Source organism: Salvelinus alpinus, chromosome 18 (assembly GCF_045679555.1).
Source record: "Salvelinus alpinus chromosome 18, SLU_Salpinus.1, whole genome shotgun sequence".
Lineage (NCBI taxonomy): Eukaryota > Metazoa > Chordata > Actinopteri > Salmoniformes > Salmonidae > Salvelinus > Salvelinus alpinus.
In genome coordinates this window covers 38,749,501-38,812,407 of record NC_092103.1, presented here as the reverse complement: position 1 = coordinate 38,812,407, position 62,907 = coordinate 38,749,501, and the positions used below count along the sequence as shown (strand labels likewise).

At 43.7% G+C, this 62,907-nt stretch overlaps 2 protein-coding genes across 2 annotated transcripts; one reads left to right on the top strand and one right to left on the bottom strand.

Annotated features, from left to right (window-relative positions):
- The first annotated feature begins 2,782 nt into the window (after positions 1–2,782).
- On the top strand, positions 2,783–20,239 carry ptpa (protein phosphatase 2 phosphatase activator). The gene is made up of 10 exons (XM_071351255.1): positions 2,783–2,890; positions 6,276–6,385; positions 7,010–7,096; positions 9,994–10,119; positions 10,288–10,405; positions 10,641–10,740; positions 10,852–10,976; positions 11,183–11,283; positions 15,488–15,595; positions 19,287–20,239. Exons 1-10 carry the CDS (start codon positions 2,809–2,811, stop codon positions 19,359–19,361), a joined length of 1,032 nt encoding a protein of 343 aa, XP_071207356.1. The 5' UTR covers positions 2,783–2,808; the 3' UTR covers positions 19,362–20,239.
- Positions 20,240–24,697: 4,458 nt separating this feature from the next.
- On the bottom strand, positions 24,698–27,017 carry ier5l (immediate early response 5-like). Its single transcript, XM_071351254.1, has one exon. It carries the CDS (start codon positions 26,845–26,847, stop codon positions 25,927–25,929), a length of 921 nt encoding a protein of 306 aa, XP_071207355.1. The 5' UTR covers positions 26,848–27,017; the 3' UTR covers positions 24,698–25,926.
- Positions 27,018–62,907: the final 35,890 nt, after the last annotated feature.

Here is a 62,907-nt window from a genome sequence, read left to right as displayed (position 1 = left end):
CTCTGAATTCCAAGTCGGAAACTGGCGTCATTTTAGAGCTCCGACTTGAAGATCACTGATGTCATGATTTGACCTTTTTTTCCGGAGTTGCAAGTTGTCTTGAAAGCACCAAGAGTTTGTAGAAACTTACTCTACCATTTGTAAATAAATAAAATGTTAACCTTTATTTAACTAGGCAAGTCAGTTAAGAAGAACTTCTTATTTACAATGACGGCCTAACCCGGACGACGTTGGGCCAATTGTTCGCCGCCCTATGGGACTCCCAATCACGGCCGGTTGTGATACAGCCTGGATTCAAACTAGGGTCTGTAGTGACACCTCTAGGACTGAGATGCAGTGCCTTAGACCGCTGCACCACTCAGGAGCCCAATAAAGGCCTCTAGTGGCCAAATGGCCAATGTAGCATGTGCAGGGCCGTTGAGGGCTTCCACCATGCTTCTGCCATTTTAAAGTAGTCAACTGGGTGGGGATTCCTATGGGTTGCAGCCTCAATGGCGCTGCCCATGCTGTCACAGATGCTATAATGGCACAGATATAAATGTAATGGATGTGAAATGGCTAGCTAGTTAGCGGTGGTGCGCGCTAATAGCATTTCAATCGGTTACGTCACTCGCTCTGAGACTTGAAGTAGTGGTACCCCATGCTCTGCAAGGGCCGCGGCTTTTGTTGAGCGATGGGTAACGATGCTTTGTGGGTGTCAGTTGTTGATGTGTGCAGAGGGTCCCTGGTTCGCGCCCGGGGCGAGGGGACGGTCTAAAGTTATACTGTTACATTGGTGCCGTGACCCGGATCACTGGTTGCTGCGGAAAAGGAGGAGGTCGAAAGGGGGGTGAATGTAACGGATGTGAAATGGCTAGCTAGGTAGCGGTGGTGCGCGCTAGCAGCCTTTCAGTCGGTGACGTCACTTGCTCTGAGACTTGAAGTAGTGGTTCCCCTTGCTCTGCAAGGGCCGTGGCTTTTGTGGAGCGATGGGTAATGATGCTTCGTGGGTGACTGTTGTTGATGTGTGCAGAGGGTCCCTGGTTCGCGCCCGGGTATGGGCGAGGGGACGGACGTAAAGTTAAACTGTTACATTGATGCCGTGACCCGGATCACTGGTTGCTGCGGAAAAGGAGGAGGTCGAAAGGGGGGTGAGTGTAACGGATGTGAAATGGCTAGCTAGTTAGCGGTGGTGCGCGCTAATAGCGTTTCAATCGGTTACGTCACTCGCTCTGAGACTTGAAGTAGTGGTTCCCCTTGCTCTGCAAGGGCCGTGGCTTTTGTTGAGCGATGGGTAACGATGCTTTGTGGGTGTCAGTTGTTGATGTGTGCAGAGGGTCCCTGGTTCGCGCCCGGGGCGAGGGGACGGTCTAAAGTTATACTGTTACATTGGTGCCGTGACCCGGATCACTGGTTGCTGCGGAAAAGGAGGAGGTCGAAAGGGGGGTGAATGTAACGGATGTGAAATGGCTAGCTAGGTAGCGGTGGTGCGCGCTAGCAGCCTTTCAGTCGGTGACGTCACTTGCTCTGAGACTTGAAGTAGTGGTTCCCCTTGCTCTGCAAGGGCCGTGGCTTTTGTGGAGCGATGGGTAATGATGCTTCGTGGGTGACTGTTGTTGATGTGTGCAGAGGGTCCCTGGTTCGCGCCCGGGTATGGGCGAGGGGACGGACGTAAAGTTAAACTGTTACATTGGTGCCGTGACCCGGATCACTGGTTGCTGCGGAAAAGGAGGAGGTCGAAAGGGGGGTGAGTGTAACGGATGTGAAATGGCTAGCTAGTTAGCGGTGGTGCGCGCTAATAGCGTTTCAATCGGTTACGTCACTCGCTCTGAGACTTGAAGTAGTGGTTCCCCTTGCTCTGCAAGGGCCGTGGCTTTTGTGGAGCGATGGGTAACGACGCTTCGTGGGTGTCAGTTGTTGATGTGTGCAGAGGGTCCCTGGGTCGGGGCGAGGGGACGGTCTAAAGTTATACTGTTACATAAAGACGAGTCTGCTGCTACTCTGTTTATTTTCTATCCTGATTGCCTAGACACTTTTACCCCTACCCACATACAGATGTAATGTTAATTACCTCAACTACCTCGTACCCCTTCACATTGACTCGGTACTGGTACTCCTATATAGCCTCATTATTGTTATTTTATTGTGTTCATATTTCCTTTTTTTTGGCAAATATTTTTAACTCCGCATTGTTGGGAAAGTGCTCATAAGTAAGCAGTTCACCCGAAAGACTGCACCTGTTATATTCGATACATGTGACAAATAGAGGACTCAAATCCGATTCTAACTACATCTATGGTGCCTACGCACTAGTCTCTGCAGTGTCCCAAAACAACGCACGAGGGCGCGCTGCAAAAGACGCTCGAGACTAGGGTGAAAGTTGAAAGGTGACTGATGTTGTCAAAACCTCAACCAAAGATTTGTATAACTACCCCAAGATAGACAACAGCGTGTCGTTTCCAATGGGAGCAAATTAATCATAGTGGGGAGAACAAGCAAGGAGGTGGGCAGAGCCAAGCAAGAGCTAGCGAGATCCTATTGGCGCGTTCTGGCATGTATTTACATATATCCGTTATGGAACGCCTACTATGTGAAGTGTGCGTGCGCAAATCTCCCCTTCTAAACAAAGCAATTTAAAAAAGACTTTGCCAAAGGATAGTTTACAAAACTTAGTCTGAGTCTATTTTTGGAAACAGAAAACTGTATTGAGATTAAATGTTTCATCGATGAGAAAATTTGCAGAACGTCAGCCAAAATCAATCTCGCGCCATCTTCTCCATTGGCTTCCTCTCATCACCATATTTGGTAGTGAGTGGAAACGCCAAACGGATGCTTCACATTTATACATCCGGTGAGATATCTGTCTGTACCGCAAATCTTGTAAACATGGCGGAGACTGAACACCATTCAGGTAGCTGATTTCATCATTTAATGCTGAATTTTCTGGAATATAAAAATTAATGCAATGGTTTCTCATAAGAAATAAGTAGAAGGAGATTCCCCATGTGGAACAATGCTGCTCGTAACTTTTCGTGAGACAATGAATGGGTCCTGGTTAGCAATGTAGCTAGCTAGACTATTTGTTCGTGGTTAAGTAGCTATCTAATTCGAGGCGCTAGCTACTAGTGAGCAAATTACAGAACCTTGTATCATCTATTGCATGATATAGATGATAGCTAGCTAAATTAATTTTGTACAATCAGCATGAGATAATTAATGGCTAATGACTATGTTACACTAGCAATGTAACTTGCTAACCTAGCTAGAAGCTATTGGTAGAATGTGCTAATGTACTGCCACTAGATAGCCATTTGGGCATGAAGTCAATGGACGGAAAAAGGCAATATTGTCCCCGCCTTTCGATATCAGGCTGTGTCATACATGGTGCCATAGTTTATACAGGGTACACTGACATTAGTTAGACTATATCAATGTGTTCATGTGCTGCTCAGTAATGACTGTTTTCATAATTTATAAAACGGGTGGGTCTAATGCTGATTGGTTAAAACCGCATTCCAGCTGGTGTCTATTCCACAAATTACCACCGGAGACAGTGGACTGCACAGTGAAATGGAACAGATTAAATAGACGTTTAACGTCATAGATTTAGTAGGTGGTCATTTGTGGAATAGTCACCGCCAGGAATGCGGTTTTAACCAATCAACATTCAAGATTATAACCACCCGTGGTATAATTAAGTGATAATGCCGGAGAAGCCAGTCTTTGGAAGTTATATTGCCATGGGTGTTGTTTGGCCCGACACATCTAGGGTTGCTACCGAAGCCGGCTGGTCTATCAGTTCGGTTGCTAGAGACGCGACCTAGTCTCTATGGATTCGACGTTCTAAATGTTCTATTGTCATACTGGCTGGCGACGTTCTTATCCCTTGCTTGGTAGCTAGCCAACTACGGCTAATTTACAGTCACGTCAAAAAATGCACCCAGAATAACAACAAAGTATTTGCATTTGTTGAAGCAGTTTTCTGGTGACACTTATTTGGATACATCATAACAATGAGCTAATGAGGCGCGATTTTGCCTGGGATAGAAAATGTGCTCACTCGTCAGGACACTGTTGTTCAGAGGAGCTAGCCAACAACACAGCTAACACAATCAGGGCACCCGACTGGCGCAGCGGTCAAAGGCACTGCATCGCAGTGCTAGAGCCGTTGACCCTGGTACAGACCCTGGTTCGATTCCAGCCTGTATCACAACCGGCCGTGATTGGGAGTCCGATAGAGCGGCGCACAGTTGGCCCAGAGTCGTTAGTGGTTGGCCGGGGTAGGCCATCATTATAAATAATAATTAGTTCTTAACTGACTTGCCTAGTTAAATAAATCACTCAAACTGAAAGTCTGCAAAATATCTGCACTTAATTTCGTTGTAGCTTTTTTCAATTGCCATTTCTTTCTATATATCCATAAAAGTTATGCCAGCTGATTCAGGATTTCGACTAGCTGAGACATTGCCTGTCTGTCTTGTCCCAACTCCCGACACATTCATTACAATGGGACAGCTGTAGATCGAATTTGAATATTCAAACAATGTTGCAAAAGACAGCGACAGACAGCAAGGTTTATATAAATCTCTGCTGTTGAAAACCTAATGTTAGTCGAAAAGAAATGTGAGATAATGTCCAGATGCTTTTTATAGTGGAGATCAAGTTTATAAAGTGCCTGGCTGGGCTGATGATCCAGCGGATTGCACAGTCAGATGGAACAGAGTAAATAGGAATTTTAACGTTGTATATTTAGCTGGTGGTAATTTGTGGAATAGACACTGGCTGGAATGGGGTTTTAACCAATCAGGATTAGACCCACCCGTTGTATAATGCATGATATAGATGATTGCTAGCTACTTTCATTTTGTACAATCAGCATGAGCCAATTAATGACAAATGACTTACACTAGCTACGTAACTTGCAATAGCTAGCTAGCTATTGGTAGAATGTGCTAATGCACTGCCACTAGATAGCCATTTGGGCATGAAGTCAATGGATGGAAAAAGGCAATATTGTCCCCGCCTTTCCCTTTCGGTGTCAGTCTGTGTCATACATGGTGCTATAGCTTTATACAGCGCACACTGACATTAGTTAGACTATATCAATGTTTTCATGTGCTGCTCAGTGATGACAAAAACAAATCTGTATGGATGGCGTGCCAATGCTTGATGAGTATCCCATATATAGGCTGCATGGTGTAGGTGTGTCACTGTAGGCCTTAAGTCCCTAATTTTTTTTGTGTGTGTATTTGGTTGGAACTGGAAAACCCCCCTGCACTCTACAATGTTAGATTGTTTATTTTGCCCTATCACTTTGCTGAGTGGACCAAAGACAGGTGGAAAAAACAAGCTTGTTATGCCTTAAGTTAGAAACCCAGAACATTAAATAATTTAAAGTGCGTGTGTATTGTGTGTTATGTATTTTTGTGTGTGGTTATTCTTATATATTTATTCCAGAGGGATTACTCAAACAGGATTTTTTTGGGGGTGCTGAAGGTGACAGTATTGTATTATGTCTCAGAATCAGGCCTCTAACACAGTGCAGCATTAGAAGTAGTAGCAGAAGTTGCTCCTACAGAAACAGGGTCAGAGTTTGGATATGGTAATCTGACCGTTTGGTTAAAGGGATAGTGCAAGATTTTGGCAATTAAGTGCAGTTTGAAGGAAGTTGACGGTAATTTCACAAGCCATTGCTAATTAGTGCAATGACTGGAACAGCTAGCATGTGTAACGGATGTGAAATGGCTAGCTAGTCAGCGGTGGTGCGCGCTAGCAGCCTTTCAGTCGGTTACGTCACTTGCTCTGAAACCTAGAAGTAGTGGTTCCCCTTGCTCGGCCTTTGTGGAGCGATGGGCAACGATGCTTCGTGGGTGACCGTTGTTGATGTGTGCAGAGGGTCCCTGGTTCGCGCCCGTGTCGGGCCGAGGGGACGGTCTAAAGTTATACTGTTACATTGGTGCCGTGACCCGGATCACTGGTTGCTGCGGAAAAGGAGGAGGTCGAAAGGGGGGTGAGTGTAACGGATGTGAAATGGCTAGCTAGTTAGCGGTGGTTCGCCCTTGCTCTGCAAGGGCCGTGGCTTTTGTGTTCCCCTTGCTCTGCAAGGGCCGTGGCTTTTGTGGAGCGATGGGTAACGACGCTTCGTGGGTGACTTGTTGGTGTGCAGAGGGTCCCTGGTTCGCTCCGGGGCGGGGCGAGGGGACGGTCTAAAGTTATACTGTTACACATGCAACTCAAGCTATTGGGACACAGCTGACTAGTTTCCCCTTCTACTCTGTGTCCCTATGATGGTTTAGGCTCCTCTCCCGAAGATGACACACCACCGATCCCTGTCTGTCAGAACTTCATGGTGCCCAAAAAGGAGATCAGCATGTTTCCTGATATGGGGAAGTGGAAACGTTCCCAGGTACGCCACACCTATGATGGTTTAGAATTGAACCGATCTATAGCCCAGAGGGTTTAGACACCCACTACATGGAAATGGAAACACTCCAGGGGCCTGTTCATTAGGCACTAAATGGAAACACTCCAGGGGCCTGTTCATTAGGCACTAAATGGAAGAAAATTGACTTAAAAACGGGGAGGGACTACTGGGACAAACTCTTTAGTTTTCCATTGTAAAAGCTTTTTAAAAGTATTCTGTGGTGTAGTCTAATGAACACAACCCAGGTACTCGGCATGCCTCGACCCAGATAGTCGGCATGCCTCGACCCAGATAGTCGGCATGCCTCGACCCAGATAGTCGGCATGCCTCGACCCAGATAGTCGGCATGCCTCGACCCAGATAGTCGGCATGCCTCGACCCAGATAGTCGGCATGCCTCGACCCAGATAGTCGGCATGCCTCGACCCAGATAGTCGGCATGCCTCGACCCAGATAGTCATGTTCAAGTAGATTAGTCTTTATTATCCCAACCGAATATACAAAGGGTATATGAGACCTGTTATGACAGCATTGGAGAACTAGGAAGAGTCAGGTCCTCCATTCAGAGTACTAACCATCTCTCTGCCCTTCTTTCTCTTCCTCAAAGGCGTATGCTGATTACATGGGATTCATTCTGACGCTGAACGAGGGAGTGAAGGGGAAGAAACTCACATGTGAATACAAAGTGTCTGAGGCATGTAGCACCCTTTAACACTAGTAACTCATGATGTAGTGACATATCTTCAGATGGAAACAATGTTTCTTATTACACATCGTTCATTTAAAGTCCCCATGCAGTCTGTTTAAATCATCACTGTGTCTAAATCACGGTGTTTATTAAGTGAAAATAACTATGTTCTATAAACTATTTCTTTGTATATACATTGCCTTTGGAAAGTATTCAGACCCCTTGACTTTTTCTACATTACAGCCTTATTCTAAAATTGAAGGAATAGTTTTTTTTCTCCTCGTCAATTTACACACACACTACCTCATATTGACAAAGCAAAAACAAGGGACATTTCTTGGGGGGATAATTTATTTTGTAATCACATTTACATTAGTATTCAGATCCTGTACTCAGTACCTTGTTGAAGCACCTTTTGCAGTGATTTCAGCCTTGGTTTTTCTTGGGTATGACACTATAAGCTTGGCACACCTGTATTTGGGGAGTTTGTCCCGTTTTTCTCTGCAAATCCTCTCAAGCTCTGTCAGGTTGGATGGGGAGACTTGTCCCCGAAGCCAAGACAACGCAGGACTGGCTATGTGCTTAGGGTCATTGTCCTGTTGGAAGGTGAACCGTCACCCCAGTCTGAGGTCCTGAGTGCTCTGGAACAGGTTTTCATCAAGGATCTTTCTGTACTTTGCTCCTTTCATCTTTCCCTCGACCCTGACTAGTCTCCAGTCCCTGCCGCTGAAAAACATCCCCGCAGCATGATGCTGCCACCATGCTTCACCGTAGGGATAGTGCCAGGTTTCCTTCGACGTGACGCTTGGCATTCAGGCCAAAAAGTTCAATCTTGGTTTCATCAGACCAGAGAATCTTGTTTCTCATGGTCTGAGAGTCTTTAGGCGCCTTTTGGGAAACTCCAAGCGGGCTCTCGTGCTTTTTACTGAGGAGTGGCTTCTGTCTGGCCACTCTAACACCTGGCCTGGTTGTTGGAGTGTTGCAGAAATGGTTGTCCTTCTGGAAGGTTCTCCCATCTCCAGAGAGCAACTCTAGAGCTCTGTCAGTGACCATCGGGTTCTGGGTCACCTCTCTGACCAAGGCCCTTCTCCCCCGATTGCTCAGTTTGGCCTGGCGGCCAGCTCCAGGAAGAGTCTTGGTGGTTCCAAACTTCTTCCATTTAAGAATGATGGAGCCCATTGTGTTCTTGGGGACCTTCAATGCTGCAGAAATGTTTTCGTACCCTTCCTTAGATCTGTGCCTCGACACAATCCTGTCTTGGAGCTCTACGGACAATTCCTTCGACCTCATGGCTTGGTTTTTGCTGTGACATGCACTGTCAACTGTGGGACCTTATATAGACAGGTGTACTTTTCCAAATCATGTCCAATCAATTGAATTTACCACTGGTGGACTCCAAACAAGTTGTAGAAACATCTCAAGGATGATCAATGGAAACAGGATGCACCTGTGCTCAATTTTGAGTCTCAAAGCAAAATGTCTGAATACTTGTAATTAAGGTATTTCCATTTTTATTTGTAATAAATTTGCAAAAATTTCTACCCTGTTTTCGCTTTGTCATTATGTGTAGATTGCTGAGGATTCTTTTTATTTAATACATTTTAGAGTAAGGCTGTAACGTAACAAAATGTGGAAAAATTCAAGGGGTCTGAATGCTGTATATTTTAAATAATTTGTTTTCCCTTTGAGCCTCCTTTAGCCATTAAAATGCTCCATCTGATCGTGTGGGCGTGTTGATAAAAATTTAAATATATTTACATACACGGCCCAGATTGGTAGATAGGATCGTCTAGACACTAAGGGAAGGGAAAGGGGGATACCTAGTCAGTTGCAAAACTGAATGCATTCAACCGAAATGTGGCTTCCGCATTTAACCCAAAACCTCTGAATCAGAGAGGTGCGAGGGGCTGCCTTAATCAACGTCCACGTCATCTGCGCCCGGGGAGCAGTTGTTGTTGGAGGTTAACTGCCTTGCTCAAGGGCAGAACGGCACATTTTACCACCTTGTCAGCTCAGGGATTCATTCAGCGACCTTTTGGTTTAATGGCCCAACGCTCTTAACCGCTAGGCTATCTGCTACCCCGTTCTCTAGAGCCTACCCCGCTTACCCCTACAAAGTAGGAAGATGCATATGAAAATAAAAGATGACTGGTCGTTGGTCAGACTATTCAGATCAGATTGTGATGTTATGCTGTCGGTCAAAAACTCCATCCCACCCGAACAGGCTGTAATTCCATGTGTAAAAAATACATGTAAATCCATTATATTGTATTCTTGCCTTTGGTAGCATCACATACACGGACTACTACTGTCCCTCCTTTTCATGAATTATGGAGTAGTTTGGGAGGTGAAGGGGGAGGGCCATCTACAGCCATAGCGAAGCTGGCTGTCAGTCAGTGTGAAAGATGGGCAACCCCCCCCCCCCCCCCCCCTCCATAATGGGTCTCGGGAGGCAACTTTTCTTTCTATCATCAGGAAGACAGAGAGGGACACAGGGAGAATGGGGTCATATCAAGCCACAATGCCTTGGGCTGTTGTTGGTACACAAACAAAAACTATTCACCCCTTTTGTATTCTTTTCACGTTTATTTCCCTTAGAGCCTTGGGAAGTAACAATTGATGGCAAATGTATGAATGAATTTGAAATCAAAACATATCTTGATGATATTGAAGTATACCGCCTACCCGAGTCAATACATGGTGGAAGCACCTTAGGCAACCATTACAGTTTTGAGTCTTTTTGTATAGGTCTTCACTAACTTTGCATGTCACCTGATTAATAATGAACTATCCTTCTTGGGAAAACTGCTGAAGTGCTAATAAGAATCAAATGTATCCAAATAACAGTTAAATATGTTAGCAGGGTTTTTGTGAATGTTTCAGTGTGTCTGTTCTCATTCCAGACCATAGAGAAGCTTCTGGTTCTGTTGGGGACTCTGGACCGCTGGATAGATGAGACCCCCCCTGAAGACCAGCCCTCTCGCTTCGGCAACAAGGCCTACAGGACTTGGTACGCCAAGCTCGACCAGGTAAACACACACACACACACACACACACACACACAAAGGGTTTATACTATTCTCAAGTGTTTTAATAAAATAGAAAGAATTGAAATTGTGTGTGAAAGGTTTTGTTGTGATATGCAGTCGCTCTGAGTTTCTGCTAAATGACACAAATGTAAAAAATGGTGTGTGTAGGAAGCAGAGGGCCTGGTTGCAGCAGTCATCCCAGAAGACAAGGCAGCTGCGGCTCCAGAGATAGCTGTGTATTTGAAGGAGGCGGTAGGCAACTCCACCAGGATAGACTATGGAACAGGTAACACACCCAGACAGACACGTGTGAGTGTCCCTGTTTCATATGCCCACTAGAGGGCACTGTTGAAACACAAATCCCGTTCTTTCCCTCTTCAGAACGCTGTCCTTTACAAATATATTCTGCCTTTGACTTTGGTATTGCCCACTACAACTCTATTAGTAACAATATGAGATACATATAAGTATCACATCTGCGTGTATGACTGTCCATGAATGACACAGGTTGTTGTTGTCAGGTCACGAGGCTGCCTTTGCCATCTTCCTGTGCTGTCTCTGCAAGATCGGAGCTCTCAGGGTAGATGACCAGTTGGCCATCATTTTCAAGGTGTTTGACAGGTGAGACAGGCACTGTTTTGTGTGTGCATGTGTGCACAATCTGAAAATGATTGTATGTGCCTCGTATGGACTATAAATGAAACTACACCTTTCTTTTTAAAACCCCACCAGGTATCTGGTGGTCATGCGCAAGCTTCAGAAAACCTACAGAATGGAGCCTGCTGGCAGCCAGGGGGTCTGGGGGTTGGATGATTTCCAATTTCTACCTTTCATATGGGGCAGCTCCCAGTTTGTAGGTAAGAGGCCTACTCCACTAGCCCAGGCAAAGCCTACTTCACCCATGCACAGCGGAACTGTTTGAAAATATGTGTCATGCATATTTGATAGTTATAAAGGCTATACTGCAGTGTGGCAAGGGAAAGAGTGACACCAAGTGGTCGGTGTGTCTAATTACAGTTTTTTTTCTTTTTTGTCCTCCGCTTCCTTACTCCCTTTGTCCCAGACCACCCCACGTTGGAGCCCAAGCACTTTGTCGATGAGAAAGTGGTCAACGAGAATCACCACGACTACATGTTTCTGGAGTGCATCAAATTCATTAATGAGGTGAGAGGGACATTTAGGCAGAAGGAAAAACAGAAAATGGGTGTTCTGCAGAGTTCAGTGTCCATGCCACCACAGTTCAGTTCATACACACAATGAATTGTGTGTGATGCGGGTCGTGAATTGATATTTTCTCCCTATTGCATTCTATGGGGATTTCTAATGTGTTAATTGAATCACTGATTTGAATTGAGTTGACTGAATTTTGGTTCACAAAACTCTGATCATCATTTTGTGAGACAGAGGAATTGGACTTAAGTATTTTTACATAAATCTTTTTTTAATACATTTTAGTCATTTAGCAGAGCGACTTACAGTTAGTACATTCATCTTAAGGTAGCTAGTTACGACAACCACATCTCAGTCATAGTGACTAAAGCAGCTATAAGCAAATTCAGTGTTAAGTCATAAGGCCAGTGTTAATGCAAGAAAAGTAAGGACTGATTTGTGTAAGCCATTCCACCGACAAGATACACACACACACACACACACACACACACACACACAGACACAGTACCCCATATCCATCTTTACATCAGTGAGCCAGGAAACCTGACCAGAAGAGGGTGTGTTGGGGAATGTGATTTTGAGACGGGCAGAAAAGGAGGGGAAGGGAGGAGGTGTTGCTATGTCCTGTTCCTTCCCCCGAACGAACGGCAAAAAGCTGCTGCAGCTGCGGGGGGCCTCCCTCCCTCTCCCTCTCTTTCTCTCTCTTTCACTTTTTCTCTCAATTCAATTCAAAGGGCTTTATTGGCATTGTAAACATATGTTTACATTGTCAAAGCAAGTGAAATAGATAATAAACAAGGCAAAATTAACAGTAAACATTACACTTACAATATTTTCAAAGGACTAGAGACATTTCAAATGTCATATTATGCATATATACAGTGTTATAACGATATGCAAAGAGTTAAAGTACAAAAGGGAAAATAAATAAACATAAATATGGGTTGTATTTACAATTGTGTTTGTTCTTCACTGGTTGCCCTTTTCTTGTGGCAACAGGTCACAAATCTTGCTGCTGTGATGGCACACTGTGGTGTTTCACCCAATAGATATGGGAGTTTATCAAAATTGGGTTTGTTTTCTAATTCCTTTTTGGGTCTGTGTAATCTGAGGGAAATGTGTCTCTAATATGGTCATACATTTGGCAGGATGTTAGGAAGTACAGCTCAGTTTCTACCTCATTTTGTGGGCAGTGTGCTTATAGCCTGTCTTCTCTTGAGAGCCAGGTCTGTTTTCGGCTGCCTTTCTCAATAGCAAGGCTATGCTCACTGAGTCTGTAAACAGTTCAAGCTTTCCTTAAGTTTGGGTCAGTCACAGTGGTCAGGTATTCTGCCACAGTGTACTCTCTGTTTAGGGCCAAATAGCGTTCTAGTTTGCTCAATTAATTTAAAAAAAATTCCCCAATGTGTCAAGTAATTATCTTTTTGTTTGGTTGGGTCTAATTGTGTTGCTGTCCTGGGGGTCTGTTTGTGTTTGTGAACAGAGCCCCAGGACCAGCTTGCTTAGGGGACTCTTCCCTAGGTTAATCTCTCTGTGGGCGATGGCTTTGTTAAGGAAGGTTTGGGAATTGCTTCCTTTTAGGTGGTTGTTGAAGTTAACACCGCTTTTCTTGATTTGATCATTAGCGCGTATCGGCCTAATTCTGTTCTGCATGCATTATTTGGTGTTTTACGTTGTACACTGAGGATGTTTTTGCAGAATTCTGCATGCAGAGTCTCAATTTAGTGTTTGTCCCGTTTTGTGAATTCTTGGTTGGTGAATGGACCCCAGAGCTCACAACCATAAAGGGCAATGAGTTCTATAACTGATTCAAGTATTTTTAGACAGATCCTAATTGGTGTGTTGAATTTTATGTTCATTGGTGTGTCTAGATGGAATTTGTATTTGTGGTCCTGGAAACTGGACCTTTTTTGGAACACCATTATTTTTGTCTTACTGAGATTTACTGTCAGGGCCCAGGTCTGACAGAATCTGTGCAGAATATCTAGGTGCTGCTGTAGGCCCTCCTTGGTTGGGGACAAAAGCACAAGATCATCAGCAAACAGTAGACATTTGACTTCAGTTTCTAGTAGGGTGAGGCCGGTTGCTGCAGACTGTTCTAGTGCCCTCGCCAATTCGTTGATATATATGTTGAACAGGGTGGGGCTCAAGCTGCATCCCTGCCTTGTGGAAAGAAATCTGTGTGTTTATTGCCAATTTTAACTGCACACTTGTTGTTTGTGAACATTGATTTTATAATGTCGTATGTTTTTTCCCCCAACACCACTTTCCATCAATTTGTATAGCAGACCTTCATGCCAAATTGAGTCAAAAGCTTTTTTGAAATCAACAAAGCATGAGAAGACTTTGCCTTTGGTTTGGTTTGTCATATGGTAATTTGTTAAAGCCAATTTGACATTTGCTCAGTACATTGTTTTCACTGAGGAAATGTACGAGGCTGCTGTTAATGATAATTCAGAGGATTTCCCGAAGGTTGCTGTTGACGCATATCTAGTTATTGGGGTCAAATTTGTCTCCACTCTTGTGGATTGGGGTGATCACTCCTTGGTTCCAAATATTGGGTAAGATGCCAGAGCTGAGGAGGATGTTTAAGTTTCGTCAATTGAAATTTGTGGTCTGTATATTTTATCATTTCATTTCATTGAGGATACCATCCTCATTGAAATGAAAGCCTTTTTGGGTTGGAGGGTTGTATTATGTCATTTAATTCATTCAATGTAATTGGATAATCCAGTGGGTTCTGGTAGTCTTTAATAGCTGAGTCTAAGATTTGTAATTGATCATGTTTTTGTTCTTTGTTATAGAGCCAAAAAGAAGTGGTTTATCCGTACATCTCCGTTTTGGATAGATAACTGTGGTTAGATTATATGGGTTCTTCAATGTAATTGAGCTGACGTGCTATTCCTTCTTTTTCCGTAGTGTATTTCTGTATTGTTTTAGTGTTTCACCATAGTGAAGACAGAGACCTAGAAAACCTGAGCCTACGTTTTTGGTTGGATAAGCTTTTTACTGCGAAGTTTACACTTTCACTATTACACTGAAATGTTTTGTCCAGGAAGTTGTCTGTTGGTTGGTAGGTCTTCATTTATAGCATTTCTTAATATTGTGTCGTTTGACACCTCATGATTGAGTATTGCTCTGTTCAAGTAGACTGTGAATGCTCTCAGAGACTCTGGGTACACAGTACTACTGCCAAGGGATGAGCTGTAGGTGTACCTACCATATGAGTCTCCTCAAAGCTTACAGACCCAGCGTGCGACATATCTGCAGGAGTTTTTGTTGGTTGTTTTGTCTTGGAGGGCATATTTGGGAGGGAATACAGTCACCTCCAGATAAGTGTTTGTCCCCCTGGAGGAGGGAGGGGGGATATATGCAGGTTTCTTTTGTGTATGGATGTGTGCCTTTTTAAGCACATCTCCCTCTCCTGTTTGTGTGTGTGTTGTATGGTCTCTCAGACAAACTGTTGTTCTGCTTGCATATTTCCTCTCTCTCACGTGCGAACGCTCACATGCTGACACACAAATGTGCATATATATACACAGTCTCCGCCTCTCTGGGAGGTTGTGTGTAGTGTACAAAACTCACCAGAGTCATTTCCTTCCCCACATGCTGTTGTGAATCACTCCTTCCTTCAGGGTATCCTCACTAAACCCCACCCCCATCCCTCTCTGGTGGAGGCCCGGGGGAAGCCAGGGGCTAGGGTTGGGTTCCTGCCCCGGTCACAAGCCGTCCTCTGGGTTTTGGAGGGGGGGAGGTGCTATGGAGGGAGACAGTGTCCAAACACTACCACTACATTCATTCATTCAGGGCCCCTCTAGCTCTCTTTGTCTCTGTCTGTCTCTTTTTCTTCCCTTGGGGTAAATATAAGGGCATACACACACACACACACACACACACACACACACACACACAAAGAAAGAAATGCACTCTCCTCACTGGCACCCCAAAAAGTATGAGCTGGACAGTGGGACAACTGTTGACCTGCCTGTCATTATGTCATGTAATGTCTTAGGCTTATATATTCCTTATTGGCTGGTTAGCTAATGGACGAATTAAACATATATTTCACGCTCTCCTCCTTTCATTCTGTCTCTCCTCCTTTCTCTTTCTCTCTCTTCCCCCTCCCCCCTCTCTCTTTCTGTATTACCCCCCCACCCCACACTCTCTCCCCACCCCACACTCTCTCTCCTCCCCCCAGATGAAAACTGGTCCGTTTGCTGAGCACTCCAATCAGCTGTGGAACATCAGTGCTGTCCCCACCTGGTCCAAAGTCAACCAGGGCCTGATCCGAATGTACAAGGCAGAGGTAAGAGGAGACACACCCCACAGAGTGAGAACAATCTGAATCTACACTTAAAAGTGTATGATGAACCTTGACAGTGGATCCCCCTAAAATAAAAGGTAAACGATAAAGAAAATGTGTCCCATAACATTAACAGTTAAATTGTACTTGGTTTCTAACCCGTTTTGAAGATGTATATCTTTTAGTTAACACAGTATCCTATGGCAACCAAGATATAAACAGTGGAGTCATAAGTCAGTCAGGTTACAAGGTAGTTGTACTTATCCCATTAAGATATTTATGAGTCATACCCTCCCAAATCAAGGGGTAAATGTCATTAGTTGAAATCAGACGGTGCTTTTTAAAGGTGAGTTCTGTCACCTGGATTTCCCCAGTGGCAGTTTGAGGTACTACAGATTAGGGATTCAATTTCATGTCAGGGGTAATGAAAGTAGTTTAATCATTAATGTTTACACAAGGTCATTCAAACAGAAGTGTAGTCCTCCCAAGTGGAACGGAAGAAAGAGACTTATAAATAAAAATCTTGTTTATTAATACTCAAATATAACTTAGCGTCATGTCCTATCTTGAAGTGTGATTCTAACTGTAAATGTGTTCTGAAGAGCGAGTAGGCTAATGATTCTATTGAGGAGTTAGAGGCAGGAAAGGGTTAAACAAGAGAGGAACTGAGAGAGCGGAACAGTGTCAGTATGTGTGTGAGAGTATCGCTGGCCCCACCCCCTTTCCTGCCTGAGCCCACATCCTGTGTTTTCAAGAGTGGGCCTGCTAGTCTTCCCAGAGCTGAGGGGCCAAGCTGTCTGCTAACACCCCCCCATCCCCCCCACCCATCCTTCCCAGGCTCGCATTCCACTCTCCCTCCCCCGGCCCCACATAGGGAATCAGCTCTGTGCTCTGGTCTCTCCCTCTTTTCTCTGGTTCTCTCTACCGCTGCCCTGCCTCTAGCCTGCTGCTTGCTTCCCTCCTCAGCCCTTTCGCAATTTCTCCACTTCTGCTAGGGCACAACAACAAAATATGCAACTCTCAGACAAGACGTTCTGTTCAAATGTTTATCCTGACCCTGGTGGACTTTTTTTGGGGTGTTAACTTACAGACGTTATAAAGTCAATTCACAAAGACTGAACAAATGCGGATTGAAGAAGTACTTACCTTTTTTAGAGACCTCTGATACTTGATACCAGTGTAGTATGTCAAGGTGCCTGTTGTATGAACCACAAATCAACTAAAATAGTTATTATTGGGTATTGTTATTGTAATGGCTTCGAGTATTGAAGTAGATAGGTAGTGCTGAGTGATTAGTGCTTTTTGAGGTTCTTTCGGTTTGAGTACAAAAAATAACAGTTAATTTGATGATTTTTTACTGCTTTTCACTTAACCATTATTTATTCACATGACTTAATCAAATATTTCAGTTGTGTATATTACATTTGTTTGATGGCTTTTATTTCATTCCAACTCATATCATCTCTATTTTAATTTTTTATTTATTTAACCTTTATTTAACTAGGCCTATGCTGTCTGACAAAATCACTGTTTTAGTAGCTCTTCAAAGTAAATAAGGCATACTTTTATGACTTCTGAATACTAACTATCGATCACTTAGATCATGCATTTCCAGGTAGAGATACATCGGGAAGCAACTGCTCTCTATCCCTCTTGATCCCCTGTTCTGCTCTGTCTCTGCCCCATACAGACCGAACAAGTAGGCACGCAATGGATTATGGTCATTGTAGTTAGTTTAGCACAGAAAATGTGGTAATTATGTTTAATATTGGGCTTTTGGAAACTACAACTCCCTACTACATTGCATAGTTCGGGCTTGATTTACTGCTAGAGAAACTGCAGTGAGAAAATGAGCATGGAGCTCACAGAAAAATCTAAATGGAATTCTAATAATTGAACCGACTTCAGTCAATTACAGTTAATCGGCGAGCACTAATACTAGGTAAATACTGTAAAATAAAGTGTTGCCCAAGGTTGCGCAATAATAATTTTGACTCCACACATCTAAATCTTTAGCATTTGCTGTGGATTCACATTGTTCATTACTTTGAGCCACTGAACTACCGTATATCAGTCATTTCCAATGGACGGAGGCACAAGGAGACATTGAATCATTTCACTCTTGGCGGCTAGAGATGTAGTGTATAAAAAGAAAAAAAGTCACACTATATGTTTCCAACATTTTAATGGTAAATGGCACACTGTGCATTCTTCAGGGCTGCAAATGATCAGCGACGCAACATTGCGTTAACAATCAGCGAAGGGAAGCTCTCGCTAGCAAGCTTTGACACATTGCTTGATAGACTAGTTTTAGACCAGTTTTACAGGCTGTTCCGAAGATACACCCACGGAGGTTTTGGCAATGTGGTACTACAAAGTAGTAAGCAGAAGCAATGTTAGTCAATTGTTAGAGGTCAAGGTGTTTATTTATATATATATATATATTATTTATTTATTTTAACTAGGGACTAGTGGTCAATTTGGAACTGGGCAACTCAATCACCCCAACACCTTTAGGAGTGTGAACTACCTGCCAGGTGAAAGCCGTCTCCATTTAATTGTTTTCAGTGGCGATCACACGATTGTAGAAACAGGCATGGATTTGAGGCCAAAAATGACTGTACTCAAAAACTCCCATTTTTATTTATCAAAGTTTCACATGCCAGCGATCTGAGTGTGACGTTAGCTGGTTCGCTGCCGCCAAACGGCTCGCCCACTAGCGTTTCTTCCCCACAATGAGTCTGGATTAGTTTTCCTACCTGATGCCTTGTAGAATGCAAACACATTCTGACCCTTCTAATTGGCCCCAGGTTCCGATGCGTTGTGCCAGAGCCGTCATTGGCTTTGATACTCTGATTGGTTAGAGACGGTCCAATGGTACATTTGTTTCGTACAACAGCCCTCATTTTGAGATGTCCATGGAGAGTATAAATAGCAATGTCGGGTCTGGAAGTGGCTAGCTAGCCACACGAAAGGCAGATACAACTCTGAATGGTTAGACGAATGTAAATGTGACCAAATTGTCACAGCCAGAGGTAACTGAGCCAGGACTGGCAGCTGTGGATGAGATGAAAGATGACCTGATAAGGGTTAATGCTAGCTGTCCTGTGGTAGCTCCAGTCTCTGAAGCTCCCCTTGTATTATCCTAGAGCCGGGAAAGTTTAACATTTATGCAAATTATCAGCGATGCAAATTTGCGATAACGATCAGTGATTGGAAGCTCTTGCTAGCAAGCTTTGACACCTTGCTGGATAACAAATCCACCAACTTGCTTTTTTAGAGGCTGTTTGGAAGAAACACCCATGAGTGGAGATTTTTGCTTTATTTCAGTACATAGACCACCTTATGTGAATTGCACGAAGTTGCTTGTTCTAGACAAGTCCATAGCTTTGGTTGGTGTGTATGGATGATGCTAAACCAAGTTTGCACTAGATGAAGTAAAGCAGTGTCAAATTGTACCATTTCTGTTCTTCACCACATGTCCTCTATTCGCTTTATGTATTTCTCATAGGGTAAACAAATATCTCAAATGTCTCATCTCTGATACCCAATCTCTTTCTTTCCTGTCTCCCTCTTTCTTTTTAACCCCCCCATTTCTCTTTCTTATCTTTCCCTCTCTTTGACCTTCTTCTTTTTATCTCTCTTCATCCATGTAAATTCCCTCCCTTCTCTCTTTCTCCTTGTCTACTCCTAGTGCTTGGAGAAGTTCCCTGTTATTCAGCACTTCAAGTTTGGCAGCCTCATCTCCATCCAGCCTGTGAAGCCCTGACGGCTATCCAAAGAAACCATGTGTGTGACGGAGAGACCAAACTCCCAACATCCCTTGAGGATGAACGCCCGATCCTCACCCAAGAAAGATCGCCAAATTCATCCCTAATATTAGCACAGACACCAACCCCAAAATCTGTCTCTTTAGACAACAAATACCCTCCCCAAATTGCCAATGACGGCACCACGATCATCAGTGACTCAATTCGGTTTTGTTTTGTTGTCTTTCTGTCCCCCTGAAGATTGAAGCGTTTTTGTGTGTGTGTCTGTGTGTCTGTGTGTGTAAGTCTGTTATGGAAAGCTGTCAGTCATTCTCAATCCAATATTGAGAGTGTGTGCATCTTTACTAGTGTGTCTATTTATTTCTATAAATGTACGAATGCTGACCAGGGTCGTGTTCATTAGGCACCAAATGGAAGAAAATGATTGAAAGAGGGGACTACCTGAACTTGTCCAATAAGTAACACATTTTTTTGTTTCCTGTTGCATAATATTTTGGAACGTTTTCCATGTGCTCTAATGAACACGCCCCTGGTGTAGCAGGGATAGGATAGCCTTGTTGGATAAACATTGCTGAGACAAGAGCTTGGCTTTACTGTGAGTGGCCTGATGTGTATAGCTCCTACCCCATACTGGACACTTGAGTCCTTGATACAGAGCTGTTTCTTTTTTTTTTGGTTCTTCATTACAAAGGGTTGTGATATAAATGTGTTTCTCTGATTTATTTGAGATATTCTAATTTCTTTAGCAGTTCTGATTTTTGTTTTGAGTGTCCACTGATGTTTTGGCCAACTGTTTTCAGTTTTGTTGCATAATGTGTCTGTCATTATTGCCTGTATGATCATCCAAGTTGTAAGTCATATTATAATAATTTGTTAATTTTGGTGTTCGGTCATTATTTCGTTGAAGCTGGTGGTTGGTTTTGAAAATGTCAATGTGGTTCTCAAAGAACTTATTCAAATGAAATAGGGTTAGAAATTAAACATAAAAGTGTGAATATACCCTTTTGACACTATTGTACCAACCTGACCTGTACTGTGCTGGCTTGGTCATCTTTCTTTCACATAGGCCTTGTCTTTTCCAACACAGTTCCAGCAACCATGGTGGATGTGTAACCATGCCAGAGCAGTACAGCTCCTCTCAGCTTGGGTCTGGGTCTGCTCAGTATTGTGAAAAGGGTTATCGTCATACCACTGATGGTACACAATTATCAACCAGACTTTGGTATATTGGGGCTCAGCAGGTCACCAGTAACAACACACATGATTGATAAGTTAAGAAGAGGTGGGGCTTACTCAATGGAAGATATAGGACATTTCAATTTGAACACACAGATCTGGAGTACTGGTTCTTTTTCTTCCTGGTAGTGGAGAATAACCGGAAATGTACACCTTGTGGAGCACATTTTACATAAGGTGAAATCCTGTCGTCAGTGTGCTGATAGGAAGAGCTTAGTTTGTAAACCCAACCTTTTGTACCTGTGGACGGCCAGGTACCACAACGGATCTCCAGTTGAAGTCGGAAGTTTACATACACCTTAGCCAAATAAATTTAAACTCAGTTTTCACAGTTCCTGACATTTAATCCTAGTAAAAATTCCCTGTTTTAGGTAAGTTAGGCTCACCGCCATATTTTAAGAATGTGAAATGTCAGAATAATAGTAGAGAATGATTTATTTAAACTTATTTCTTTCATCACATTCCCAGTGGGTCAGAAGTTTACGTACACTCGATTAGTATTTGGTAGCATTGGCTTTAAATTGTTTACCTTGGGTCAAATGTTTCGGGTAGCCTTCCACAAGCGTCCCACAATAAGTTGGGTAAATTTTGGCCCATTCCTCCTGACAGAGCTGGTGTAACTGAGTCAGGTTTGTAGGCCTCCTTGCGCGCACACGCTTTTCCAGTTCTGCCCACAAATTGTCTATGAGATTGAGATCAGGGCTTTGTGATGGCCACTCCAATACCTTGACTTTGTTGTCCTTAAAGCCATTTTGCCACAACTTTGGAAGTATGCTTGGGGTTATTGTCCATTTGGAAGACCCATTTGCGACCAAGCTTTAACTTCCTGACTGATGTCTTGAGATGTTGCTTCAATATATCCTCATAATTTTCCATCCACATCATTTTCCTACCTCATGATGCCATCTATTTTGTGAAGTGCACCAGTTCCTCCTGCAGCAAAGCACCCCCACAACATGATGCCGCCACCCACGTGCTTCACAGTTGGGATTGTGTTCTTCGGCTTGCAAGCCTCCCCCTTTTTCCTCCAAACATAACGATTGTCATTATGGCCAAACAGTTCTATTTTTGTTTCATCAGACCAGAGGACATTTCTCCAAAAAGTATGATCTTTGTCCCCATGTGCAGTTGCAAACCGTAGTCTGGCTTTTATATGGCTGTTTTGGAGCAGTGGCTTCCTTGCTGAGCGGCCTTTCAGGTTATGTCGATTATAGGACTCGTTTTACTGTGGATATAGATACTTTTGTACCTGTTTCATCCAGCATCTTCACAAGGTCCTTTGCTGTTGTTCTGGGATTGATATGCACTTTTCACACCAAAGTACATTAATCTCTAGGAGACAGAACGCATCTCTTTCCTGGGCGGTATGACGGCTGCGTGGTCCCATGGTATTTTACTTGCTTACTATTGTTTGTACAGATGAACGTGGTACCTTCAGGCGTTTGGAAATGGCTCCCAAGGATGAGCCAGACTTGTGGAGGTCTACAATTTTTTTTCTCAGGTCTTGGCTTATTTATTTTGATTTTCCCATGATGTCAAGCAAAGAGGCACTGAGTAGGCCTTGAAAAACATCCACAGGTACACTTCCAATTGACTCAAATGATGTCAATTAGTCTATCATAAGATTCTAAAGCCATGACATTTTCTGGAATTTCCAAGCTTTTTATTAAAGGCACAGTCATTTTTGTGTATGTAAGCTTCTGACCCATTGGAATTGTGATTCAGTGAATTATAAGTGAAATAATCTGTCTGTAAACAATTACTTGTGTCATGCACAAAGTAGATGTCCTAACCGACTTGCCAAAGCTATAGTTTGTTAACAAGAAATTTGTGGATTGGTTGAAACACTTAGGTTGGAGTCATTAAAACTCGTTTATGTAAACTTCCGACTTCAACTGTATAGGCCTATCAATAGATAGATCCAGGCATTCATAATGTCATAGTTAAATGTAAACACTCATAGGCCTCTGTCTCTCCCTCTCTCTGCAGTAGATCCGAATTCACCACGCAAATTTCATTCTTAATTTCTGCCTCGTCACTGTCGGTAATGCGCGTTCCAAAAAAAAGTGGCCCCTGAAAGTGCTGCTTGCTGCTGCCTAATTAAAGGGAGGAGAGGAGACTGACTGAGCGTATCGTTCGGAATCACCCTATATTCATCCCAGCCCCCCACCTATTTAAATGGGTGGAGTGACTGCTGTGCTGTGATCATCAACCGCTGGCGACGCAGATGGGGATGGTGGAGGGGCTTTTAGACCATGCGCGCGGGTAAAGCAACCTTCTGTCACTCCAATGGGTTAAAAGAAACTAGACGCATACCCTTGTTGATGATAGGCTATAAACTTCTCAAAACGAACGAACCCGCCTGAAGAGGCACTTGCGTGTATGACAGGAGCAACTGCTCAACATTTTGCCGAGGGCCAGTGCACACAACGTACGTTACACATTTTTCAATGTGTTTGTTATACGGCTATTGTAGTAAAGCCAGTTGTCACTATAAATGAGTCTTGTTACAAAATTGTAACGTGAAACCACATTCTCCGGACTGCACCAGTCTTTGGAATTATTTGTGAGACCGATGCTATTCATTTCGAATCCACGCGGAGGAGCTCGCTCTACACCACTAAACGAACCATAATCCACAACATTTGTCACAGTGGGAGGAGAACGCTCTCAATTTAAAGCTTTATATAAAAATATTTTCTAGATCGCTTTTTGGAGATGAAACCCCTCTACCACGACCAAATGATCCAAATAATAATCGAATTAGAGAGAGAATTAAAAAAGCACAATCAGATCTCCATTACCCGTTTGGCTAAAATGGCTACATTAATTGTAACCTATTATAAAACGCATTCTGATCTTTATTAGTCGTAGTATCCTAAAACCATGCTAAACAGTAGTCTAATCTAATAAAACTGACGCGCATAGTGATGCTTTCTACTTACGACCTACCTATACCAAATTATTATGCACAACGGCAAATGGAAAACAGTGCCGGCAACCGAGACTTGAAAGAGTAGCCTAGGCTAAAGGTATACTGTAGCTGCGTTTATGTGTTGGACGTAGCCTACTGCGCTATCTCAAATTGAGAGGAGTCGAGAGGTTTCGGGTTGGAATAAAAACGAGGGAGACAGGGAGAGAGGAGGGATGGGAAGCGGAATGAATGAGGAGGGATGGGGTTGGGGAGGGTGGCGAGGGGGGAGCAGCGAAGCCGAGGTCAGCCTGAGGTGCCGCTACATAGGCTTTCGAATACCTTCATTCATTGATTTTGAAGAACACCACCAAGTGGCATATAGCGGAGATAACACGACTGCAAGTTTGGGGGGGATGCCTGGCAAAAAAGCTCAGAGCGCACAGCAAAATCCCAGTCAGCCAGAGCGTGCACTGCAACCAAGCACACGTAGACAGTCAGTCATATGTGAGTTTGGACTAGAAATTAACCACTGCCTTTTCTCAAGTGGACCAGTTTTAAACACAATCTCTATTAGATACAAAATATATCCTGCATTCTTACAATGCTGCACTCCACACGATTCTAACAACCAATTCGTTAAAACTATCAAAACTCAGGCTACTTTTGTTTTAGAGTTACACCGTTTTTTCCCCCATTTATCAATAACCTGAATGTTAATAGCCTAGTCAATAATAGACTAGTCCAAAAAGCAGAGGCCTCGTCGACGTAGTCTTTAGACTACGAGGCTCATGAAATGAAGTAGCTCAAAATACATTATACATGTCATGGATGTCTTTGTGTTGATAACCAGGTTTTTCTGATCTAGCGGAAGTGTTAAAAATTGCCGTTGATACATCTGCATATCTATTAAGTTACCCACAGGGGTATTAGGAGAGGAACTGAATGGTGTATGCAACATAAGAATGAAGGCCCCCAATCCTCTTTTGTAACACTGGTTATAGAATAGGCCTTACATCTCTCCCTTATTGCAGCATGTGATTGACTGTCTCAATAGGGACAGAATCCATCAAACTTCAGGTGATTATGGCTCTGACTGTAGTTTAAGGGAATAAACATATGAGACAAAATATGACTTCAACACAGTTTGAGCAGCATGCCATTCAAACAATAAATCGAGGGAGTGGATTTGTTTTAAAATTTTTATTAAGATTATAAATTCTTAACAAATATGTTCTAAAACAGTTTTACCCGGTGATATACAATTTAATATGCACAAAAATACAAGAATAGCAACAAAATATGGAGAGGACGTGTGAAAGACATCTTTATTTCAGTACACATAGTGCTTATAATGTGTGGATGTATGGCAAAATTATGAGCTTGCCTTTTTAGAACAAAAGGTCTTAATTTTTGAAAATAAAACAAAACTCACAAAACCAAGCCATGTTGGCATCATGAATTACTGTGAAGGCTTGATCAGTAACTTTTTGTTATAGGTTCAGGGGGAACGCTCAACAGATCGAACTGTCAAAAAAATACCTGGATTGATTCGATTACACGTGCATTCTGGGATTTGGAGGAATTAATGGTTCTGATCAGAGATGAGGTGGAAAGTTGGGTAGCCTACAACAAGTACATCAATAGAGAGAGACGCATCAAGCTGGTTCAGAGTTAATGCACCCACGAGTTTGAGAGGGAAATTTAAGTCTGAGCCATTGCGCCTTCACCTGTCAATTTATGTGTGGTCAGAATGTGCCATGTAGTTTCCATGTAACATAGCCTACTACTGGTGTCCGACTCTTTAGAATATGAGTTTCGATATCCAAGGTTTAAATATCAACCCAGAAATACAAGATATTAAACCAAGTACAACACAACAGTACTTGTGTAGCATATGTTTAACTTTTTGTTAGTTGTTTACCGTATTAAACCACTACGCACAACAAAAGCATGTTGCAAAGCCATCCATGGGCACACTTTTCTATTTAGCCTGGAGCTGAGGCTACATTAAATGCTTGCTATTCAGTCACAATACTTGTGTAGCGTCTTAAACGATACATTGTGTTCAAACGTGTTCTGTAGGAGAGATCAAATCAAAACAATCCGCGAGCGAGACATTCAACCACTTTCAATGTTTGCAACAATAGCTAGCAGTAGTATGCGTTGGGTTTAAGGCAACGAAATCAACTTCGTTAGATAAAATTCACAACTACCATGTAAAAATGTGTTATGTAGACATGTTCGGTTTAAAAGGAAACGCCTGCACATCATGTGGCACAACCATCTCTCCGTATAAACGAGTTAACAAACAAAAACTGTTCAATGTTTAAATAGCATTTCTTGCAAAAATAAAGTCAATTTGATTTAGACTTTGTACAATTTCATAAAGTGTTTGATTCTAGTTGACCATGGAGTCAAAAAGCTACAATAGCTCTAGTCCATGCCCCTAGGCTCGCTAGGGCTTGTTTGCTACAGAACTGTCCGTTCAAGGCTTGCTCAAAGTCCGCCTGTCTGCTCACCAGCCCCGAAAACCCCGAGCCGAAAATCGAGATCAGATTGGAAATGTTTGATGTGTCCAAGTGTTCCGAATTTGCGTAGGAACAGTCCTCGAATTTCGCCCTTTTACATGGCGTAAAATCCGGTACTTCCTCAATATCGGATATATAATATTCAAAGTCAACCTTGCGTTTCTTGGCTGGGGACTGTGCGCCCTGGCAGCACTGTTGGAACGACGCGCAGCAGTCCTGGTGAAGGTACCCATTCTCCACAGTGGTCACTACGTGCGTGTCCAGATCGAGCACTGTCGTTTTGTTGCAGTGTAGGTTGTTGTTCACCGTGGAAAAGTCACAATTCGATACAGGGTAAGCCTCCGCACAACAGCTCCGGTAGAACGAGGGCTCTGTCTCCTTGCAGACCTCGTCGCTTTGGAGAGAGAGAGGCGCGGAGCAGGCGGATGGGGCTTGGATATGCGCTGACTGCACTGCTGTTAGGTGGCTTACTGGCAGCAGCGCACAGCAGAGACTCGCCGGTTCGCTCACCCCGTCGTTGCCGCAGCAATCCCCGCTCTGCTCCTCGCAGTCCTCGGCCAAATCCAGCGGGTTTAACTCCTGGATCTCATTGCAGACGGTCATCACCTCCTCGTACTGCTGCATCCTGTAGATCTCCGCGTACTTCTCGTTCATGTAAACCTGTCTGGCGTTCCTCAGTACATAGGAGACCAGGAGGTTTTTGTGCAGCTTGATGCCTCCTCTCTGCGTCCTGGAGTTGTGAATCTTCCGTAAGGAAATTGAGATTAGACTTTGTGCATCCACTGCACACTCCATCGTGTTGATCATGGTGGTGATATAGTCGTTTCCGCTCCTCTCCGACTCAGAAAAGCGACTTTCTCTCAGTGGAAGTCACGATATTTCGTTCGGGGGCGAAGGCTTAAGTCAGCTCGGTAGTGAAACATTGAACACGGCTGTCCGCTTCCCTCTGTATGCGAGCAAGCAATCATTTGCTAGGGGTACTTAGCCAGAGTATATATATTTCGAGGAGGAGTCGGCCCATCTCCGCTTGCGCCAATGAGGACCCGGCCTCCCTATTGATTGACATGCAAACTCCACCCATGTGTGGTGCTCAGGGCCAATCAGACAGAGGCGGTTCTTCTGTGCTATTCAAATTCCAAACTGACTACCAAACTGGAATGCTCTCATGAGACTCACTGGGCTAGAGCGCCTGGTCAAATAGTAGCCTACCTGTGTGTCTCTGTGACAAGCCTACATGAGAATTAAACTTTTCTCATAGATTTATCTAAATAAAAAAATGCCAGTAATATTTAGTACATGAATCTTAAATCATGAATTCGTTTCGGATCTTAATTCTGCCACAAACAAAGAATAAAGTCTAGGCAACTTAACATGAGTGTTTAGAATAATAAAATACTTAATTTCTAATCTGATTGATTAATTAATTGTTAAATTATCTGTTTTCATTTTTATTATGACTTTGTTTTTCCCTATGCATGTGATTCTGCATCTCTATTAGAATGTTCTAATATCAATAAGGCCCATAGCCGTGGTATATTGGCCATATATCACAAACCCCCGAGGTGCCTTATTGCTATTATAAACTGATTAGCAATGTAATTGGAGCAGTAAAAATACATGTTTTGGCATATCCGTGGTATACAGTCTGATATACCACGGCTTTCAGCCAATCAGCATTCAGGGCTCGAACCACCCAGCTTATAATAAATAATGGTACATGCCGTTGAAATGGCTTTTATAACATTTTAATGAATATTATAATGTTGCAAGCCACCTCTGTGCATTTTTTAAAATAACAAGCCAATAAAGATTCAGACAACCGCAGACTGACAGACAGCCTACATTCAATTTCTACTTATTTATTATATTATTAATTGTGTACCATCTCAGTTTATATATTGACATGTATTAAGAATAGTTCTATCAGAGGGAAGTACAAAGTAGAGTTGTTCCATTCTATTTTATTATATTATTTTCTATACTGTAATATTCTATACTTTTCTATTTTATAGAATCAGAATCTTTTCTCACAGTCTTCGGCTATCTTTACATGAATAAAATATGTGTAGTAAGATCTTCCTCTCTTCAATATCAAATATACAACTTTTCTGTTTACACTATCCTTACACTATCCTTACACTAGCCTTACACTATCCTTACACTATCCTTGCACTATCCTTACACTAGCCTTACACTATCCTTACACTATCCTTACACTAGCCTTACACTATCCTTACACTATCCTTACACTATCCTTACACTATCCTTACACTAGCCTTACACTATCCTTACACTATCCTTACACTATCGTTACACTAGCCTTACACTATCCTTACACTATCCTTACACTAGCCTTACACTATCCTTACACTAGCCTTGCACTATCCTTACACTAGCCTTACACTATCCTTACACTATCCTTGCACTATCCTTGCACTATCCTTACACTATCCTTACACTAGCCTTACACTAGCCTTACACTATCCTTACACTATCCTTACACTAGCCTTACACTAGCCTTACACTATCCTTACACTATCCTTACACTAGCCTTACACTATCCTTACACTAGCCTTGCACTATCCTTACACTAGCCTTACACTATCCTTACACTAGCCTTACACTATCCTTACACTAGCCTTACACTATCCTTACACTAGCCTTGCACTATCCTTACACTAGCCTTGCACTATCCTTACACTAGCCTTACACTATCCTTACACTAGCCTTACACTATCCTTACACTATCCTTACACTAGCCTTACACTAGCCTTGCACTATCCTTACACTAGCCTTACACTATCCTTGCACTAGCCTTACACTATCCTTACACTATCCTTACACTATCCTTACACTAGCCTTGGATGTGGTGTGACCTTAATTATCTCTGTGTCTCATGCATGTCTGGCCAATGTATCTCGTGTTAAAACATGCCTGCGATGTAGTGCACGTCTATCCAATGAAGTGCATGTCTGATTATCAAACCAGAAAGCTGTATATTATGTATTAGATCCCATTCATGTCAAACATATTTATTTCAAGGGTTTTCCATTTGAACAGTGGGCATTTAAAAAGGCCTACACCCCACCTGGACAATGAATAGGGTCATGACCCACATTTGTTTGTCTAAAGGCTTTCATAGCTTATTAATGACGATATCAAACAGTGACACCTGTAACATAGTGTTACCAAATATCAGAAATCAATTCAAAATGACCCACCTTATTCACACCTCAGACACCTACACTCTCTCTCTCTCTCTCTCTCTCTCTCTCTCTCTCTCTCTCTCTCTCTCTCTCTCTCTCTCTCTCTCTCTCTCTCTCTCTCTCTCTCTCTCTCTCTCAAACACACACAAAGCACCTCCCCCTACCCCCCTAGACACACCTCACCCAGCTACCTCTTAACTCTCCCCCTCCCTTTCTTCCCTCCCTCCCTCCTCACCTCAGCTTGGAAGTGGCGCGGAAGGGCAGAGGGAGTGATGGGGGAATCATGCAGATACAGCAGATCTATTGCAGCGCTGCCTCCGATGGTGCTGCTTGCTCGGCTCCTCCTCCTCAGACAGAGAGAGTAACGCCACTGCATCTTAACAATGCTTGAGAACCCAGGGCCTTTCTCTTCTCTTAGCTATGCATTGAGATAGGGGTGGGAGGGAAGAAATCAATAACTGCATGTGTAACTAAGACAGACTACCAAATTGGAATGGTGATAAGCCTACCAACCACAATGGGATGGGGTATGTGTGGTGAGTGTGTGTGTGGGAGAGAGAGAGAGTGTGTGTGTGGGGGGGAGAGAGAGAGAGAGACAGTGTGTGTGTGTGTGTGTGTGTGTGTGTGTGTGTGTGTGTGTGTGTGTGTGTGTGTGTGTGTGTGTGTGTGTGTGTGTGTGTGTGTGTGTGTGTGTGTGTGTGTGTGTGTGTGAGAGAGAGAGAGAGAGAGTGTGTGGGGGAGAGAGAGAGTGTGTGGAGGAGAGAGAGAGAGCGTGTATGTGGGGGAGAGAGTGTGTGTGTGTGTGGGAGGGAGAGAGAGAAAGAGAGAGAGAGCATGTGTGTGTGGGGGGAGAGAGACAGAGTGTGTGTGTGTGTGGGGGGAGAGATAGAGACAGAGTGTGTGCGTGTGGGGGGAGAGAGAGAGTGTGTGTGTGTGGGGGAGAGAGAGAGAGCGTGTGTGGGGGGAGAGAGAGACAGAGTGTGTGCGTGTGGGGGGAGAGAGAGAGTGTGTGTGTGGGGGAGAGAGAGAGAGCGTGTGTGGGGGGAAGAAAGAGAGCACGTGTGAGGGGAGAGAGAGACAGAGTGTGTGTGGGGGGAGAGAGAGAGTGTGTGTGTTGGGGAGAGAGAGAGAGAGAGAGAGAGAGAGAGAGAGAGAGAGAGAGAGAGAGAGAGAGAGCGTGTGTGGGGGGGGGGAGAGAGACAGAGTGTGTGGGGGGAGAGAGAGGGAGAGACAGTGTGTGGGATTGGGGAGAGAGAGAGTGTGTGTGGGGGAGAGGGAGCGTGAGTGGGGGGGGGGGGGGAGTGTGTGTGTGGGTGGGAGAGAGAGAGAGACAGAGTGTGTGTGGGGAGAGAGAGAGACAGAGTGTGTGTGTTTGCGGAAGAGAGAGAGAGAGACAGAGTGTGTGTGTGTGTGGGGGAGAGAGAGACAGAAGTTGTGGGGGAGAGAGAGAGAGAGACAGAGTGTGTGTGGGGGAGAGAAAGAGACAGAGAGTGTGGGGGGAGACAGAGTGTGTTTGGGGGGGACAGAGTGTGTGTGGGGGAGAGAGAGAGACAGAGAGTGTGGGGGGAGACAGAGTGTGTGTGTGGGGGTGGGGGGGTGAAGCATTTCCCTGCTGGCCCTTAGTGAGCAAGGTATGTGTTGTGAAAGGTGTGTTTTCGATACGGAATCCATCACAGAAAGTGTACAATTATCACACCTTGCCAACACTTCTCTACACAACACCACTACACTGACCCAATACACACACACACACAGACAGACACACACATCAATGTATTTCTGGTGATTATTTGAGGTGTTGTAATAACTGATATCATAGCTTTTTGTTGGCAGTGTTGCAGCTCAATAACATGATCCTTAGGGAAAGAATCAGTAACACTTTACTTATAACAGGTATAATGGGTATAAGGCACTATGATATGTTATAAGCATCTATAATGTCTTGTGACTCAGTCAAAATGGCTACTATTTAGTCAGGAGCATTATGAGATCATAATATGACATTATAAGCTCAAGACAATGTTACAAAGTGTTGCCAAAGCATCTTCATCTTCAAATAATATAAATTATCAGGATTATTATACTTTTAATTTATGGTGGTTCAAGTTTATCAAATTTATAAATGGCTGGGCTGATGAGACAGTGGATTGCGCAGTCAGGTGGAACAGAGTAAATAGGCATTTTAACGTCATAGATTTAGCCGGTAGTAACTTGTGGAATAGACACCGTGTGGAATGGGGTTGTAAGCAATCAGCATTCAGGATTAGACCAACGCTGTATAAGCAGAAACAACCCATATCCCTAGCCCCTGCACCACAGGTACTCCATGTAGATCTGAAAGAATTGGATCGGTGTAAGCATTATGGATGTAGCTCCACTTTGCTCTCTGATAGGATACTATTTTGCCTTGATGTTCCCACACCTATCCAATCTAAAGGAGTAGTGGTCGGCCTTGTTTCTGGACATGGCCAAAGTCTATTTGCTTTGACTTTTGCAACAAAACTTTAATTACATTTTGTTACTTGTGTAATTACATTGTTACTACACAGGTATAATTAAGCAATAAGGTCTGAGGAGGTGTGGTATATGGCCAATATACCACGGCTAAGGGCTATTCTTAGGCACGACGCAACGTTGTGTTTTGTCATATCCATGGTATACAGTCTGATTTAACACGGCTGAAAGCCGTGTATAATAGCAACTTGATGTATAGTGTTAGATAAACAGTACCACTTTACTGTAGGTGTTCTAATAAGGCCTAATGAATGTATATGAAAGAGACCTAGTGTCATCCTTTACTGTCAAGGTTAACAGGCTACATTGATAACATACCATATTTGAAAACAACAAATAGTAACCTGCCATATGACTGTCAGTTATTTGGAAACATGAAGATAGTCACTGCTTTCTTGTTGCTATGAAATATTCATTTTTAAATTGCTCCAAACTATTCCCTTGGGAAGAGTGCATGTTTTTACTATACCAAATTGCACACTTCTACTTTTGCAGTGGAACTGTCAACTGTTAACACAACACCTAAACCGTTATGCCAAGAGGTCCAAACTGCTTTCCATGTTCTCTACATTTAATGTTATTAGTGCTCGACCTTCTCAGATGCCACTCTCTATACGAGATAAGTTGAAAAAGTAAGTTGTTTCAGATATCTGCACCTTTCACAAATCTATGAATTGTACTGTTGAAACTAATTGGTGGCACCCTTGAGTTTGATTATAACAACCTTGCATTCCAAATGGCACCCCTTTAACTATTAGTGCACCACTTTTTGACCAGAGCCCTATGGGCCTAGTGCACTACCCCATGGGCCCTGGTCAAAAGTAGTGCACTAAATAGGGAATAGGGTGCCATTTGGGACGCACACCTCTGCACAACAACACTGTTCTCTCCTGTCTACGTTACCTTCTATTTCTGTCTGTTCTGAATAACTCCACCGTACTATAATGCTATTTTTCTGAGGTAAATAAGACATGATTACATTTCTCTCTGAAATGTCTAAATATTTGTCAACCAACCAAGTGAGTCAAATGTTATAAGTTCATTGTTCTGTTTTGTGTTTGGAACACACTAATCTGAATAATTCTGATTGCCAACCATTTCATCATCAATTCCATGGTGCTGCTCACAGGAAATGGCTCTATTTGTCTACCTATCTTCTTCTACAATTGTATTAAATGTTTTTACCCCATTTGTGCAACCTTCATGCAACCTTTTCCACTTTGGACAGTGGACTGCTTTGCGTGATGTATTGTTGTCTCTACCTTCTTGCCCTTTGTGCTGTTGTCCCTGCCCAATAATGTTTATATCATGATTTGTGCTGCTGCCATGTTGTGTTGATACCATGTTGTTGTCATGTTGTGTTGCTACCATGCTGTGTTTTCATGTGTTGCTGCCATGCTATGTTGTTGTCTATAGGTCTCTCTTTATGTAGTGTTGTGGTGTCTCTCTTGTCATGTTTTGTCCTCAATAATATTATTTTTTGTATTTTATTTTTTAAATCATTTTTAATCCCAGCCCCTGTCCCCGCAGGAGGCCTTTTGACTTTTGGTAGACTGTCATTGTAAATAAGAATTTGAAGTAAAAAAAATTATAATAATCTCACATTTATTTAATCCAGCTCTCACGTCAAAATAAGACGTTCATCCATGCTTCTCAAACAAATTTTGATGTTGTTCAAAACGTCAAATTTTTAAGTGTTTAAGGTTATGTTTAAGGCTAGTATTAAGTTCAGGAATTAACTCAGAATTCTTAAGGTTAGACATTAACTCCGAATGGTTAAGGTAAGGGATAGGCTTAAAGCAAAAATATCAAAAACTTCCTGTCGCTGGATTCAAACTTGCAATCTTTGGAATCAGAGGCAGATGACTATGCCCGTCCAACATCCCCTTGTTGAAGGTAACAGTACTCACTCTTGCCCCCAGTGGCCGGTTTCCACGTAATCTCCTGACGTCCTCGGACAAGGATAGACGTCGAATACTGACTTGTATCACGGGTGACCATCCTGAATATTTGTACAGATCTTAATTTGATCTCCCTGTTGCAGGAAAACGTTCCTATAATGCAGGAAATGTAAAACGTGTAGTATATTTAAAGTTGTAATTTCCACTTTAAAATTTCAGACTTGATTTTACCTTACGAAAAATGAATCAACCCCTAAAAAATATCCATTAATTATAATCCAAACAATAATTCACATTTCCTGTTGCTGCAGGATCATTTTCTTGCTGCAGCAAACTAGCTCAAATTAAGTCAACATAACACCTATAAACACATGATCTCATGTACTCTTGGCACAGCATCAATCAACCCAGTCCTGTAATTCATGGAACCTTAGTCTTTTTGGTTAGTTGCATATAAATAGTCTAGAAATTGGCTATGTATTGGCTATGTATTGGCTATGTATTGGCTATGTATTTGAAATTGGCTATGTATTGGCTATGTATTGGCTATGTATTTGAAATTGGCTATGCAGCCATGTTTTCACACGTGTCTTTCATACATGACACCTGTCTTGCAAGAATGTAGTCTTAAACATTTTTATGACTATAACATATTACTCAACGTAACGTTTTCATGCACAAATCATGCACAACTGTGCAGATAAACTGTTTGGAGGTAACATGGAGCTAAATACTGTTCATTGATTTCATAATGAAATATTATGAAATGCTTTTATATAAGATGAACTACTTATAGAATTCCTGCATCATATGCATGCTTGTTTTTTAACCATAACTCCAGACATAACTCATGCGCTGAAATAACATAACGCGTGAACTCAAACTCTTGCAAGTGACGCAACATGGAATATTAGTGTGATATGACGCCTCATTCGTCAAAAGCCCCCAAAATTAACAGTCAGAAAACTACAAGTCCCGCTTTATGGTCGGTAAATTTTTAGGAAACCTCACATGAAAGCATTGTGGGAATTGAAGTTGTGATTTGTCTTACCCTGGACACTCGCAGGCACTCCGATGGCAGGATGACTTGAAGGTAAAATATCAGGGGCGGTGCTTGGCAGATAGATGTTTTCTGAACTTAAAGGCAAAGTAATCAACTTAAATATAAATCGGCAGTTGCTGGTTCATAGTGCCGTCAGCCTCCGTTCAGCTTATTTCGGGTCATTTTTGACAGGAAACGCTCCACAGGGCGAACCGTGTCTGCAGAGAAGAAGCCTATTTTCCCTCGACCTGTATCTGGTATCTGTGACTGATTTTGGATAGGTCAGATAAAAGTCACGGTATTGACCCAAGTAGCACAGTTCTTTGATTGTTTTTGGTTAGATGTAGATAGCCTTTAGCCGATGCGTCGTAGCCTATGACGACGATGTGTTGTAACCTTACGGTAAGGTTCTATCCTCTCTCTTAATCGAACAATTCATGTTTTATTGCAAGAGTCTTCTAGATAAATAAATATATGTTGTGCAATGTATATCCTCGTCTTGTGATTTCTGAATTTAAAAGTCTTCCAACGAGCTCTTTTGTTAGCGTATAACCATATGATGCGTTATGCTGGTTGATGGATAAGGCTTTGCCTTGTACAATCACAGCTGTGACATATTCCCGATTTATCACATGCATTAATATACTTTTAATATGCTACCTAGGTGTATGATTTAAAAAATACCCACAACATGATCAAGGAAAAATAATAACCTTATATTGCCCCTTTTCAATGGATTATTGGGAAAGATACTTTGTGTAGGGAGCTAAACTACAGCATACATAGCTTGAAAGGGGTTTATTTTTACATTATTTTAGTCCATGCAAACTCCATAAAACAACCAATAGGAACCATTAAAGGAACTACACCGACTTTAATAGTTGTGCTTGGTGAAGTGGCACAGAGTCACGAATTTAATGGGCGCGTTTGAGCAGATCACTTTTGTCAAGTCGTTGACCATCGTTGGTCACTGCCTATTAAAGATGCGCTATGCAGAAATTGCTCCACCGTTTCCTGGTTGCTAAAATGCTAATAGTTTGCCTAATTTCAGTTTATGTGACAAAACAAGCAAGTATAGTGGAGATAATCATTGTACCATCTAAACCTCTGTGAATTATATTTTCCATAACCAACAAATATTGTTGTTTCAGCTGTTTGAAGCTGGTGTACAAAACCCAAAGTAAAAGATGCAAAAACAAAATGTAAGAATGGGAAGCATAGACATAATGCACATAGAACAGATCTACTGCTTCTTAGACTTGCTTTCAATGATGATGACAGATCTATAACTCACATTTTTGTGTGAATATGGTCACGTCGGCCAAAAAGTTACATATTGCAGCTTAAAGTGTGTTGCATTCTGAGGATAAAAATGGTTTGACTTGCACCTACATGTCAACTACAACTTGAAAAAAAGTATTTGAACAAAGGTCATGAAGTTTTGACTGCAAGTTTCTGCACTTGCTCTTTACCAACTTCATCCTGCAGCCATCGCCTGCATTGTGGGAGGCTCTATTGTCAACCAATCAGGAACCAATTAGCCTCGATTTATGTGTACAGTGGACATATACAAATTAATGTGATATTTGAGGCTCTCTCTCACTAAGTGATTGTACAATGTACACCAGGGTTGGGCTCAGGAAGCAAATTGAAATTCCAATTCAATGATTGATAAAAGGGCATCTATTTTCAATGACTTTTCAGTAAACTGAAAAGGAGAAGCGGTTTATGTAAAATGTTTTTTAAATTTTGGGATTTTAAATTGAAATCCCTTCTTGAATTGATTGACTTCATTAATATTTCAGTTAGTGAGTGTGTGGTATGGGGGTTAGGATACCTCTTTATTTCAACATTGATCTGAGCCTTGCTGTTGAAAACCGCATTAGTGTCTGACTTTCGCTGTCGCAGATGCAACTCCACTCCTCGACTTTTCATCTACAGTCGGTTGCTTTAGCTTTACCACTCAAACGCGCCCAATGAATTGGATATAGGATTGTCTCTCCTTTCCCCTTTAAGAGCTGGAGACCCTGTCATGGAGGAGGTGTCAAGCCTAGAGGCAGAATTCCAGCCTATTAAAAAAACTGACCCCCCCCTCATGAGCGCCAGTCAGGGAAAGGGCGGGCTCACGGCTTGAGCTATGTGCACAGTTTCCAAGGAAACAGCACGTCTTGACCTCTCCATATCCCTCCACATCCCCTCCACCCCCCCTCCGGCAATGGATTAGTTTCCATGGAGATGTCTCTAGCCGCAAACATGTTCCCATTCCCGTAAAGTGGGTCTAGGAGGCAATGGTCAGAAATACGTTTTCTCCGACCATTATCCGAATGGGACTCCGTTAAAAAACACGCCACTTCGATACAGCTACATCTGGAAGTGACCTGGTAGCAGGTTAGGAGAGCATTTCCGCTCACCCTTTTCCTAACCTTGTGCATAGTACTATTGTAACCCAATTGGATGTGCATAGTACAGCTATGCTATAGATGTATGTTATCATTACTCTAAACTGGATAGTAGCTGTGTAGCAGTGAACAACATATATACACTTTAATTGTGTGTGTTTGTGTCCGTGTATGTGTGCATACTTGTTTGTTTGTGCATATATCGCTTTGTAATTTGTGTGTGTGTGCGTGTGTGTGTGTGTGTATGTGTTTATGTTTGTGTGTATGTTTGTGTGTGTGTGTAGGTGTGTGTGTGTGTGTTTATTTCTTTGTTCTCGTGTAGTGTTAGTGTCGTGCTCCACAGTGCTCTCCTGTGTTCGCTACTTTCCCAGGCAGGCAGGCAGGCAGCAGCCAGGATGGAATGTGGATTTATTTTCCTGTGACCTGTTCAGACTCATCTACATGCCTGCCTGTTCGTCTATCTGATGGTCTGGCTGTCTGTCTGTCTGTCTGTCTGTCTGCCTGCCTGCCTGTTTGTCTGTCTGCAACTGGGGGTGTGTTGTAGGCCAGCGGCCCGCCCACAACTGCAAATCAGCCAGAGAAGGGGGGGTAGAGAAAGCAGGAGGATAAGTGAATGAGTGAGTGGGTGAGGGAGGGAGGGGTTGTGGGAGTGAGGGAAATAGAGAGGGGGGGGTGTAAATTCATCTGGTGTATATACCTGTAGATTGCATTTGGATTACTGTTACAGTGCTAATTCTTTATGTTAATTGGATTCATTACGACATTTCTTGATTTCTTGTTTATATTTTCTTGTATTTTTGTAAATTATTTTTGTATGCATTGACATTTTACTACATTGTTAGGAGCTAGTAACATAAGCATACTGCTGCACCCGCTACAACATCTGCTGGACTGTGACCAATAAACTTTGATTTGATTTGATTTAGAGAGGTAGAAAAATGTGGATTGGCTGCTTGTTTGTTCTCTCTCACTCTCTCGCTCTCTCACGCGCACGCGCACACACACACAATGTGTGCACTGCATGTCTGTTAATATGCCCTCTAGAGTCGATTGACGCACCAGTGCGTCACATGGTGACATCATTTTGAATATTGAATAGCTCCCCTTGTGTTTATACTAGAGACCTATCGTGTCTTGTAGTGGTTGCAGCTCAAACCCCTCTTTCCGCCTATTTAATGACATGGGGCTTGTGAAAGCGGCCTTTTTCTACACATGATAGGATCCGGACAAGAAATTAGTCACGCAATCATCTGCCAAATTCAATGTTTCATAAAATAAATGTTAGATTTTTCTTATTTTTATACCTACTGGGTCCTAAAATTCTAATTCAAATGGCTAAATGATACATTTAATGACCATCTTAAAACAATTTCATATGTTAGCTTAGTAGACGTGATCTAAGGGCTTAGACTTCCAGTATGAATTGGAGGAAAAACACTAACCTGCCATGTATTGTCATTTAAGGAATGAAGGAGAGTGGAAATGGCACATGCAGACTACTGTATTCAGCCTTATACCAGTGTAACAGCATTTTTATAACCATCGTATTGTGAGCACTCAACATTCACGTTTGTCAGCCTTACTAATGCAAAATTGCTTCTGATACTTAACTGATTTTTAATAGCACTGTGCTTGTTTGCTGGCAGTGCAAACTTTTTTTTTTAGGTTTTACCTGCAATGATCATGATAATGTGTTCAGCCTGTTTCATTTAAATGTACTTATTGTACATCCCTCTGGAATGTAAACACATGCAAAGTAACCTATATAGTAACCAGTAACTGGTCAGTAAGTGCAGTAATGGAGTACTTCAACAGTTTTTATTTATTTATCTTTATAAGAGATTATGGTATGACACATGTTGTCCTGTCTCCAAAAGAGCACTAGTGTTGCCCCAATATAAAGACGGTTCTGGGAAACAAACTCACGGTGGAGTTAGTTTATCTTGAGCATCTTTAATCTAAGCATGCGCAGGCCGCACATGTCAACACTACACACAGTGACAGCAGAGAACACGGGTTGCGTTCGCCACGCAAGCTGTTTTTTTTCTGCTGAGAAGTAGGGCTGAACTGGGAGAAAGTAGTGCCATACACTACTGTTGCACAACCTTTCCAAGCCAACGAACGAGACAGTGCAGAAATGCAGAGTAAACTCAGTATCTTGTATGTTTCTTCTCAGTCATAAGAACACCGTCAATTACCAAGGACTTTAACTTGTTTTGATCTTAAATTATACAGTATATTTGGAAAAGTATTCAGAACCCTTGACTTTGTCCATATTCTGTTACGTTACAGCCTTATTTTAAAATGGATTAAATACATGTTTTTCTTCATCAATCTACACACAACACTCCATAATGGCAAAGCGAAAACAGGTTTTTATACATTTTTGCAAATGTATTAAACATAAAAAACAGATACTTTACTTACATAAGTATTCAGACCCTTTGCTATGAGACTCGAAATTGAGCTCAGGTGCATCCTGTTTCTATTGATAATCCTTGAGATGTTTCTACAACTTGATTGGAGTCCACCAGTGGTAAATTCAATTGATTGTACATGATTTGGAAAGGCACACACCTGTCTATATAAGGTCCCACAGTTGACAGTGCATGTCAGAGTAAAAACCAAGCCATGAGGTCGAAGGAATTGTCCGTAGAGCTCTGAGACAGGATTGTGTCGAGGGACAGATCTGGGTAAGGGCACCAAAACATTTCTGCAGCATTGAAGGTCCCCAAGAAAACAGTGGCCTGAACAATCGGGGGAGAAACTGAACAATCGGGGGAGAAGGGCTTTGGTCAGGGAGGTGACCAAGAACCCGATGGTCACTTTGACAGAGCTCCACAGTTCCTTTGTGGAGATGGGTCAACCTTCCAGAAGGACAACCATCTCTGCAGCACTCCACCAATTAGGCCTTCATGGAAGAGTGGTCAGACAGAAGCCACTCCTCAGTAAACGGCACATGACAGCCCGCTTGGAGTTTGCCAAAAGGCACTTTAAGGACTCAGACCATGAGAAACAAGATTCTCTGGCCTGATGAAACCAAGATTGAACTCTTTGGCCTGAATGCCAAGCGTCACGTCTGGAGGAAACCTGGCACCATCCCTACGGTGAAGCATGGTGGTGGCAGCATCATGCTATGGGGATGTTTTTCAGCGGCAGGGTCTGGGAGACTAGTCAGGATCGAGGTAAAGATGAACGGAGAAAAGTACAGAGAGATCTTTGATGCAAACCTGCTCCAGAGCGCTCAGGACCTCAGACTGGGGTGAAGGTTCACCTTCCAACAGGACAATGACCCTAAGCACACAGTCAAGACAATGCAGGATTGGCTTCGGGACAAGTCTCTAAATGTCCTTGAGTGGCCCAGGCAGAGCCTGGACTTGAACCCGATCGAACATCTCTGGAAAGACCTGAAAATAGCTGTGCAGCGACGCTCCCCATCCAACCTGACAGAGCTTGAGAGGATCTGCAGAGAAGAATGGGAGAAACTCCCCAAATACAGTTGTGCCAATCTTGTAGCGTCATACCCAAGAAGTCTTGAGGCTGTAATCGCTACCAAAGGTGCTTCCACAAAGTGCTGAGTAAAGGGTCTGAATTTGAAAAATATCAAAAAAATAGTTTTTGCTTGTTATTATGGGGTATTGTGTGTAGATTGATGAGGGATTTAAAAAAGAAATACATTTTAGAATAAGGCTGTAACGTAACAAAATGTGGAAAAAGTCAAGGGGTCTGAATAGTTTCCGAATGCACTGTATGTAACTGTGATAATTAGTACTGTACCTACAAGCATCAACCATCTGAAGTGGTTTTTTCACTCTTCCTGCTTGTTCTTCTTGGTGATGTGTCAACAGTGGGTCATATGCTGCTTTCTGATTGGCTCCCCAGATGTGGTCCATAAACTAGTTATAAAAGGAAGTGGAGAAAAGAGTAAACATGTGCTGATGTCAATATACTTTTTCAAGTTCCAAATGCATTGTTGCCCAACATCTACAATTTAATACATGTTTTACTATTTAATAACTAATATTTTTGTGTGATTACAAACCTGTATGTGACTGAAGGTTTTGTGAATAAATGTATCTTTTTCAAGTACACTGTGAGGGTAAATTCCTAAAACCTGCACCCAACTTTATATCTCATGCTTATTTAGTTTAATTGCTACTTCTATAGATTAGGGTTTTATCTAGAAACATTTCTTTGGTGTATTGTACGTAACGGTTTTATCTAGCAACATGTCTTTGGTGTATCGTACATAACGTGATCTTGGTTTGCTACAGATTTTGGACAAATACTATGTGTCATACCTGTGTCTGAATCGCCAGATGTGAGGTATATAGACCTACACGTTAGGTAAGCAATACAGATTATTGCAGATAAAAATTGTTCGTACAGGATTGCACACAATTCTCTAGACCACATATCCTGGAATCATGTCAATTCTACACATACCATCTCTATTTTAACCATTTTCAATGTCTCACCTGATTTCATGCCTCCTATGTCTCTTAAAGTGAACCTGCCCTAGTCTGTAAATGAATGTGGCTCATTCAGGTTAGCATCTAAGCTAAAGACAACCTCTGGCGCTCATTGAGTGGAAAACCCTCACGTTTAGCACGATGCTATCATATGTCCCAAGCACTCTAGCAACCCATTAGGGGGTGTTTAATCATCTTAATGAAATCACTTTGTCTAATTAAGACCAAGAACGATAGAACTTAGCCGCAGAAGGTTCTGACCTTCTGACTAATGGCTAACTCCAATGTACACTCTTAGAAAAAAAGGTGCTATCTAGAACCTAAAACGGTTCTACGGCTGTCCCCATAGGAGACCCTTTGAATAACTATTTTTGGTTCCAGGTCAAAGATTTTTCGGTTCCATGCAAAACCCTTTCCACAGAGGGTTGTACATGGAACCCAAAAGAGTTCTACGTGGAACCAAAAAGGGTTCTCTTATGGGGAAAGCCGAAGAAACCTTTTGGAACCCTTTTTTCTGTACTGCTAATTCGCTACGTGTTGGTGAATAATGGCTCTTTCTCAATCCGTCTTTCCTTTTCCTTGCATCCTTCTCAAAACACATTGGATAACAAGGTCTGAGGGGAGATACCTTGGACCTTCTCCTCCAATATGGTTCAGAAGGGGGCGAGGAGATAAACGGCGAGGAGATAGGAGGCGAGGCCTGGGCCTGGGATTTCCCATGCACAGAAAGGACGTATTCCGAGCAGTCAAGGAAGGCTTTCAGATAGCACATTGATGACACCCGAGAGACAGTCTAACCTTTTCGACTAGATTAAAGTGGGTTGGTGTGTTTTTATTCCTCAGTCGTGGTGTTATTGATAGGTCTAATGAAAGCAACATTTTTATGTTTTATTGAACCTTTATTTAACTAGGCAAGTTAGTTAAGAACAAATTCTTATTTACAATGAAAACAACAGAGTAAAACAATTTCCCCACAAACATGGTCAGTAATTGTCTTAAGAATTGTTAGTTCGGGTTCTTATAGAATCACATTATTCTTTTGAAACTGTTAGAGATTCATCATTTTTTGGAAACAGTCCTGATATGGCCAACCTCTTAAGTGTGTGGTCATATTGGGCCTCAGTGATTTCGACCACCTTTATGTACCTCAGTAGTTACTCTATAACTACTGAGGTAACTGGAATGAAGTCAATGTACAGTTATTTCAGGTAACGTACATAGAATCATTAATACATTGTAATAAACGGAAATGAATCAAATTCTGTTTCAAATGAGTTACTTGTATAACTGGTGTCAATTCAATGTAATGTAATGCAATGTAAAGTGACCTACAAGTAAACCTTGCGTAGGAAACATATCCTGATTAGAATTGCAGGGGTCACACTTTCAATAGCAAACACATTTTAAGTGTTAGGCATCGTCTGGCATACAAGATCAAACCCACACAGTCAACAGCAGGGTGAACAAGGTTAAAAGTAGTTCAGCAACATTCAGGAACTTAGCAACCAACCAACCAATAGGATGTCGTCCTACTTCTGGTTCTAAAGTCAGGACCAGACTCATTATGAAACAACTTATCTCATATCAGGAAGAAAACACTTTTCTTAGACCAGATTGGAGTACAGGCACAGCCCAAAAACACTGCTATATTTATAACAAGTAATCTATCTATATCGCTGTAGCAATTGAGAGGGAACACTGTCAATCACCACATCGGTTACACATCAGTTACACATTGGTTACACTTTACATGAGTGCTGTTCTTGCGTGTAATTATTCCTGGGAGCACATTGTTATAACTATTGTAATATTGCGTTGTTACAATATATTAACAGTACTGCTATCCCTGGATTGGCCTGGCCCTAAACCAAAGTAGACCTGTAAGTATAGTAACAATGAGTTATTAAAATACACTTCAATTGCATGACATATTACACTGTAATATGGGCACTGTAATGTAAAGTGTGACCTAGGTTTCTGTACAGGATTGTTACATATATGTTCCAAAAGGGTGTGTTCCTTGAGGAACTTCATCTAAAAAGTGAATGCAACATTACAGTCACATGCTTCATGCCCACCTCATCCCACTCCCTGCTCAGCAGAACGTGATCTCACAGCAGAATGGGGTCACACATTAAAATGTGATGTCACAGCAGAACGTCATCACACAGCAGAACGTGATCAAACAGCAGAACGTGATCAAACAGCAGAACGTGATCTCACAGCAGAACGTGATCAAACAGCAGAACGTGATCAAACAGCAGAACGTGATCAAACAGCAGAACGTGATCAAACAGCAGAACGTGATCTCACAGCAGAACGTGATCACACAGCAGAACGTGATCTCACAGCAGAACGTGATCACACAGCAGAACGTGATCTCACAGCAGAACGTGAACACACAGCAGAACGTGATCAAACAGCAGAACGTGATCACACAGCAGAACGTGATCACACAGCAGCACGTGATCTCACAGCAGAACGTGATCACACAGCAGAACGTGATCAAACAGCAGAACGTGATCTCACAGCAGAACGTGATCACACAGCAGAACGTGATCTCACAGCAGAACGTGATCACACAGCAGAACGTGATCTCACAGCAGAACGTGAACACACAGCAGAACGTGATCAAACAGCAGAACGTGATCACACAGCAGAACGTGATCACACAGCAGAACGTGATCTCACAGCAGAACGTGATCACACAGCAGAACGTGATCACACAGCAGAACGTGATCTCACATATTAAACCACAGTTCCTGAAAGCAGTACACTCATTTGATGACCATGAATTGACCAAACTGACAGCGTATTTGTACATATGAATGACTGCATATAGGTCCATATACACATGCATGCAGAACACACAGATACACACGCGTGCACAAACACACACATACACACATACTTTTTGCGTGCATGTGTGAATATGTACACACATTTTCTATCATAGTGACTTCAATCTATATCATTGAAGTGACAGTAAATGTAGAGAAGTCTGTTTGACGAGATATGCCACATTTCTGGATAGATATCTACAGTACATGGCACAGGTCTCTAGATACAAGCAGCACGTCGAATCTCTACCCCCTTCATATTCACTATGTCGGTATTGGAGGAAGAGTCTCTGCTTGTAGTTGTGTGGCCCCTGAAGTCTTGTCAGAGAAGCAGGAAAGAGAGACCCAGGAGATTGAGAACACTCTTTCCCAACAAGCACTTCTCCTTGTACCCTCTCTAAGAAATCACCCTACCATGCTGCTTGAGAACCTCCACAGCCCTTGCTGTGTAATGTAGGTCCTTGTAGTTTCAATGCTTCCCCATATCTCCTTCATATTAAACAGGAACTGTAGGGCCTGTGTGTGAGAGAGATAGAGAGAGAGCGGGATAGGGGGAGGGAGAGACAGAGAGAGAGAAAGATAGAGGGAGAGAAAGAAGGTGGAGTGAGTGTGTGTGAGTGTGAGTGTGAGTGAGGAGTGCGAGTGAGAGAGTGTCTGTGTGTGTGGGTGTGTGTGTGTGTGTGTGTGTGTGTGTGTGTGTGTGTGTGTGTGTGTGTGTGTGTGTGTGTGTGTGTGTGTGTGTGTGTGTGTGTGTGTGTGTGTGTGTGTGTGTGTGTGTGTGTGTGTGTGAGACAGAGAGAGGGAGAGAGGGAGGGAGGGAGGGAGGGAGGGAGGGAGGGAGGGAGGGAGAGAGAGAGGAAGATGGAGGGAGGGAGGGAGGGAGAGGGAGAGAAAGAGAGAGAGAGAGAGAGAGAGAGAGAGAGAGAGAGAGAGAGAGAGAGAGAGAGAGAGAGAGAGAGAGGAAGATAGAGAAAGATGGAGGGAGACAGAGAGAATGGTGGAGGGAGGCAGGTAGGGAGGGAAGGAGACTGTTCTTACTGTGTTTACCTAGATCCCGGAGAACCAGTTTAAGCACATGGTTGTGACTCACAACTTTGTTCCAGCGGAGCTAGATGTAGTTTGAGGAGTGAGACAGAGTAATGTTTCCCATAGCTTGAGAGGGTTGTGGAAGGCCACAGAGGCCCAAAAGACCCCAGCCTCGCCTAGCCATCTCTCTCATAGAGGAGAATTGAATCCTTGGCCCTGTGGGGCTTTCTGCTCTTGCACCAAGCTTGGGGTCCTCTCTTTTGTTCAGCACTAGTCAGTGATTTTTTTATTACATAATATAGCATCAGATTACATCTATAGTTTTGTAGTTTGGAAGATTGTATTCTCTTCAGAGTTTTACGCATCAAGCACCTGATTTCATTGGCCTTATGGCTTCATTTCATGCAGGCATGTTAAGTTAATTGCCATAAGACATCACAGTAAAATGGAGGGATGTATTGCAAAAGGAAATAGAAACATTTTATTATACTGGGAAAGATGTGGACATCAGCATAAAAAAAAATGGGGATTAGAAATAATACAAACAGTTAAATTGATAGAACCCCATTTCTAGTTGCAATATTAAAGCTCTTGCTCTTATCTAAACTGAAAAGACACCTGGACCATGTTCATTAGGCACTAAGTCCTGGACCATGTTCATTCGGCACTAAGTCATGGACCATGTTCATTAAGCACCAAGTCCTGGACCATGTTCATTAAGCACTAAGTCCTGGACCATGTTCATTAGGCACTAAGTCCTGGACCATGTTCATTAGGCACCAAGTCCTGGACCATGTTCATTAAGCACTAAGTCCTGGATCATGTTCATTAAGCACCAAGTCCTGGACCATGTTCATTAGGCACTAAGTCCTGGACCATGTTCATTAGGCAACAAGTCCTGGACCATGTTCATTAAGCACCAAGTCCTGGACCACGTTCAATAAGCACCAAGTCCTGGACCACGTTCAATAAGCACTAAGTCCTGGACCATGTTCATTAGGCACTAAGTCCTGGACCATGTTCATTAAGCACTAAGTCCTGGATCATGTTCATTAAGCACCAAGTCCTGGACCATGTTCATTAGGCACTAAGTCCTGGACCATGTTCATTAGGCAACAAGTCCTGGACCATGTTCATTAAGCACCAAGTCCTGGACCACGTTCAATAAGCACCAAGTCCTGGACCATGTTCATTAAGCACTAAGTCCTGGACCATGTTCATTAGGCACTAAGTCCTGGACCATGTTCATTAAGCACCAAGTCCTGGACCATGTTCATTAAGCACTAAGTCCTGGACCATGTTCATTAAGCACTAAGTCCTGGACCATGTTCATTAAGCACCAAGTCCTGGACCATGTTCATTAAGCACCAAGTCTTGGACCATGTTCATTAGGCAACAAGTCCTGGACCATGTTCATTAAGCACCAAGTCCTGGACCATGTTCATTAAGCACCAAGTCTTGGACCATGTTCATTAAGCACTAAGTCTTGGACCATGTTCATTAAGCACTAAGTCCTGGACCATGTTCATTAGGCACTAAGTCCTGGACCACGTTCAATAAGCACCAAGTCCTGGACCATGTTCATTAAGCACCAAGTCCTGGACCATGTTCATTAAGCACTAAGTCCTGGACCATGTTCATTAGGCACTAAGTCCTGGACCATGTTCATTAAGCACCAAGTCCTGGACCATGTTCATTAGGCACCAATTTGAACATTTTTACTGAAACAGAGAGGGACTCATTTTAATTTCTGTTGCAAAAGGTTGTATTACGTTTTCTATTGTGTGACCCATATATGATAAACACACATATATGACGGAAATAGTACTGCTTTCAACCAACAGAGGCTGACATTACAGTCGGTTCAGAGCTCCATGTGTATGTGTGTGTATATGTTTGTGCGCAGCCAGGTCACCCGAGATACAAGTCAATATTCGACATCCATGCATGCCTGAGGACGTCGGGAGATGCCGTGGAAACCGGGCACTATGGGCAACAGTGAGCGTTGTTACATTCAAGTAGGTTTTGGTTTTGCTATGGGGTTGTGGACAGGTTGACGGATGGGTGTAAGCCTCTAATTCCAAAGGTTGAAAGTTTGAATCCAGCTATAGAAAGACATTTTTTTATCATTTTTATAAGACTATCCCAAACCTTAGCCTTTACCTTAACCATTCGGAGTTAATGACTAAGCTTAAAGTTTCAGAGTTAATGCCTAAACTTAACTTTAAACACTTTGACATTTGGAACAACTTCGAAATTTGACGTTTGAGAAACATGGATCAACGTATAATTCTGAACTGAGACTGTGAGAGCAAGTTGTTTGTGTGTGCGTGTGAATGTGTGTATGGATAATCATGAATGAATCATGAATAATGATGAGTGAGAAAGTTACAGAGGAACAAAGATCCTTCCCCAAGACATGCTAACCTCCTTCAAATGGGGGGTCTAGATAAATAAAGTGCTTTCATTTCTAAAGGGCAAAACAGATATGTATGAAAATACCCTCAAATTAAAGGTGACATTCTGGAATATAGAGACACATGTACACATGTTTGCTTCACCGTCCAAACAAATATGGAGGGGAGTGTAATACTTGTTTCTACTTCTCATCCCTTGACTCAAATCTCAAGTAATACAGTTATCCTGTTGAACTCGAAAAAGGGATTTTCTAACTTGTACGTTTAGAGAACCAGAATTCCTGAGACGACGAGCGAGCGAATGAGTCCTCCATAAACAAATACTTAGAGCCAACCTTAATCGAACACACATGTCCCTTCACTGCAGAAACACCAGGCAGGCACTGAGAGAAAGAGGAGGTGGTGGTAGGGTTGGGTTGGAGGTGTGGGGGGATGGGGGGAGAGGCATATTTTCGCAGTCCCTCCGAGGAATATTCCTAGGAGGGAGTTTGCACGTTCCGGAGGTCAAGGATCAAGGGCTAAGCCATAGAGTACAGCGTTATGTGTAACAGAAGAGTTTATTTCCAAAATGCTATGCCCACACATTTAGTTTTTTCGTCAGAAATGATTGCTTATGAGTACCTTCATTTGACAGTGTAAAACCTAGCAGTACTACTTATTTATCTGAGAGGGAGGTGGATATGTAGTATTTAGTAAAAAACATAATTATTTGTCTCAATGAAGTGAAACCATCAAGATTTTAAACAAATCCATGTCTGTCATTGAACAACCCCATACCATGATTAGATAGTGAAAAAACACACCCATCTCTTTTAAAATGTATTTAAAAATTAAAGCTAATTACAACGTTTCAATTTTTTTTAGATATAGCGTTTTGGAATGAAACCCTTAATACGTAAAGTGCATTCGGCAAGTATTCAGACACCTTGACTTTTTCCGCATTTTATTACGTTACAGCTTTATTCCAAAATAGATTGTATATATTTATTTTTCTCATAGGATTTTTCGCAAATGTATAAAAAATTCAAAACTGGTCTATCACATTTTCATACAGTAACAGTAAAATGTTTGTACACACCTACTAATTCAAGGGTTTTTCTTTATTTATACTATTTTCTACATTGTGGAATAATAGTGAAGACATCAAAACTATGAAATAACACATATGTAGTAACCGAAGTGTTAAACAAATCCAAATATATTTTATATTTGAGATTCTTCAAAGTAGCCACCCTTTGCCTTGTTGACAGCTTTGCACACTCTTGGCATTCTCTCAACCAGCTTCATGAGGTAGTCACCTGGAATGCATTTCAATTAACAGGTGTGCTTTGTAAAAATTTAATTTGTGGAATTTATTTCCTTCTTAATGCGTTTGAGCAAATCTGTTGTGTTGGGACAAGGTAGGGGTGGTATACAGAAGATAGTCCTATTTGGTAAAAGACCAAGTCCATATTATGGCAAGAAGCGCTCAAATAATCAAAGAGAAACAACGGTCCATCATTACTTTAAGGCATGAAAGTCAATCAATCCGGGAAATTGAAAGAACTTTGAAAGTTTCTTCAAGTGCAGTCGCAAAAACCATCAAGCGCTATGATGAAACTGGCTCTCATGAGGACCGCCACAGGAAATTTACCTCTGCTGCAGAGGATAAGTTCATTAGAGTCTCCAGCCTCAGAAATTGCAGCCCAAATAAATGCTTCACAGAGTTCAAGTAACAGACATCTCAACATCAACTATTCAGAGGAGACTGCTTGAATCAGGCCTTCATGGTCGAATTGCTGCAAAGAAACCACTACTAAAGGCCACCAATAATAAGAAGAGACTTGCTTGGGCCAAGAAACACGAGAAATGGACATTAGACCGGTGGAAATCTGTCCTTTGGTCTGATGAGTTCAAATATGAGATTTTTGGTTCCAACCGCCGTGGCTCTGTGAGACACAGAGTAGGTGAACGGATGATCTCCGCATGTGTGGTTCCCATCGTGAGGCATGGAGGAGGTGGTGTTGTGGTGTGTGGGTGCTTTGCTCGTGACACTGTCAGTGATTTATTTAGAATTCAAGGCACACTTAACCAGCATGGCTACCACAGCATTCTGCAGCAATACGCCTTCCCGTTTTATTTGCGCTTAGTGGGACTATCATTTGTTTTTTAACAGGACAATGACCCAACACACCTCCAGGCTGTGTAAGGGCTATTTGACCAAGAAGGAGAGTGATGGAGTGCTGCATCAGATGACCTGGCCTCCACAATCACCTGACCTCAACCCAATTGAGATGGTTTGGGAGTTGGACCACAGAGTGAAGTAAAAGCAGCCATCAAGTTCTCAGCATATGTGGGAACTCCTTCAAGACTGTTGGAAAAGCATTCCAGGTGAAGCTGGTTGAGAGAATGCAAAACATTTTGCAAAGCTGTTATCAGCTGGCTACTTTGAAGAATCTAAAATATATTTTAATTTGTTTAACACTTTTTTGGTTACTACGTGATTCCATATGTGTTATTTCATAGTAGATGTGTAGAATGTAGAAAATAGTTAAAATAAAGAAAAACCCTTGAATGAGTAGGTGTGTGACGCTGGTATTGTAGGTTTTCAGACCCTTTACTCAGTACCTTGTTGAAGCAACTTTGGCAGCGATTACAGCCACAAGTCTTCTTGGGTGTGACGCTACAAGCTTGGCACACCTGTATTTGGGGAGTTTGTCCCATTTTTCCTCTGCAGATCCTCTCAAGCTCTGTCAGGTTGGATGGGGAGTGTTGCTGCACAGCTTTTTTCAAGTCTCTCTAGAGATGTTCAATCGGGTTCAAGTCCAGGCTCTGGCTGGGCTCTCAAGGACATACAGAGACTTGTTCTGAAGCCACTCCTGCGTTGTCTTGGCTGTGTGCTTAGGGTCATTGTCCTGTTGGAAGGTGAACCTTCACCCCAGTCTGAGGTCCTGAGCGCTCTGGAGCAGGTTTGCATCGAAGATCTCTCTGTACTTTGCTCTGTTCATCTTTACCTCGATCCTGACTAGTCTCCCAGACCCTACCGCTGAAAAACATCCCCACAGCATGATGCTGCCACCACCATGCTTCACCGTAGGGATGGTGCCAGGTTTCCTCCAGACGTGACGCTTGGCATTCAGGCCAAAGAGTTCAATCTTGGTTTGATCAGACCAGAGAATCTTGTTTTTGGCTCTGTCAGAGTGGCCATCAGTTTCTTGGTCACCTCCCTGACCAAGGCCCTTCTCCCCCGACTGCTCAGTTTGGCCGGGCGGCCAGCTCTAGGAAAAGTCTTGGTGGTGCCAAACTTCTTCTATTTAAGAATGATGGAGGCCACTGTGTTCTTGGGGACCTTCAACGCTGCAGAAATGTTTTGGTACCCTTCCCCAAATCAGTGCCTCGTCATAATCCTGTCTCAGAGCTCTACGGACAATTCCTTCCACCTCATGGCTTGGTTTTTGCTCTGATATGCACAGTCAACTGTGGGACCTTATATAGAAAGGTGGGGTCACATACACACAAAAGTCAAAGGGTCTAAATACTTTCCGAATGCACTGTATGCATGTGCGTAAAAACACTTCAATGTTTTATTTATTTAACCTTTATTTAACTAAGCAAGTCAGTTCAGAACAAATTCTTATTTACAATGACGGTCTACCCCGGCCAAACCCGGACGATGTACTCCATTGTAGTATGAATGAACAATGGATGGATGGAAGGAAGGAAGGAAGAATTAATTAATGCTTTTTTTCACAATTACGTTCACTTTGAGGTGATAAAGAAATATGTTCTATTCAACATTGTTTGTGTGTATGTGTTATAGGGGCCTGTTTCACGGACACAGATTAAGCCTAGTCTTAGATTAAAAAACATTTAAAAATAAGACTCACCATTGAAAGTGCTTGATCCGTGTCCAGGAAACTAACCCAGTCTTTAGTTTGAGTCTGTTATCTGTCTGCTAGTGAGTTGTATTGTTTCTGTGACACACCCACACACACACACACACACACACACACACACACACACACACACACACACACACACACACACACACACACACACACACACACACACACACACACACACACACACACACACACACACACAACACACACACACACACACACACACACAAGCAGAGAGCGTGCATTCATACATTCACTGTATCGTGTGTGTATGCCACATGTAGAAACCATCCTTTCATGTCTAATTTTAGAAAACAAAACAAAGGACGTGGTTTAAGAGTGCAGCGATGACGTTTCGGTGCGTGCTGCACTACACATTTTTAAAGACTCACTTACATTACACACACACACACACACACACACACACGCACACGCACACGCACACGCACACACGCGCACGCGCACGCGCACGCGCACACAGCAGTAGGGAATCTCAAGAGGGCACCTTAACAGGCTTTTTACAAATGAGCCCCTGACCTGTCCATCACTCTTGTTTTGTTCCACACATGTCTGTTGATCCAACCAGGGTGTTAATCTGTTTTTACACACTTATTCCACCACATTCATCTATTCCTCCCCCTCCTCCCCCTCCTCCTCTTCTGGAGGGAGTGAATGAGTGAGAGTGGTTGAAGAAGACGAAGAAAAAGAAAGAGAAGAGGATGAAGAGGAGACTGCTTTGTGACAGTTTATACGTGTTTGAATGAGTGTTTGTGTGTGTGTGTGTGTGTGTGTGTGTGTGTGTGTGTGTGTGTGTGTGTGTGTGTGTGTGTGTGTGTGTGTGTGTGTGTGTGTGTGTGTGTGTGTGTGTGTGTGTGTGTGTGTGTGTGTGTGTGTGTGTGTGTGTGTGTGTGATTCAGCTTTGTAAGCTTGTTACAGGCTCTAACTTATCATTGTTTATGTGTGTGTGGGAGGGGGTGCTTACTGTATCTAAGCATCTGTGTGTGTCTCTATGTGTGTGTCTCTATGTACTGTTTGTGTTTGTGTTTGCATGTGTGTGTGTGTGTTTGTGTGTGTGTGTGTGTGTGAATGTGTGTGTGTGTGTGTGTGTGTGTGTGTGTGTGTGTGTGTGTGTGTGTTCGAATGTGTGCCTGTTTGTGTGTATGTGTGTCTGTGTGCGCATGCGTCTGCCTGTGTGTGTATGTGTGTGTGTGTGTGTGTGTGTGTGTGTGTGTGTGTGTGTGTGTGTGTGTGTGCTAGCTGTTTGAACTGTGTGGTTAAGCTGTTAGCCTGAGATGAATGCAGGGGGAGCTCAGGGCTCCCTTTGAAGTTTGACACAGGGGGTTTACCCCTCCCACCAGGGGGGACAGTGGCGGAAAAAACCCAGAGAAAAAAGGAAGGAGAGACAACTTTAAACTGCTTTGTTTCAGCAAAGACGACTGCTCCTCCTCCTCTCTAGCCCACCCTACAACTCCTATGTGGGAGAAGTTTTAGCAGAAAACTGAGGATAAGAAATATTTATTTGGAGAGAAAAAACATCCTGTCAAATCTGGAATAATGGTAGTTTAGTATTCCCCACATCAGTTTCAATTGCTATTAGTTTATTATAATTTTTAATGTCTTGTCCTCTGGAGATTATATCCAATGTACATTCTAACAAAATAATAATAAATACATAATAATTTGTTAAAATAAAAATGTTCAAACCTTTCCCTTATTTCTTTGAGTGTGTGTGTGTGTGTGTGTGTGTGTGTGTGTGTGTGTGTGTGTGTGTGTGTGTGTGTGTGTGTGTGTGTGTGTGTGTGTGTGTGTGTGTGTGTGTGTGTGTGTGTGTGTGTGTGTGTGTGTGTGTGTGTGTGTGTGTGTGTGTGTGTGTGTGTGTGTGAGTGAGTGACTGTGTAAGTGTGTGTGTGTGTGTGTGAGAGAGAGTGTGTGTGCTAAAGAACTAGATACAGGGGAAACTCCCTATCTAAAAGTAGGTTATCCACTTAACCTGTGTGCCTCCCACTTTTGCTGACACAGAAACCGCTGAAGATGGAGGTAATCTCTATTTTATTTTTTCTTTCTCTTCATAGAATCCTTTTATCTGCAGTCCCACCTTGAACTTCCACCTCGATGCACATAATATATATACACACACGCACGCACGCACGCACGCACATTAATGTAGTAATGTAGAATCACCCAATATCCCATTGACTGTCCGTTTCTTTGTGTTGTATTTTTTTTACATTTATCTGGGTTGGTTTAGTGCGTGCTGTGTCCTGCCTCCACCGAGAGAGAGAGAGATAAAGAGAGAGAGAAATAAAGAGAGAGAGGGAAAGAGAGAGAGATAAAGAGAGAAAGATAAAGAGAGAGAGGAAGAGAGATAAAGAGAGAGGGAGAGAGAGAGGGAGAGGGAGAGAGAAAGATATGCCTTAGATTACAAAAGGCTCCAGGTGTGCCGGAAGAAGCAGGGAGGTTGAGATGAGTACGGACAGGCCCCCGTCGGATCATCTGTCAGCCCTGGGTGTGTCTGTCTTTTTGTCTGTCTGTCTGCCTGCCTGCCTGTCTGTCTTTCTGTATGTTTGTTTGCCTGCCTGCCTGCCTGCCTGCCTGCCTGCCTGCCTGCCTGTCTGTCTGTCTGTCTGTCTGTCTGTCTGTCTGTCCGTCAGTCATTACCCTTTGACCTAATACTTGGTCCTGCAGCCACCCTCCTCAACCATGTGACATAAGAAGCCCACCCCACTACCAATCATCTTTGTTCAGCGTGTTGGCTTGCTCCTGGGGTAGAAAGGGGTGGAGGCACCCTGGGTTAGGGCTTCTCCCCTGCTCGGGTTACTAGAGAGACAGTCTTAAAGCGACAGGTCAGCTGCCCTCTTCACAGGGGTCTTTGACATATAGTAACTCAGCGGCATCATCTTGTTAACCATACTGTCACTGACCCTGTGTCATTCTTTAAATGAGGGGCAAAGCAGAACAACAAACCACATATCCCAGAATGAAATTGTAATGCATTTTTCCTCTGTGTAAGTTCGCTTACTTCTGCAATCAAAAATGGCGATGAAACGCAGGCCCAATTAAAAGCAAAAGGAGATGGGATGAAGAAGCGACTAGCCAATGACTCATGGGAATAGAATGTGACTACCTAATTGTTACACACACTATTCAATTCCTCGTCCCATAATGACATGAAGAAGAATTTAACAGAGATGATGTTGTTACAGAGACCAAGAAGTGGAGAGTTTTCCCAGACGTAGATATCTTAAAATCATGTTCAATGAAGAAATTCCATTGAAAGTGCTTTTTAGACCAGCACAAGGCGTATCCTGTGTCCGGGAAACCGGCTCTAAATGACCCAAACGTTTCATTCAGTTCAAGTAACTGCAGGCATACTTCCTGGTTTATGACATCACTCACCAATCCCTCCTCTCGTCATCCTAGCTCCATGTGCGTCAAAAGACAGAAAGTTCTCCACATTCTCGCCTTAGGGCTCTGGTGTCATTGTCGTCTGGAACAATTGCACTGACCCCTTGGAATAGGAATGTTAAGTCTCCCATTCAGTGTGTGAAAGGAGTGTTGCACGTTGGAGCTTCCTGTTCTGCCTGCATCCTTGTTATTGTCCTCATTCTGGGAGAAACCAGAAAATCTCAGCAGAACTCCATGTTGTCTTTTCAGTGCAACGACTTCAAGTGACTTTGGTTCCTTGAAAAGCGCTATATAAGTCCCCTGTATTATTATTATAATTAGCGTATCAGCGTGTGCCTATGTTGACCCAATGTGACCCTACGCTAGCCACCCTAAGCTAAAAAAACACTGAATGCCACGTAATTAGCACTGGGCGCTAATTTTACCTCAGCAGTTAATGTAATTACCAGTAGAGTGTGTATTGATTGGAAAGTGAGCACTAAAGAATTAGCCACGGGGTAATCAAGAGAGCAGTCACAGGTGGAATTACTTACATGTGGACAGTTTGAATTGGGTTCCCGTTCAGTACAAAAGGTTAGTTATCTGCTGCACTGGGGATCAATTCTACCACATACAAGTTGCAGATGTGTCCTACTTGGTACAGACGTCAGTTCAACGTTTAGTTTTGATTTACATTTGGTTGGGTTGTCAACTAACGTGGAATTCAACGTGAAATCAACAAAATAATTGGATTTTGTTTAAAAGTTTGGTGAAAAAAATACGAAATGCCCTTATATTGATGAATATTTGCAAATCCAATCACGTTACATCTTTGGTTGAAATGACGTGGAAACAACATTGATTCATCCAGTTTTTTCCCAGTGGTGTGTGTGTGTGTGTGTGTGTGTGTGTGTGTGTGTGTGTGTGTGTGTGTGTGTGTGTGTGTGTGTGTGTGTGTGTGTGTGTGTGTGTGTGTGTGTGTGTGTGTGTGTGTGTGTGTGTGTGTGTGTGTGTGTGTGTGTGTGTGTGTGTGTGTGTGGACTGTGTGTGTGTGTGGACTGTGTGTGTGTGTGCTTGCATGCGTGTGCGCATACACATGTAAATGTGAAAAGTTTGAATTGAGCTCCAATTAAACAACACGGCTGAAATCAGAAGCTATTTACATAGGTGGTCTATCAGCTACAGTTTTTACTTCTGCAAGTCTAAGAAATAGAAAAGAGTTATTTCTGATTTACAGAAGTGTAGAGGGGTAGGGGCTAGTTAGGGGTTGATTTGGCCAATATCCCAGGGGTGTTGGTTTGAACATTGATCTCTTGCCCCAAGGTAGGGTTGTAAAACTCAGATAACTTTCCTAAAATCACATGGTTTTCCAGAAATCCCAGTTGGATGATTCACGGAATCAAAAGGGAAGAATCAGGATCCTTCATCCAGGATATCTGGAAAACCTGGCAATATTTGAAAAGCTACCGTAACTTTGCAACTCTACCCCAGGGTCATACTGGTAGACAGCATGGTATGGAGGAAGAGAACAGGTCACACTGGCAGACAGCATGGTATGGAGGAAGAGAACAGGTCACACTGGCAGACAGCATGGTATGGAGGAAGAGAACAGGTCACACTGGCAGACAGCATGGTATGGAGGAAGAGAACAGGTCACACTGGCAGACAGCATGGTATGGAGGAAGAGGACAGGTCACACGGGCAGACAGCATGGTATGGAGGAAGAGGACAGGTCACACTGGCAGACAGCATGGTATGGAGGAATAGAACAGGTCACACTTGCAGACAGCATGGTATGGAGGAAGAGAACAGGTCACACTGGCAGACAGCATGGTATGGAGGAAGAGAACAGGTCACACTGGCAGACAGCATGGTATGGAGGAAGAGAACAGGTCACACTGGCAGACAGCATGGTATGGAGGAAGAGAACAGGTCACACTGGCAGACAGCATGGTATGGAGGAAGAGGACAGGACAGGTCACACTGGCAGACAGCATGGTATGGAGGAAGAGAACAGGTCACACTGGCAGACAGCATGGTAAGGAGGAAGAGGACAGGTCACACTGGCAGACAGCATGGTATGGAGGAAGAGGACAGGTCACACTGGCAGACAGCATGGTATGGAGGAAGAGAACAGGTCACACTGGCAGACAGCATGGTATGGAGGAAGAGAACAGGTCACACTGGCAGACAGCATGGTATGGAGGAAGAGAACAGGTCACACTGGCAGACAGCATGGTACGGAGGAAGAGAACAGGTCACACTGGCAGACAGCATGGTATGGAGGAAGAGGACAGGTCACACTGGCAGACAGCATGGTATGGAGGAAGAGAACAGGTCACACTGGCAGACAGCATGGTATGGAGGAAGAGAACAGGTCACACTGGGAGACAGCATGGTATGGAGGAAGAGGACAGGTCACACTGGCAGACAGCATGGTATGGAGGAATAGAACAGGTCACACTTGCAGACAGCATGGTATGGAGGAAGAGAACAGGTCACACTGGCAGACAGCATGGTATGGAGGAGGAGAACAGGTCACACTGGCAGACAGCATGGTATGGAAGAAGAGAACAGGTCACACTGGCAGACAGCATGGTACGGAGGAAGAGAACAGGTCACACTGGCAGACAGCATGGTACGGAGGAAGAGAACAGGTCACACTGGCAGACAATATGGTACGGAGGAAGAGAACAGGTCACACTGGCAGACAGCATGGTATGGAGGAAGAGAACAGGTCACACTGGCAGACAGCATGGTATGGAGGAAGAGAACAGGTCACACTGGCAGACAGCATGGTATGGAGGAAGAGAACAGGTCACACTGGCAGACAGCATGGTATGGAGGAAGAGAACAGGTCACACTGGCAGACAGCATGGTATGGAGGAAGAGAACAGGTCACACTGGCAGACAGCATGGTATGGAGGAAGAGAACAGGTCACACTGGCAGACAGCATGGTACGGAGGAAGAGAACAGGTCACACTGGCAGACAGCATGGTACGGAGGAAGAGAACAGGTCACACTGGCAGACAGCATGGTAAGGAGGAAGAGAACAGGTCACACTGGCAGACAGCATGGTATGGAGGAAGAGAACAGGTCACACTGGCAGACAGCATGGTATGGAGGAAGAGAACAGGTCACACTGGCAGACAGCATGGTATGGAGGAAGAGAACAGGTCACACTGGCAGACAGCATGGTATGGAGGAAGAGAACAGGCCACACTGGCAGACAGCATGGTATGGAGGAAGAGAACAGGTCACACTGGCAGACAGCATGGTATGGAGGAAGAGAACAGGTCACACTGGCAGACAGCATGGTATGGAGGAAGAGAACAGGTCACACTAGCAGACAGCATGGTATGGAGGAAGAGAACAGGTCACACTGGCAGACAGCATGGTATGGAGGAAGAGAACAGGTCACACTGGCAGACAGCATGGTATGGAGGAAGAGAACAGGTCACACTGGCAGACAGCATGGTATGGAGGAAGAGAACAGGTCACACTGGCAGACAACATGGTATGGAGGAAGAGAACAGGTCACACTAGCAGACAGCATGGTATGGAGGAAGAGAACAGGTCACACTGGCAGACAGCATGGTATGGAGGAAGAGAACAGGTCACACTGGCAGACAGCATGGTATGGAGGAAGAGAACAGGTCACACTGGCAGACAGCATGGTATGGAGGAAGAGAACAGGTCACACTGGCAGACAGCATGGTATGGAGGAAGAGAACAGGTCACACTGGCAGACAGCATGGTGTGGAGGAACAGAGCAGGTCACACTGGCAGACAGTATGGTATGGAGGAAGAGAACAGGTCACACTTGCAGACAGCATAGTATGGAGGAAGAGAACAGGTCACACTGGCAGACAGTATGGTATGGAGGAAGAGAACAGGTCACACTGGCAGACAGCATAGTATGGAGGAAGAGAACAGGTCACACTGGCAGACAGCATGGTATGGAGGATGAGAACAGGTCACACTGGCAGACAGCATGGTATGGAGGAAGAGAACAGGTCACACTGGCAGACAGTATGGTATGGAGGAAGAGAACAGGTCACACTGGCAGACAGCATGGTATGGAGGAAGAGAACAGGTCACACTGGCAGACAGTATGGTATGGAGGAAGAGAACAGGTCACACTGGCAGACAGCATGGTATGGAGGAAGAGAACAGGTCACACTGGCAGACAGCATGGTATGGAAGAAGAGAACAGGTCACACTGGCAGACAGCATGGTATGGAGGATGAGAACAGGTCACACTGGCAGACAGCATGGTATGGAGGAAGAGAACAGGTCACACTGGCAGACAGCATGGTATGGAGGAAGAGAACAGGTCACACTGGCAGACAGCATGGTATGGAGGAAGAGAACAGGTCACACTGGCAGACAGCATGGTATGGAAGAACAGAGCAGGTCACACTGGCAGACAGCATGGTATGGAGGAAGAGAACAGGTCACACTGGCAGACAGCATGGTATGGAGGAAGAGAACAGGTCACACTGGCAGACAGCATGGTATGGAGGAAGAGAACAGGTCACACTGGCAGACAGCATGTTCTGGAGGAACAGAGCAGGTCACACTGGCAGACAGCATGGTATGGAGGAAGAGAACAGGTCACACTGGCAGACAGCATGGTATGGAGGAAGAGAACAGGTCACACTGGCAGACAGCATGGTATGGAGGAACAGAGCAGGTCACACTGGCAGACAGCATGGTATGGAGGAAGAGAACAGGTCACACTGGCAGACAGCATGGTATGGAGGAAGAGAACAGGTCACACTGGCAGACAGCATGGTATGGAGGAAGAGAACAGGTCACACTGGCAGACAGCATGGTATGGAGGAAGAGAACAGGTCACACTGGCAGACAGCATGGTATGGAGGAAGAGAACAGGTCACACTGGCAGACAGCATGGTATGGAGGAAGAGAACAGGTCACACTGGCAGACAGCATGGTATGGAGGAAGAGAACAGGTCACACTGGCAGACAGCATGGTATGGAGGAAGAGAACAGGTCACACTGGCAGACAGCATGGTATGGAGGAAGGGAACAGGTCACACTGGCAGACAGCATGGTATGGAGGAAGAGGACAGGTCACACTGGCAGACAGCATGGTATGGAGGAAGAGAACAGGTCACACTGGCAGACAGCATGGTATGGAGGAAGAGGACAGGACAGGTCACACTGGCAGACAGCATGGTATGGAGGAAGAGAACAGGTCACACTGGCAGACAGCATGGTAAGGAGGAAGAGGACAGGTCACACTGGCAGACAGCATGGTATGGAGGAAGAGGACAGGTCACACTGGCAGACAGCATGGTATGGAGGAAGAGAACAGGTCACACTGGCAGACAGCATGGTATGGAGGAAGAGAACAGGTCACACTGGCAGACAGCATGGTATGGAGGAAGAGAACAGGTCACACTGGCAGACAGCATGGTACGGAGGAAGAGAACAGGTCACACTGGCAGACAGCATGGTATGGAGGAAGAGGACAGGTCACACTGGCAGACAGCATGGTATGGAGGAAGAGAACAGGTCACACTGGCAGACAGCATGGTATGGAGGAAGAGAACAGGTCACACTGGCAGACAGCATGGTATGGAAGAAGAGGACAGGTCACACGGGCAGACAGCATGGTATGGAGGAACAGGACAGGTCACACTGGCAGACAGCATGGTATGGAGGAATAGAACAGGTCACACTTGCAGACAGCATGGTATGGAGGAAGAGAACAGGTCACACTGGCAGACAGCATGGTATGGAGGAAGAGAACAGGTCACACTGGCAGACAGCATGGTATGGAGGAAGAGAACAGGTCACACTGGCAGACAGCATGGTATGGAGGAAGAGAACAGGTCACACTGGCAGACAGCATGGTATGGAGGAAGAGAACAGGTCACACTGGCAGACAGCATGGTATGGAGGAAGAGAACAGGTCACACTGGCAGACAGCATGGTATGGAGGAAGAGAACAGGTCACACTGGCAGACAGCATGGTATGGAGGAAGAGAACAGGTCACACTGGCAGACAGCATGGTATGGAGGAAGAGAACAGGTCACACTGGCAGACAGCATGGTATGGAGGAAGAGAACAGGTCACACTGGCAGACAGCATGGTATGGAAGAAGAGGACAGGTCACACGGGCAGACAGCATGGTATGGAGGAACAGGACAGGTCACACTGGCAGACAGCATGGTATGGAGGAATAGAACAGGTCACACTTGCAGACAGCATGGTATGGAGGAAGAGAACAGGTCACACTGGCAGACAGCATGGTATGGAGGAGGAGAACAGGTCACACTGGCAGACAGCATGGTATGGAAGAAGAGAACAGGTCACACTGGCAGACAGCATGGTACGGAGGAAGAGAACAGGTCACACTGGCAGACAGCATGGTATGGAGGAGGAGAACAGGTCACACTGGCAGACAGCATGGTATGGAAGAAGAGAACAGGTCACACTGGCAGACAGCATGGTACGGAGGAAGAGAACAGGTCACACTGGCAGACAGCATGGTATGGAGGAAGATAACAGGTCACACTGGCAGACAGCATGGTATGGAGGGAGAGAACAGGTCACACTGGCAGACAGCATGGTATGGAGGAAGAGAACAGGTCACACTGGCAGACAGCATGGTATGGAGGAAGAGAACAGGTCACACTGGCAGACAGCATGGTATGGAGGAAGAGAACAGGTCACACTGGCAGACAGCATGGTATGGAGGAAGAGAACAGGTCACACTGGCAGACAGCATGGTATGGAGGAAGAGAACAGGTCACACTGGCAGACAGCATGGTATGGAGGAAGAGAACAGGTCACACTGGCAGACAGCATGGTATGGAGGAAGAGAACAGGTCACACTGGCAGACAGCATGGTACGGAGGAAGAGAACAGGTCACACTGGCAGACAGCATGGTACGGAGGAAGAGAACAGGTCACACTGGCAGACAGCATGGTACGGAGGAAGAGAACAGGTCACACTGGCAGACAGCATGGTAAGGAGGAAGAGAACAGGTCACACTGGCAGACAGCATGGTATGGAGGAAGAGAACAGGTCACACTGGCAGACAGCATGGTATGGAGGAAGAGAACAGGTCACACTGGCAGACAGCATGGTATGGAGGAAGAGAACAGGTCACACTGGCAGACAGCATGGTATGGAGGAAGAGAACAGGTCACACTGGCAGACAGCATGGTATGGAGGAAGAGAACAGGTCACACTGGCAGACAGCATGGTATGGAGGAAGAGAACAGGTCACACTGGCAGACAGCATGGTATGGAGGAAGAGAACAGGTCACACTGGCAGACAGCATGGTATGGAGGAAGAGAACAGGTCACACTGGCAGACAGCATGGTATGGAGGAAGAGAACAGGTCACACTAGCAGACAGCATGGTATGGAGGAAGAGAACAGGTCACACTGGCAGACAGCATGGTATGGAGGAAGAGAACAGGTCACACTGGCAGACAGCATGGTATGGAGGAAGAGAACAGGTCACACTGGCAGACAGCATGGTATGGAGGAAGAGAACAGGTCACACTGGCAGACAGCATGGTATGGAGGAAGAGAACAGGTCACACTGGCAGACAGCATGGTATGGAGGAAGAGAACAGGTCACACTGGCAGACAGCATGGTATGGAGGAAGAGAACAGGTCACACTGGCAGACAGCATGGTATGGAGGAAGAGAACAGGTCACACTGGCAGACAGCATGGTATGGAGGAAGAGAACAGGTCACACTGGCAGACAGCATGGTATGGAGGAAGAGAACAGGTC

What these genes read in the sequence shown, in the direction of transcription:
- ptpa (XM_071351255.1), top strand. Translation starts at nt 2,809, where the DNA reads ATGCTTCACATTTATACATCCGGTGAGATATCTGTCTGTACCGCAAAT. An exon ending in GGTACGCCAAGCTCGACCAG is followed by an intron (nt 10,120 to 10,287) that starts GTAAACACACAC and finishes TGGTGTGTGTAG; the next exon opens with GAAGCAGAGGGCCTGGTTGC. An exon ending in TCCGAATGTACAAGGCAGAG is followed by an intron (nt 15,596 to 19,286) that starts GTAAGAGGAGAC and finishes GTCTACTCCTAG; the next exon opens with TGCTTGGAGAAGTTCCCTGT.
- ier5l (XM_071351254.1), bottom strand. Translation starts at nt 26,847, where the DNA reads ATGATCAACACGATGGAGTGTGCAGTGGATGCACAAAGTCTAATCTCA.